This window comes from Pristiophorus japonicus, chromosome 18 (genome assembly GCF_044704955.1).
Source record: "Pristiophorus japonicus isolate sPriJap1 chromosome 18, sPriJap1.hap1, whole genome shotgun sequence".
Taxonomy (NCBI): Eukaryota; Metazoa; Chordata; class Chondrichthyes; family Pristiophoridae; genus Pristiophorus; species Pristiophorus japonicus.
Window position 1 is genome coordinate 13,573,017 of NC_091994.1, and position 72,089 is coordinate 13,645,105.

The 72,089-nt window shown below is 46.1% G+C and overlaps 1 protein-coding gene across 1 annotated transcript; it reads right to left on the reverse strand.

The window, feature by feature from the left end:
• Window positions 1-4,307: 4,307 nt before the first annotated feature.
• LOC139229384 (transmembrane protein 79-like) lies at window positions 4,308-38,519 on the reverse strand. The gene is made up of 3 exons (XM_070861084.1): window positions 37,622-38,519; window positions 8,365-8,578; window positions 4,308-4,515 (listed from the first exon to the last, which is right to left on the reverse strand). The coding sequence occupies exons 1-3, from the start codon at window positions 38,517-38,519 to the stop codon at window positions 4,308-4,310; spliced, it is 1,320 nt and encodes a 439-aa protein (XP_070717185.1).
• Window positions 38,520-72,089: the final 33,570 nt, after the last annotated feature.

A 72,089-nucleotide genomic window follows, 5' to 3' on the forward strand; every position in this document is an offset into this window, starting at 1 on the left:
GACAGGTTAGGTGAGTGGGCAAATGCATGGCAGATGCAGTATAATGTGGATAAGTGTGAGGTTATCCATTTTGGGGGCAAAAACACGAAGGCAGAATATTATCTGAATGGCGGCAGATTAGGAAAAGGGGAGGTGCAACCAGACCTGGGTGTCATGGTTCATCAGTCATTGAAAGTTGGCATGCAGGTACAGTCGGCTGTGAAGAAGGCAAATGGTATGTTGGCCTTCATAGCTAGGAGATTTGAGTATAGGAGCAGGGAGGTCTTACTGCAGAGGCCTCACCTGGAATATTATGTTCAGTTTTGGTCTCCTAATCTGAGGAAGGATGTTCTTGCTTTTGAGGGAGTGCAGCGAAGGTTCACCAGACTGATTCCAGGGATGGCTGGACTGTCATATGAGGAGAGACTGGATCAACTGGGCCTTCATTCACTGGAGTTTAGAAGGATGAGAGGGGATCTCATAGAAACGTATAAGATTCTGACGGGACTGGACAGGTTCGATGCAGGAAGAATGTTCCTGATGTTGGGAAAGTCCAGAACCAGGGGACATAGTCTTAGGATAAGGGGTAGGCCATTTAGGACTGAGATGAGGAGAAACTTCTTCACTCAGAGTTGTTAACCTGTGGAATTCCCTGCCATAGAGAGTTGTTGATGCCAGTTCATTGGATATATTCAAGAGGGAGTTAGATATGGCCCTCACTGCTAAGGGGATCAAGGGGTATGGAGAGAAAGCAGGAAAGGGGTACTGAGGGAATGATCAGCCATGATCTTATTGAATGGTGGTGCAGGCTCGAAGTAGCCAAATGGCCTACTCCTGCACCTATTTTCTATGTTTCTATTCTCCTAATTCTTATATTCTTATGTTCTTATGTCATCCCTGTGACCTAATCGACTGCTAAGGTGTGTCAACTTATGAGCAGTATCATTTTTTATTGCTGTGGATTCACACCCACCATAACCTGAATTCAGACGGACCAAACACATCTCATGTAGAAGCTGTTCAAGTGGCAGCGAAAGCAGACCTCCTCCTCTTCTGGCAGGGCTGGATTTGAACCTAGCATCAGATGTGAAAGGATAGTGTCTCACCCATTGCGTTAAGCGCTCCTAATTCAAGAAGCCACGTGTGTTCTCACTCTCTTGCCCCTACCCCAAAAAATCCAGCCCCAGAAACATCCCAGGGCCGAGAAAAGCCCAGAGAGACAAATGGAGCATCAGGTCTGGGGAGGTCTACACCTATGTTTTTGATTGTGTTCTTGAGTGGCCCCTGAGTCATTTAATGAGTACCATTGGTTTAACAAGCACTGCATCGTATAACTCACACTGGAGTATAAAACGGTGTATGTTTTGCTAAGACTTATATATACGAACTTCTGTGCAAAGCACTGTCCACAATGCAGTAACTTTATATTTATTAGATATTTACAGTCTTAAGATGTCTAAGATAAAATACATAACTAGTTCACGAACAAATTTTATGAATGGATCAAAGTCCTATGCAGATAAACATATCTAAACACTTCATATAAAAAGGACTAATATTCAATACTTAATCATACCTATTTTTTAAGTTACAATTAGATCTATAATAAAATAAAGCACAAACAATTCACTATTATATGTACAAAAATATTTCAGGAGAAAGGGATGATCAGCATGTGCTACTGGCTTTAAGTGAAATGGTTCACAATATTTATGAAAGATCAATGATTTTAGCAAATGCCCTTCCTCCTCACTGTGTTCAAATCAACATTCATTGCACGGAACCTACTCCAACCCATTATTTCCCAGCTCCTCAACACTGGCAACCCCCTAGCTCTTCTCAGTCTACCCTTCTCCTCCAATCTTCGGGTTTATAAACTCAAGTTTGGCATCCTCTAATCACTGCTTCTTAGAAAGAAAGAAAGACTTGGTGCATTTATATAGCGCCTTTCATGACCACCGGATGCCTCAAAGCGCTTTACAGCCAATGAAGTACTTTTGGAGTGTAGACACTGTTGTAATGTGAGAAATGTGGTAGCCAATTTGCGCACAGCAAGCTCCCACAAACAGCAATGTGATAATAACCAGATATCTGTTTTTGTGATGTTGAGTGAGGGATAAATATTAGCCAGGACACCAGGGATAACTCCCCTGCTCTTCTTCAAACTAGTGCCATGGGATCTTTTACGTCCACCTGAGAGGGCAAACAGGGCCTTGGTTTAACATCTCAGCGAAAAGACAGCACCTCTGACAGTTCAGCACTCCCTCGGGAGTATCAGCCTGGAGTGGGGACTTGAACCCACAACCTTCTGACTCAGAGGCAAGTGTGCTACCCACTGAGCCACAGCTGATACATAGTTTCCCTTCACTTCTCTTTTCAAGTTTGATGGTGCGCTGCACTCTGGCTCTTGGCCCTGTGCAGAGGTTTCACGATATAGACCGGGAGTGAATGGGAAGTGGCCGTAGCGGGTTGCAATAAAAAGGTTAAATCCAGAGAGGACTGGATCTGTTTGTCTTTGTCCGGAGTCATCTGTGCTCTCAGTGTAAATACTGCTCTGTGTAGAAATCTATCCGCAGGAAGTGTGGAAAAAGGCCAGCCATGCACTGCAGGGTCTATATACGGGCAATCGAGACGAACTAGCTTTCTTGGTGAATTTCAATGCGAACATACCCTTTATTGCAATCATTAAGAGTGCTTAGTAATGCTCTGGTGTGTGTGTGGTTTTATACTATATTTGTGCATTCACCCAGCATATAGACCTCAAATAAACCTCTGAAGTAACAGCATACTTAAAAAAAATATTCATGATTAATGGGCTCCTTGTTAAATCGTAATGTTGGAAAATTCAGAATTGATGGGCCTGAATCCTTCAAATATATGCTGCTTATTTTGCACTGTGAGTGTTTGTGCTCATCAAGGTCACTGCTGGGAAATGATTCAAAGCTCTTGCGCCGAGTGAGACCACGAGATAGACCAGGAACTTGAGCAGCGTGGCTGATAGTCTAACTTGACGCCCATCAGTCCAGCGAGAGTAGGAACGCGACAGAGTTCAGAAAATCCTGAGGGCTATTCTATATTAAAAGCTGCGTCATTAGTTAGAATTTAAAAGTTTGCCGCTTTGCAATCTAAGTCCTGTGGGGATTCTTTATTGCAGTGGGGAAATATTAACACTGGATCGTTAGTTAGAAGTGTTCTTGCTAACATAAATTCTGCAAAGGTTGCAGGTGATGTAGGTTTTTACAGCATGCAAACCGGGTGATGACTTAAACCTGTGTTTTCACCAGCCAGGGACGACATTGCCATTGGGATCTTTATACTGGTATATCCAATACACTGGATCTTACAGTGATTGGAGCCCTGAGTTATTAGAATCCAGTTAAACAATTAATGGCTTCCTGAGTATAACTGTGTGTTTCCCACGTCTTTAGTTGTGACTAAATACTGGAAATCCCCCAACTCCTGTGTTCAGTCATATGGCGAAGTACTTAGTACTTTTATTGCAAAGCCCCCACACCAGACCACTTTAAGCTCAGTGGAGTCAGCCAAGGAGACAGATTGAGAATAATTTAGAGGAGACGGTGAGCTTTCAATCACTGCAGTTCAGGGCTGGCAATTACACAATATCCTGCAATGCTCTTGCTTCCAGAGCCTCCTGAATAGTATGTGAAACATGACAGTGATTCAGAATGGTGGCTGCCTTTGAGCACGGGTTCACCATTCTCTGGTCGGGAGAAGCTTGTGATAATACTGGATTGATGAGAAGGATGCGGCCAATTTTGTAAGGCTTGGGGAACTGTCCATTGAAAGCAGGAGAAGCAGTACAAATTTGACAATAAAATTGAATATAATCCTTTGCATAATTTGCAATATTAGTGTGGAAGCAAGTCATCCTCGACTCCGAGGGACTGCCTAAGAGAATTGCTGGTCGTAAATGTCCTTAAACGTACACTTAATTGGCTCTAATGATAAGATGTGACGGGTGGTTGTGTAAGATAATTGTACAAACTTGAAGGATATATATATATATATAAAAGAGACAGTAACGTTATGACCAGACTGGCACAGGACAAGTACAGTCGGTCAGAGAGCAGTCACCTCCTAGTTTCAGTTAAAGGTATCTATGAGAGTCGTAACTCCATTTAAATTAAATTCCTGTTAAAACAGTCTCAAGACTGCAGCCTGTCTTATATTCGTGGCTTTTGATTTAAACTGCAATAAGCCACCCACAAAAACGAACAGTGTGTTCATTGCCCCACATTCTCCTTACACTCATATTCACACAGTACACTAGTCTAATCTTCCATGTGATTTCCCCGCCCTGATGCCATTCAACCCCCGAGATTCCACCATCTCAGTCTTGGTGCCGGAGCTCGTGTGGGCCCTCCACTTTCAGCTGGGATAAAGTGGTGATCCAGTCCTAGTTCGTACATGCAGTAGAAATTGTAGGCCACCATCGCCAAGGTGGGGAAAAATGTCAGCCCGAATCCAAAGCCACGATAGGCACTGCTCAAACCGGCTGTAATCCAGTATATCAGCCTGTAAGAAATGCACAACAAATTGTCTCAGTTACAGACTAGTGAGGTTCCCGTTACAATCAGGATATTTGACAAACTTCTTTGAGTGGGGTGTGTATGCATTTGCGTTTGTGTATATGTGTGTGTATGTATGTATATGTATGTGCATGTGTATGTGCGTGTGTCTGCATGTGTGTGTGTGTGTATGTATGTGAATGTGCGTGTGTGTGCATGTGCGTGTGTATGTGCACGTGTGTATGTGCGCGCGTGTGTGTGTGTGTGCGTATGTGCGTGTGTATGTACATGTGTGTATGTGCATGTGTATGTGCATGTGTGTATGTGCGTGTGTGTATGTGGTTCTGTTGAAAGGTCATCGACCTGAAACGTTAACTCTGTTTCTCTCCCCGCAGATGCTGCCTAATCTGTTGAGTGTTTCCAGCATTTTCTGTTTTTGTTTCAGAATTCCAGCATCTGCTTTTGTGTTGTATGTGCGTGTGTGTATGTAAGTCAGCCTGCACGTGTCTAAAAAACAGCATTAAAGAAAATTTTGGAAACTGCTACACTCTTTAACAAGACTCAATATGGTTTGAATAAAACTACAGGCAACTCTCGATTATCCGTACACGGATCTAACGGAGAACCCGCTGCAACGGCACTTTTAAAAACCATGATTCTGTCCCGTGTACAGCTACACACGACCATTAAACCAACCCCACACACAATCCTGCACTGACACACAGCATTATCACTACACACAGAGGAAGGGCTTTATTTTATAATAAAGTTCAATGCTGTCTCGACCTTCAAGGAATCCTTGTAGAGTGATCAAATTAACTCGGACCTGGACAGTCTGTCTGCTCATACTGCAACCCATCCTCACGTTATCAGATCGAAGGCATTGCTCCCAACCCTGCTCTTTTAGGGCACTATCTACATCATCATGCTGGAAGCAAGTTCAGAGGGGCAAAAGATTTATCCAACTCTTCCTCCCTTCCCTGCCGTCTTTCCGTTTTCTGATCTTGGTGAATGTGCTCTTGTGCAGTTTGGAGTATCACTGAGGGTACCACCTCGGGGGTAAGTAAAGCCGAGTCTCATTCGACCTCCAGCCGTTGAAGCCTTTAGACTGGCCATTTTAAGAAAAAGTGGACACAGTATAACATGGGTCTTGTCACTTTATATTAAAATGAATAGGTGGACAATCCTATCCTGGAGTGCACAGAAGCAGAAAAGCATCAAAGAACTATAAATTTGGGACCCAAACATTCTCGGCAAGTACGTGCACTCGCCGTAGCGGCAAAATCGTTTACCCGGAATAGCCCGATTCCCGAGGGCCCCAGATAATTGAGAGTTGCCTGTATAACACGTATCATTGGATCAGAGAAGGTTAAGAGGGGAACTAACAGAAATGATCAAAATTGAGGACGAACTGGTGAATTATTCCATTGCTTTGTGAAATGGTAATAATGGCTATAAAATTAGGAATAGATTCTGAGGGGGATTGTCAGGGTAGATGCTGAGGGGTTGTTTCCCCTGGCTGGAGAGTCTAGAACTAGGGGGCACAGTCTCAGGATAAGGGGTCAGCCATTTAAGACTGAGACGAGGAGGAATTTCTTGACTCAGGGGGTTGTGAATCTTTGGAATTCTCTACCCCAGAGGGCTGTGGATGTTGAATTGTTGAGTATAATCAAGCCATCGATAGATTTTTGGACTCTAGGGGAACAAAGGGATATGGAGATCGGGCAGGAAAGTGGAGTTGAGGTCGATGATCAGCCATGATCTTATTGAATGGAGGAGCAGGCTCGGGGGGTCGTATGGCCGACCCTTGCTCCTAATTCTTATGTTCTTATTAGAAACATAAAGGGGGAGGTGAGAAGATTTTTTCCATGCAAAGGATGGTTAGAATATAGAATACATTAACCCCCTGCTTATCAAATCCCAGTCATTTGGCAACACTTAAGAGGCATTCAGCTAAATACTTGAAGAAACATATTAAAAGGTACAGGGAGAGATGAGATTGGAGTAGATATCTCCCATGTGGCCAGCTAGCACTGGCACAGACACGATGGGCCAAATGGTATCCTTGAATATTGCGATTTCTACGATTATTTAAGTGAGTTTGAGCTGCCGTAAATAATTCCTTCATACTTTCCTCATTTGCTCTTTTTTGTGTGTTTAAGTAGCTTAGTAACGTGCTGCTTATTTGTCCTGGTGTGTTTCAGGTTCCCCATTATCATCATCATCATAGGCAGTCCCTCGGAATCGAGGAAGACTTGCTTCCACTCCTGAAGTGAGTTCTTTGGTGGCGGAACAGTCCATGAGGGTCCTGACGTTCCAGGTCCCGAATTTCATGTTAACGGAGTGGAAGATGCCTGTGCGTGAGTTCTTTTAATGTGGGGTGGTCGCTGCACACCAGCTACCACACAGGCTTAGCTGAGCAAGGTCTTGATCCAGTGGCAAGAGGGTCCAAGATGAATGGAGACCAGGCACTGCTGTATGGGCCTAGTTGCCTACGGCGAGATGTTGACCGCAGGCTCGGCCCTGGGTAGTGCCCTTGGTGCTAGGTGGTCGGAGGCTTGATTGGGGGCAGGCATTGGGAGGGTCAGTGGCCCATCGGGGTTCGGGGTGGGAGGGCAGGGGGTTCACAGCCTTGGAACTCACCACATGTTGGAGGAGGAGGAGGAGGAGGAGAAGAGGCCAGGTCGCCAGTGGGGAAGGAGAGCTCCAGACCTCCTCCATATTGAACACCACTTGGAAGAAGCACTGAGAGTAGTAAGGGCACAGAATGTACTCTGGGTGGAAGACTTCAATGTCAATCATCAACCGGGTAGGTGTCTCCATTAACAGGGTACACATGTGTCTTAGCACGTTTTAAAATTCCTATTGATGTGTTGTGGTGAGTTCCAAGTTCCTATTAACAGCATGCCCTGTGCATCTTGGTTTTACAGCTTGCAACACTGGCCAGGGTAAGGAGAAGAAAGCAGAAAGACTTGCATTTATACAGCGCCTTTCACGACCATGGGATCTCTCAAGGCGCTTTACAGCCAATGAAGTACTTTTGGAGTGTAGTCACTGTTGTAATGTGGGAAACGCGGCAGCCAATTTGTGCACAGCAAGCTCCCACAAACAGCAATGTGATAATGATTAGATAATCTGTTTTAGTGATGTTGATTGAGGGATAAATATTGGACAGGACACCGGCGATAACTCCCCTGCTCTTCTTTGAAATAGTGTCATGGGATCTTTTACGTCCACCTGAGAGAGCAGATGGGATCTTGGTTTAATGTCTCATCCAAAAGAAGGTCAGCCTTATAATAAAACATTTCTAAAGTCCTGAAATAAAAACAGAAAATGCTGGAAATCTCACTCTGCTTCTTCTCCACGGATGCTGCCAGACCTGCTGAGATTTCCAGCACTTCCTGTTTTTATACCAGATTCCAGCATCCACAGTATTTTGCTTTTGTCTAAGTCCTGATATAGTTACAGTAATACCAATTTGAAGGGCAGGCGCAATGTGCATAAAAAGGCCACATCACCTCCAAACAGATCAAGTAGTTCAGAGTACAGATGTAATCGCCATCACAAACAAATTGGAAATGGCCATTCTTCATATGTAGGCCAACGGGGGTGAGGGTTGTCATACTATTTGACTGTGGAAGGCATCACCGTAGAGCCCATCCTCACCCATGCACTTTACATGGGATGGCGATCGGGAGTGGAACAGCGGCTGATTTTATTCCCAGGGTAACTTGAGCCCATTTGCAGTGGTCTCACCACTTACCACTACCCCAGGGGCAGTGCATTGGGAGAACTCCGCAGCCTTTAGCTCTGAAGAATGTATATAAACACCAGCATATTTCATGTCGCTCATCACCTTGCCACTGCAAAGAGCCCAGCTAGTATGGGAATGATCTTCATGTGCTCCTGGTGAAGATAGGTTGCCATAACAACCATGTTGATGAAATAGATGGTAAACTGTTCAATGGAGTTGCCAACATATCTCTGATGGATGAGAACAGCACGGACATTGGTGTCCAAGGGATCGATCGCTGTGGAACAGAGCCGGGACAGGGAACCAATTACAACACCTGGAAAAGATTAAATAAAATCACGACGTGTTAAGTCTTTAAGTGTGGATCAAAATAGGAGCAGTAGAACTCTTCATAAATTTACAACTCGTGATATTACACATTCGAAAATTATAAGGAACCAGAGAATCGTTTCTTTAAATGTGTTTTCCGACTGAAGATAAAAATTGCTCCGATGGAGCAGTGCACTGATACTTGAAGATGTGTGCCAAAGTGACAGCATGTAATACAAACCAGTGTCCTAATCGTGGCCATACTGTTTGAGAGGAAGTAGGGAAGCCTGGTACTTAAAAGCTATAATTATTGGGTTATGGACGTCGCTAGCAAGGCTGGCATTTATTGCCCAGTCCTCGAGAAGGTGGTGGTGAACCACCTTCTTGAACCGCTGCAGTCCATAGGTGAAGGTACTCCCACAGCATTGCTAGGAAGGGAATGCCAGGATCTTAATCCAGCGACGATGAAGAAACGGCGATATATCTCCAAGTCAGGATGGTGCGTAACTTGAAGGGGAACATGGAGATGGTGGTGTTCCCATGCGCCTGCTGCCCTTGATCTCCTAGGTGGTAGAGGTCGCGGGCTTTTAATTCTCCACATAGAGGGATTAAAATGTTCAGAGTCATTCCTGGCTACAATGTAAATGGGCGAAAATTGCACTCAGTAACATGGCCACTAATGGGTTCACATGAAATTCCAACATCAGCCATTGTAACAACGATGTTGACAATTTCAACTCAAAAATGAGGGGAGGAATTAATTCTAATCATGGTTGTAATATACGTCATGATATTTGTGTTAAGCTGCAAACTATTGGGGGAAAAAAACGGAGTTTTAAAATCCTTGCGTGATTCAGATGATGGAGCAATCCATCAGTGCAGCACTATTTTGGAAGGCAGTCCATTTAGTTCGTCCCAGCTCAGTTACCATGATAAATAATAGTAATCTGAAATCTTCATATAATATTAACGCATCAGTTAATCCAGCACAAAGAAAGCAAAGATCCTGGGACCATATGGATTATACCGTACCCTTTTATAATGGGGTCTTGAAAGACATATAAGATGTCCATTGGGAGCTCAGAGTTATGCGCTGTTGTCACTGCTGAATAACTTTGATCCATTTTTGTTTTAACAGAGAAAGCACTCAGAAGTTAAAAAAAATATCTACTCCAGGTCTGGGGGAGGTGTATTGAGGGAGTCAAAAAAAAATTTCTTGTTTTGTCTGAGATTGTGCTAAGGGGTGAGGTCCTACGAGAAGAATTTAAGGAGCTAGGAGCTAAATTAAAAAGGAGGACCTCAAAAGTAGTAATCTCAGGATTGCTACCAGTGCCACTTGCTAGTCAGAGTAGGAATCGCAGGATAGCTCAGATGAATACGTGGCTTGAGCAGTGGTGCAGCAGGGAGGGATTCAAATTCCTGGGGCATTGGAACCGGTTCTGGGGGAGGTGGGACCAGTACAAACCGGACTGTCTGCACCTGGGCAGGACCGGAACCAATGTCCTAGGGGGAGTGTTTGCTAGTGCTGTTGGGGAGGAGTTAAACTAATATGGCAGGGGGATGGGAACCAATGCAGGGAGACAGAGGGAAACAAAATGGAGACAGAAGCAAAAGACAGAAAGGAGATGAGTAAAAGTGGAGGGCAGAGAAACCCAAGACAAAAAACAAAAAGGGCCACTGTACAGCAAAATTCTAAAGGGTCAAAGTGTAATAAAAAAGCAAGCCTGAGGGCTCGGTGCCTCAATGCGAGGAGTATTCGGAACCCAGGAGAGGGCTCTGAGCTAGTTGGAGTGGGTGAGAGCTCAGATGAACAGGACCCCAAGAAAGAATGCAAAAGGCAGGAGGCAACAGAGCAGAGTAGCACTGGGGTAAGTGTAAACCACAAGGTGATAGGAAGGGACAATATGTATGAATATAAAGGGGCTGCAGGAGGGGGTCAAAACTAAAAATCATGGTTTAAAAACTAGTATTAAAACACTCTACCTAAACGCACGCAGCATTCGAAATAAAGTAAATGAGTTGACGGCACAAATCATTACAAACGGGTATGATTTGGTGGCCATTACAGAAACGTGGTTGCAGGGTGGCCAAGACTGGGAATTAAACGTACAGGGGTATCTGACAATTCAGAAAGATAGACAAGAAGGGAAAGAAGGTGTGGTAGCTCTGTTAATAAAGGATGATATCAGGGCAGTTGTGAGAGATGATGTTGGCTCTAATGAACAAAATGTTGAATCATTGTGGGTGGAGATTAGAGATAGTAAGGGGAAAAAGTCACTGGTGGGCGTAGTTTATAGGCCCCCAAATAATAACTTCACAGTGGGGCAGACAATAATCAAGGGAATAATGGAGGCATGTGAAAAAGGAACGGCAGTAATCATGGGGGATTTTAGCCTACATATCGATTGGTCAAATCAAATCGCACGGGGTAGCCTTGAGGAGGAATTCATAGAATGCATACGGGATTGTTTCTTAGAACAGTATGTTACAGAACCTACAAGGGAGCAAGCTATCTTAGATCTGATCCTGTGTAATGAGACAGGAATAATGAACGATCTCCTCGTAAAAGATCCTCTCGGAATGAGTGATCACAGTGTGGTTGAATTTATAATACAGATTGAGGATGAGGAAGTAGTGTCTCAAACGAGCATACTATGCTTAAACTAAGGGGACTACAGTGGGATGAGGGCAGAGTTGGCTAAAGTAGACTGGAAACACAGACTAAATGGTGGCACAATTGAGGAACAGTGGAGGACTTTTAAGGAGCTCTTTCATAGTGCTCAACAAAAATATATTCCAGTGAAAAAGAAGGGCGGTAAGAGAAGAGATAACCAGCCGTGGATAACCAAGGAAATAAAGGAGAGTATCAAATTAAAAACCAATAAGGTGGCCAAGGTTAGTGGGAAACTAGAAGATTAGGAAAATTTTAAACGACAGCAAAGAATGACTAAGAAAGCAATAAAGAAAGGAAAGATAGAATACAAAAGTAAACTTGCGCAAAACATAAAAACAGATAGTAAAAGCTTTTACCGATATATAAAACGGAAAAGAGTGACTAAAGTAAATGTTGGTCCCTCAGAAGATGAGAAGGGGGATTTAATAATGGGAAATGTGGAAATGGCTGAGACCTTAAACAATTATTTTGTTTCGGTCTTCACAGTGGAAGACACAAAAACCATGCCAAAAATTGCTGGTCACGGGAATGTGGGAAGGGAGGACCTTGAGATAATCACTATCACTAGGGGGGTAGTGCTGGACAGGCTAATGGGACTCAAGGTAGACAAGTCCCCTGATCCTGATGAAATGCATCCCAGGGTATTAAAAGAGATGGCAGAAGTTATAGCAGATGCATTCGTTATAATCTACCAAAATTCTCTGGACTTTGGGGAGGTACCAGCGGATTGGAAAGCAGCTAATGTAACACTTCTCTTTAAAAAAGGGGGCAGACAAAAGGCAGGTAACTATAGGCCGGTTAGTTTAACATCTGTAGTGGGGAAAATGCTTGAAGCTATCATTAAGGAAGAAATAGCGGGACATCTAGATAGGAATAGTGCAATCAAGCAGACGCAACATGGATTCATGAAGGGGAAATCATGTTTAACTAATTTACTGGAATTCTTTGAGGATATAACGAGCATTGTGGATAGAGGTGTACCGATGGATGTGGTGTATTTAGATTTCCAAAAGGCATTCGATAAGGTGCCACACAAAAGGTTACTGCAGAAGATAAAGGTACGCGGAGTCAGAAGAAATGTATTAGCATGGATCGAGAATTGGCTGGCTAACAGAAAGCAGAGTCGGGATAAATGGGTCCTTTTCGGGTTGGAAATCGGTGGTTAGTGGTGTGCCACAGGGATCGGTGCTGGGACCACAACTGTTTACAATATACATAGATGATCTGGAAGAAGCGACAGAGAGTAATGTAACAAAATTTGCAGATGCCACAAAGTTTAGTGGGAAAGCGGGTTGTGTAGAGGACACAGAGAGGCTGCAAAGAGATTTAGATAGGTTAAGCGAATGGGCTAAGGTTTGGCAGATGGAATACAATGTCGGAAAATGTGAGGTCATCCACCTTGGGAAAAAAAAACAGTAAAAGGGAATATTATTTGAATGGGGAGAAATTACAACATGCTGCGGTGCAGAGGGTCCTTGTGCATGAATCCCAAAAAGTTAGTTTGCAAGTACAGGAGGTAATCAGGAAGGCGAATGGAATGTTGGCCTTCATTGCAAGAAGGATGGAGTACAAAAGCAGGGAGGTCCTGCTGCAACTGTACAGGGTATTGGTGAGACTGCACCTGGAGTACTGCGTGCAGTTTTGGTCACCTTACTTAAGGAACGATATACTAGCTTTGGAGGGGGTACAGAGACGATTCACTAGGCTGATTCCGGAGATGAGGGGGTTACCTTATGATGATAGATTGAGTAGACTGGGTCTTTACTCGTTGGAGTTCAGAAGGATGAGGGGTGATCTTATAGAAACATTTAAAATAATGAAAGGGATAGACAAGATAGAGGCAGAGAGGTTGTTTCCGCTGGTCGGGGAGACTAGAACTAGGGGGCACAGCCTCAAAATACGGGGGAGCCAATTTAAAACCGAGTTGAGAAGGAATTTCTTCTCCCAGAGGGTTGTGAATCTGTGGAATTTTCTGCCCAAGAAAGCAGTTGAGGCTAGCTCATTGAATGCATTCAAATCACAGATAGATAGATTTTTAACCAATAAGGGAATTAAGGGTTATGGGGAGCGGGCAGGTAAGTGGAGCTGAGTCCACGGCCAGATCAGCCGTGATCTTGTTGAATGGCGGAGCAGGCTCGAGGGGCTAGATGGCCTATGCCTGTTCCTAATTCTTATGTTCTTATAAAGCAGTGGGTCTGAAAAGGCTACCTTTGTAAGATGGTCCTTTTTAAAAAGTTGTTCTCAGGATCTGGGTGACACTAGAAAAGCTGTATTTATTGGGTTGAGAAGGTGGTTGTGGACATCCTCCTTGAACTGCTGCCATCCCTGCGTGCAGAAGGTATTCTGAACATAAGAACATAAGAAATAGGAGCAGGCATAGGCCATTCGGCCCCTCGAGCCTGCTCCACCATTCAATAAGATCACGGCTGATCTGATCTTGGGCTCAGCTCCACTTCCTTGCCCGCTCCCCATAACCTTTGACTCCCTTATCATTCAAAAATCTGTCTATCTCCGCCTTAAATATATTCAATGACCCAGCCTCCACAGCTCTCTGGGGAAGAGAATTCCAAAGATTCACGACCCTTTGAGAGAAGAAATTCTTCTTCAATTCCGTTTTAAATGGGCGACCCCTTATTCTAGTTCTAGCTCTAGATTCCCGCACGAGGGGAAACATCCTCTCTGCATCTACCCCATCAGAATCTTATATGTTTCAATAAGATCCCCTCTCATTCTTCTAAACTCCAATGAGGATGATGTTAGCTAGGGATTTTGACTCAGCAATGATGAAGGAACGACAATATATGTCCAAGTCAGGATGGTGACTTGGAGGGGAACTTAGAAACTGACACCACAGCTGACACCAGTCATATTTAATACAGTTTGAAACCACTTCACATAGAGCAGCACTGACCTCTCTGCACACAATCTCCTTCTGGATCACAGTAAAACCTGCACTGAATAAGACCATTATGGCCATGGAGCCTGTGCCATGCTAGCTCATCAATTGGTGCCACCTACAGAAATCTCATTCCACTGATTTTTCCCCATATCCTATTATATTTTCAAATATATATCCAATTCCTTTTTAAATGATATTACACTCTGCTTCAAAAGCCACTTGTGGTGAAGCATGCCAACATTAACGTTCCCTGTGCAAAGGAAATTTTTCTAATTTCCCCCTTCCAGTGATAATCCTGGGTTTGTGGCCCCTTGTTACCAACTCACCAACCAATGAAGACAACTTTTCACTATTTACCCTCTGAAAACCTTTCACAATGTTGAGAAACTGTATCAGCTGCACCCCATAAAATTCCCTGTTCAAACCAAAAATAGCTTTTTTTCTGATAACTATAGTACTTGATAGTTGAAATATGTATCATTCTTGAATGCTATCACTGCACTGTTTCTCCTTAAGCCTCTTCCTGTGGCCTCCCCTTGGCAAGAGCCAAAAACAGCGTGAGTTCACTGTGTGGAGAATCGCAGGCTCAGACCCACGTCCCATCGCACTGGGTTGCCAAGCAACACCTCTGAGAAAAACGCTATTTGCAATTGTGGCTCTCGATCTAAACACAGCAAGTACTGCGGGCAGGCTAGAGAGTGAGTGTCAGAAGGCTATACGGATGGAATTTAAACCGAGGCCCTGTCTGCTCTGTCGCGAGTGGAATTAAAAGATCCCATGGCGCTATTTAGAAGAAGAGCAGGGGAGTTACCTGGCCAATATTTATCCCTCGATCAACATAACAAAAACAGACTATCTGGTCATTATCACATCGCTATTTATGGGAGCTTGCTGTGCGCAAATTGCCTGCCACATTTCCCACATTACAACAGTGACTATACTCCAAAAGTACTTAATTGGCTGCAAAGTGCTTTGAGACGTCTGGTGGTCGTGTTAGGCGCTATATAAATCCAAAGTCTTTCCTTTACGATACAACGTTGGACTATTATTAATGCTGGATTTGCATTTTAACAACAGCGCTGCACTTCAAAAGTAATTATTTGACTGTAAGGTACTTTGGGGCATCCTGAGCGCACAATAAGGCACCCGATCAATGCAAAGAAAGAACATATTGGACGTCCCAAGTGCTTTACAGCCAATGAAATACTTTTTGAAGTGCAGTCACTGTTGTAATGTAGGAAACGCAGGTTTATTCTTTTCGATTAGCAATCCCCAAATAACATCGGAACAACACAGCTATCAGATCTTACACATGGTTCTGAATATAGGGCAGAAATGACCAGCAGCAATGTAATAAGAACTTAAGAAATAAGAGCAGGAGTAGGCCACACGGACCCTCGAGCCTGCTCCACCATTCAGCAAGATCATGGCTGATCTTCGCCCTCAACTCCACTTTCCCGCCTGATCCCCATATCCCTTGATTCCCCTAGAGTCCAAAAATCTTATCTATCTCAGCCTTGAATATACTCAACGATTCCGCATCCACAACCCTTTGGGGCCGAGAATTCCAAAGTTTCACAACCCTCTGAGTGAAGAAAGTCCTCCTCATCTCAGTCTTAAATGGCTGACCCCTTATCCTGAGACTATAGCCCCCTAGGTTTAGACTCTCCAGCCAGGGGAGACAACCTCTCAGCATCTACCCTGTCAATGTCCCTCAGAATCTTATATGTTTCAAGGAGATCACCTCTCATTCTTCTAAACTCAGAGAGTATAGGCCCGAACTACTCAATCTCTTCTCATAGGACAACCGTATTAATCGGTCAATCCAGTGGTCAATCCAGTGACCCTTCATTGCACCACCTCTAAGGCAAGAATATCCTTCCTCAGATAAGGAGACCAAACTGTGCACAGTTATTATATGAATGCCTAACGTGTTTACATCAAATTCCTTTGTGGTATTTTAACAGAAGCATCAGCTTATTTAATATAAAACAAATGAATTAGCATCTCTGTTAAAATAGCAGACAGAGGAACTTGATACGAGTGCATTAAACACATCATTGCGGACAATCATTTCTATCCTATGGTGTCTTGAAGGGTTAGTGGTGGAATGACCATGTGATGAAACATGGTCTCCAGTGGACAACACAATGATCTCCCGGTCGCCTGTCACTTTAATTCTCCACTCCACTCCCACTCCCACCCTCGGCCTCTTACACTGTTCCAATGAAGCTCAACATAAGTTTGAGGAACAGCACCTCATTTTTCGATTAGGAACTTTACAGCCTTCTGGACTCAACATTGAGTTTAACAATTTCAGACCATAACCTCTGCCCCTATTTTGCCAGGCGGTAGCTGTTAATGATTCTGCCATTCTCATTTGCAGCATTTAATCACTCCTGCCTGCCACCCTAACACAGACCTTCCCTTTTGTTCTTTCCTTCCATTCCCCCTTTCCCTGCCTCTGCACTTGGTTAAAATCTGTTACATCTCTAACTTTTTCCAGTTCTGACAAAAGGTCACAGACCTGAAACATTAACTCTGTTTCTCTCTCCGCAGATGATGCTTGGCCAACTGAGTATTTCCAGCATTTTCTGTTTTTATTCCAGTAGCAGTTATTGGGATAGTCACTGCACGGGTAATTACTGCTGAAAGGTTTCTTGCTAATGGTGGCCATGGTCATCTAGATGTGATTCCTTTCTGTAATGTATTTGCTTCATGGGTTCTTTGCTTAAGAATTCATAGTAACACATTGCTATTAAGAACTAGTTGGTTTATTAGCAAAGGTTTAACAATCACACGACACATTACCAGCTCACCCACCAGACTCATAACCACATGCCTCATCGTGGATCCCCTGAACCCAACTGGCTGGGGTTTTATTGAGTCTTGTGAACATCACGTGACTGGCTAAGCTACTCCCAACTCAACAACTCGAAAAACATAAGAACATAAGAAGTAGGAGCAGGAGTAGGCCATTTAGCCCCTCGAGCCTGCTCCGCCATTTAATAGGATCATGGCTGATCTGATCATGGACTCAGGTCCATCATCATCATCATATGCAGTCCCTCGGAATCGAAGAAGACTTGCTTCCACTCTTAGAATGAGTCCTTATATGGCTGAACAGTTCAATACGAGAGCCACAGTCCCTGCCACAGGTGGGACAGACAGTCATTGAGGGTAAGGGAGGGTGGGACAGGTTTGCCGTGCGTTCTTTCCACTGTCTGTGCTTGTTTTCTGCGTGCACTCGGCGATGAGAATCGAGGCGCTCAGCGCCCTCCCGGATGCACTTCCTCCACTTAGGGCGATCTTTGGCCAGGGACTCCCAGGTGTTGGTGGGGATGTTGCACTTTATCAGGGAGGCTTTTAGGGTGTCCTTGTAACGTTTCCTCTGTCCACCTTTGGCTCATTTGCCACGAAGGAGTTCAGAGTAGAGCACTTGCTTTGGGAGTCTCGTGTCTGGCATGCGGACAATGTGGCCTGCCCAGCGGAGCTGATCAAGTGTGGTCAGTGATTCAATGCTGGGGATGTTGGCTTGGTCGAGGACGCTAATGTTGGTGCATCTGTCCTCCCAGGGGATTTGTAGGATCTTGCGGAGGCATTGTGGGTGGTATTTCTCCAGTGACTTGAGGTGTCTACTATACATGGTCCATGTCTCTGAGTCATACAGGAGGGCAGGTATCACTACAGCCCTGTAGACCATGAGCTTGGTGGTAGCTGTTCAACCTTCGCCATCACACTCAGGTCCACTTCCCTGCCTGCTCCCCATAACCCCTTATTCCCATATCGGGTAAGAAACTGTCTGTGAGATGTATACATAATTACACTTTCCTTCGACTCACCATTGGCGGCTGTTCCTTCAGTTGCCTGGGCCCCAAGCTCTGGAACTCTCTCCCTAAACCTCTCCACCTCTCTTTCCTCCTTTAGGCTGCTGCTTAAAACCTACCTCTTTGACCAAACACTTGGTCACTTGCCCTAATATCTGGCACATTTTTGTCTGATAATGCTGCTGTGAAGCGCCTTGGGATGCTTTACGACATGAAAAGAGCTATATAAATACAAGTTGTTGTTGTGACTACATGAATGTGCAGCGCTGTATTTTTTCCCAAACAAAACAAAGAACTGCTAACTATGGCTCCCTTATCTCAACAATAGACTGTAGACCCAGAATTCCATGGGACCGTGAGATTGCTGTAAAGATGAAGAAGCCGGACTCAGTAGTTGAAATACTGTGAGCTGACTATCCGAATCCGAATTGAAACACAGCCATTTGAGCCTGTTGGCCTCCATCAGTCTGAGTAGTCACTGGCCTCAAACAAACACCATAGAGATAGTTACAAGTCTAATGTTCTTGAAATTTATTTCTAGTTAAAGATTGGGTCAAATGTTTTTCCAAGCAATGGACCTTGGCATCCTTCAAGGACAAAACAAAAAGCTGAAGGGCCTTTTCCCCAATGAAAAGGTCGGCGCGCTGGGCCAGTGATGCTTACAGCAGCCCAGTTGCCATGCAACCATCATAATGCCTTTGACCCTGGCCTAGAAACCTCCAGACAATTAACAAAATGAACCAGAGCACATCTCCTATGGGAAATAGGAAATCAACTACTGCATTTATGTAAGTACAAGGTACCACTTAGGATTAGAAGATCCGGAAGCCCGTCCACAAATTTAACCAGCTTCACTTTCTGGTCTTTCTCTTTACTAGCAGACCAAACAGCAGCTTCTTATTAAAATGCACTCTGCTCATCCTTTAAAGGCACAGTCCCACCCCTCGTTAGTGTAGCCCCAGGCACCCTATTCAGAGCACGGCCCTCCACTACTGAAGTGTACCACCTTGGTACCCACTTCAAAGTGCACTCCCTCCTGTTAAAGTGAACCCCCAAAAGCCTCTGTAAGAACATAAGAATTTGGAACAGGAGTAGGCCATCTAGCCCCTCGAGCCTGCTCGCCATTCAACAAGATCATGGCTGATCTAGCCGTGGACTCAGCTCCACTTACCTGCCCGCTCCCCGTAACCCTTAATTCCCTTATTGGTTAAAAATCTATCTGTGATTTGAATGCATTCAATGAGCTAGCCTCAACTGCTTCCTTGGGCAGAGAATTCCACAGATTCACAACCCTCTGGGAGAAGAAATTCCTTCTCAACTCGGTTTTAAATTGGCTCCCCCTTATTTTGAGGCTGTGCCTCCTAGTTCTAGTCTCCCCGACCAGTGGAAACAACCTCTCTGCCTCTATCTTGTCTATCCCTTTCATTATTTTAAATGTTTCTATAAGATCACCCCTCATCCTTCTGAACTCCAACGAGTAAAGACCCAGTCTACTCAATCTATCATCATAAGGTAACCCCCTCATCTCCGGAATCAGCCTAGTGAATCGTCTCTGTATCCCCTCCAAAGCTAGTATATCCTTCCTTAAGTAAGGTGACCAAAACTGCACGCAGTACTCCAGGTGCAGCCTCACCACTACCCTGTACAGTTGCAGCAGGACCTCCCTGCTTTTGTACTCCATCCCTCTCGCAATGAAGGCCAACATTCCATTCGCCTTCCTGATTACCTGCAAACTAACTTTTTGGGATTCATGCACAAGGACCCCCAGGTCCCTTTGCACCGCAGCATGTTGTAATTTCTCCCCATTCAAATAATATTCCCTTTTACTGTTTTTTTTTTCCAAGGTGGATGACCTCACATTTTTCGACATTGTATTCCATCTACCAAACCTTAGCCCATTCGCTGAACCTATCTAAATCTCTTTGCAGCCTCTCTGTGTCCTCTACACAACCCGCTTTCCCACTAATCTTTGTGTCATCTGCAAATTTTGTTACACTACACTCTGTCCCCTCTTCCAGGTCATCTATGTATATTGTAAACAGTTGTGGTCCGAGCACCGATCCCTGTGGCACACCACTAACCACCGATTTCCAACCCGAAAAGGACCCATTTATCCCGACTCTCTGCTTTCTGTTAGCCAGCCAATTCTCGATCCATGCTAATACATTTCCTCTGACTCCGCGTACCTTTATCTTCTGCAGTAACCTTTTGTGACACCTTATCGAATGCCTTTTAGAAATCTAAATACACCACATCCATCGGTACACCTCTATCCATCATGCTCGTTATATCTTCAAAGAATTCCAGTAAATTAGTTAAACATGATTTCCCCTTCATGAATCTATGTTGTGTCTGCTTGATTGCATTATTCCTATCTAGATGTCCCATTATTTCTTCATTAATGATAGCTTCAAGCATTTACCCCACTACAGATGTTAAACTAACCAGCCTATAGTTACCTGCATTTTGTCTGCCCCCTTTTTAAACAGAGGCGTTACATTAGCTGCTTTCCAATCCACTGGTAGCTCCCCAGAGTCCAGAGAATTTTGGTAGATGATAACGAATGCATCTGCTATAACTTCCGCCATCTCTTTTAATACCCTGGGATGCATTTCATCCGGACCAGGGGACTTGTCTACCTTGAGTCCCATTAGCCTGTCCAGCACTACTCCCCTAGTGATAGTGATTATCTCAAGGTTCTCCCTTCCCACATTCCCGTGACCAGTAATTTTTGGCATAGTTTTTGTGTCTTCCACTGTGAAGACCGAAGCAAAATAAGTGTTTAAGGTCTCAGCTATTTCCACATTTCCCATTATTAAATCCCCCTTCTCATCTTCTAAGGGACCAACATTTACTTTAGTCACTCTTTTCCGTTTTATATATCGGTAAAAGCTTTTACTATCTGTTTTTATGTTTTGCGCAAGTTTACTTTCGTAATCTATCTTTCCTTTCTTTAATGCTTTCTTAGTCATTCTTTGCTGTCGTTTAAAATTTTCCTAATCTTCTAGTTTCCCACTAACCTTGGCCACCTTATATGCATTGGTTTTTAATTTGATACTCTCCTTTATTTCCTTGGTTATCTATGGCTGGTTTTCCCTTCTCTTACCGCCCTTCTTTTTCACTGGAATATATTTTTGTTGAGCACTATGAAAGAGCTCCTTAAAAGTCCACCACCGTTCCTCAATTGTACCACCATTTAGTCTGTGTTCCCAGTCTACTTTAGCCAACTCTGCCCTCATCCCACTGTAGTCCCCTTTGTTTAAGCATAGTATGCTCGTTTGAGACACTACTTCCTCACCCTCAATCTGTATTACAAATTCATCCATACTGTGATCACTCATTCTGAGAGGATATTTTACTAGGAGATCGTTTATTATTCCTGTCTCATTACACAGGACCAGATCTAAGATAGCTTGCTCCCTTGTAGGTTCTGTAACATACTGTTCTAAGAAACAATCCCGTATGCATTCTATGAATTCCTCCTCAAGGCTACCCCGTGCGATTTGATTTGACCAATCGATATGTAGGCTAAGATCCCCCATGATTACTGCCGTTCCTTTTTCACATGCCTCCATTATTCCCTTGATTATTGTCCGCCCCACCGTGAAGTTATTATTTGGGGGCCTATAAACTACGCCCACCAGTGACTTTTTCCCCTTACTATCTCTAATCTCCACCCACAGTGATTCAATATTTTGTTCATTGGAGCCAATATCGTCTCTCACAACTGCCCTGATATCATCCTTTATTAACAGAGCTACCCCACCACCTTTCCCTTCTTGTCTATCTTTCCGAATTGTCAGATACCCCTGTATGTTTAATTCCCAGTCTTGGCCCCCCTGCAACCACGTTTCTGTAATGGCCACCAAATCATACCCATTTGTAATGATTTGTGCCGTCAACTCATTTACTTTATTTCAAATGCTGCGTGCGTTTAGGTAGAGTGCAACCCAATTTTTGTCAGAATGTTCTGACAAGGTTCACAGACCTGAAACATTAACTCTGTTTCTCTCCACAGATGCTGCCTGACCTGCTGAGATTTCCAGCAGCCCGTCTTTAATTATACTTTTTAGGAGGGGCAGGACGACATTAAAAGCACTACATAGTGCAAGTTGTTATTGTTGTGGTTAGATGGATAGACAGCACTTTATTTTTCCCTCGGTGTACTCCATGGCTCAGTGGGCAGCACACTCGCTTCTGAGTCAGAAGTTTGTGGGTTCAAGTCCCACTCCACAGCAAAATAAAATCTAGGCTGATGCTCCAGTTCAGTGCTGAGGGAGTGCTGCACTGGTGGAGGTGTCATCTTTTGGATGAGATGTTAAACTGAGGCCTTGTCTGCCCTCTCAGGTGGATGTAAAAGATCCCATGGCACTATTTTAAAAAGGGCAGGGGACTTATACCCGGTGTCCTGGCCAATATTTATCCCTCAATCAACATAACATTATCACATTGTTGTTTGTGGGAGCTTACTGTGCGCAAATTGGCTGCTGCGTTTCCGACATAACAACAGTGACTACACTCCAAAAGTACTTCATTGGCTGTAAAGTGCTTTGAGACGTCCGGTGGTCATTAAAGGCGATATATAAATCCAAGTCTTTCTTATAGCAAATAGAACTGCTAACTATTGCTCCCTTAGCTCAGTGGTGGAGTTATAGACCCAGATTTTCATGGGTCTGTGAGATTGCCATAAGGATAAAGAAGTCAGACTCAATAGTTTAAATACTGTGAACTGACTCCCCGAATCTGAATTAAAACACAGCCATTTGAGCCCAGTGAGAAATAGCCTGGACTCTGCTCAGCTTGGAACTGGGGTGAGTGGAGGGAGCCCACTGTCATTCAGTCATTGCCGTTTCGCCGCCACTCTGCTCCACCATTTATCCGCAATTTAGATCTTAATTCGAAATAAAAATAGAAAGTGCTTTGATGACAGTGCAGGTCAATCAGCATCCAAAAGGGAAAGTGGGGTTAATAAGAACATAGGATACAGGAGCAGGAGTAGGTCAGATGGCCCCTCAAGCCTGCGCTGCCATTCAATGGGATCATGGCTGATCATCTACCTCAACTCCACTTTCCTGCCAAAGCCCTATATCCCTTAATATCAAAAAATCTATTGATCCCGGCCTTAAATATACTCAACAACTGAGCATCCACAGCCCTTTGGGGTAGAGAATTCCAAAGATTCACAACCCACTAAGTGAAGACATTTCTTCTCATCTCAGTACTAAATGGCCGACCCCTTATCCTGAGGGTATGACCCCTAGTTCTAGACTTTCTAGCCAGGGAAACAGCCTCTCACCCTCGACCCGGTGAAGCCCTCTAAGAATGTTATATGTTTCAATGAGATCATCTCTCATTCTTCTAAACTCAGAGAATATAGGCTCATTCAGACTTGAGGTGCTATGTGATGAGACGCTTCATCAGATCCCGAGACATTAACCTGCCATTTCTCTTTCAGATGCTGGCTGACTGGTGATGTCAGAGAAACACAGAAACATAGAAAGTAGGTGCAGGAGTAGGCCATTCGGCCCTTCGAGCCTGCACCACCATTCAATATGATCATGGCTGATCATTCACCTCAGTACCCCTTTCCTGCTTTCTCTCCATACCCTCTGATCCCTTTAGCCGCAAGGGCCATATCTAACTCCCTCTTGAATATATCCAACGAACTGGCATCAACAACTCTCTGCGGTAGAGAATTCCACCGGTTAACCACTCTTTGAGTGAAGACTTTTTTCCTCATCTCGCTCCTAAATGGCTTACCCCTTATCCTTAGACTGTGACCCCCAGTTCTGGACTTCCCCAACATTGGGAACATTCTTCCTGCATCTAACCTGTCCAGTCCTGTCAGAATTTAATATGTTTCTATGAGATCCCCTCTCATTCTTCTAAACTCCAGTGAATAGAGGCCCAGTTGATCCAGTCTCTCCTCATATGTCAGTCCTGCCATCCCGGGAATCAGTCTGGCGAACCTGCGTTGCACTCCCTCAATAGCAAGAACATCCTTCCTCGAAGATTTTTCATTTTTTGTTCAGATTCTGATAGGGTAGGAGAGTGTCACCACTGACTGGACAGCTGCTGAATGACTCGGGCTGCCATCCATTAGCTGGTATTTGCTTTAGTTTCAGTCCGTGAGTCATGCATTGCATCTCACTGATTGAGGCAATAGCTTCCCATTACCTCACTAACCAGTTCAAACGCTGCCCTAATTAAAGTGCAAAGTTAAGGTCAGCACGCTTCCCCAACCTTCACATCAAAACTGGCTATTTAGACTATGCAATCTGCCTCAGCCCTCGGTGCTAATTAATTGTGATGAGCGTCACACATTCCATTCACTCCCAAATGCTTCTAAAAAAATGTGGGTGGTTTAAAATCTGAAATAAAAACAGAAAATGTTGGAAACACTCAGCAGGTCAGGCAGCATCTGTGGAGAATGAAATAAAGGGTTAACAATTCAAGTTGACGTCCTTTCGGCAAACTGCTTCTTTAAACCTTTTGAGTCTGGCATTAAAGAAGGTAATAAGTTCTCCGCTGGAAATGTATCTTTATTTTGATGTAAGCCCTCCCACTAAAGCAACTACAAGAGCAACAGTTTAATTTCCTGCAAAAGAGGAGGCCAAGAATCACTGTTGCTGATATTGGAGGACGAATTCACACGTTCGTCCGATTTTCCTTGTCCACCGTATTAATAAAAGGTGTTAAATTGAAGGTATCATCCTGCTTATAATAAGCAGGTCCGGGGGGGGTCACAGCCATGATGCTCACCACGTGCTGGAGGAGAAGGAGAGTTCCAGTCATTGCTGGAGGAGGAGGAGGTCACTTGTGGGGAAGGAGAGGTCCAGCCGTCATCGAGGAGGAGAGGTTAACGATTCAAGTTGATGACCTTTCGGCAAACCGCTTCTTTAAACCTTTTGAATCTGGCATTAAAGAAGGTAACAAGTTCTCCGCTGGAAATGTATCTTTGTTTTGACGTTAGCCCTCCCACTAAACCAACTACAAGAGCAACAGTTTAATTTCCTGCAAAAGAGGCCGAGAATCACTGTTGCCGATATTGGAGGATGAATTCAGACATTCGATCGCCGCTGGAGGAGTGAAGGCCCGCCGCTGGAGGGCTGTGACCCCCCCCGACCTCCCACTCTGAACCCCAGTGGGCCACTGACCCTCCCAATGCCTGCCCAACCAAGCCTTGGACCACCTACCATCAAGGGCTCGACTCAGCGCCGAGCCTGCGGCCAACACCTTGCCGTAGGCAACTAGGCCCATACAGCAGTGCCTGGTCTCCAGTCGTCTCAGACCCCCTTGACACTCAACCAAGACATTGCTTAGCTAAGCACGTGTGGTAGCTGGTGTGCAACGACCACCCCGTGTTAAAAGAACTCACGCACAGGCATCTTCCACTCCTCTAACAATAAGCAGGTGAAAAGCACTGCATTAAAATGATGGGCAGAGAAATGTCACCAGCGTCCTCTTTAAATCGCACAGCTGCGCAACGCTCTGGAGGTCCCGTGCAGCCAGTTAGCCGAATAAACTGCGCCTGTGCAGACTTTTGAATGGGCCACTGAGGGAACAGTTCCAGAGCAACCAGCAGCCCCTCCTCGGTATCATAGCCAAGTGACCATTTGACACAGGCCAGCCCAGGCAGCCAGTGGCACCTGTCTGTTCAATCATGGGTAACATCAGATGCTCATTTGATTTCCACACTTTCCGGCACAATGAGGTCACTACGTAGTAATTGGGAGCAGAACCTTGGCTAGTAGTTCTGCTCGCTAAAGGCATTTGTAGAGCCCCTACCCTTTGCCCCCCCCAACCCCCCAACAACCCCCCCATCACCTCCCCACCCCCATCCCCGTCTCCCCCATATCATCCCCCCCCAAACCCCCAACAACCCCCCCATCTCCCCCCCATATCATCCCCCCCAAATCCCCCCATCCCCGCCCCCCCATATCATCCCCCCAATCCCCCCCCATCCCATCCCCCCTATCCCATCCCCCCTTCAGCAATGGTCATCTAACCCAGCACAGACCAGGGATGTCACCTGGGACCATATATGGAGTTAGGCCACAGATTAGCCATGATCTCACTGAATGGCGAAACAGGCTCGAGGGGCTATATGGCCAACTCCTGTTGCTATGTGCTTCTGACCACTTGGCGTAGTCAATTGTACCTTTGTATTTTCTTCTTTTATGTGGGTATCTCACCCTGGTGACCTACTGGCAGGGGAGAAAAAAAATAACAACTAGCCAGCTGCCCATCTGTCTGCAATGCTTGGACAAGTGAATATATACTGCTGCTTTTCTGTCGGACAAGTCAAGTCTGAATTATTGGCAGGGTCTGAAGCACAAAGAATACATTGTAGGGAGCAGCTTGCCTGTGACTCGAGAAGGAAGCGATTCATCCAGCTGTGAATTGATTCTGTTTCTCCGCGTTTCGAACCTCTCTTCAATTGGGCCAGGAGAGTTAGCAGCAGGACAGATAACTTTTACTGCTACTTGTCTCCTGAGAACATCGCTGAAGCTGTAAATAAGTGACTGCCGTCTCGAGTTTCTTTTTAAAGGAAAGAAAAATGTGATTGAGAGGAAACGTTCACAGGGGCACGAAAGGGGACAAAGTACCTTTGTTAGAGTTGCTACTTGCCTACAATAGATCTGAGAAATTGTAACGTGCGACACTGAATGAACTGACTGAAGAAAGCAGCTTCGTAACGCACGTCGCTATTTCATTTACATTATTCCTTGGTTACACTGTGTAACGGTGCCTATCCCAGACTCGGTACCTTAATCTGCAAGCAAGGCGTCACTGACAGGGCCCGCATTGCCTTGCTCGCTCCATCTGGTCAGCCAGGGATTCCCAGACCGATTGTAGGCGAGCACCAAATGCAACAAAGGTACTTTGTCCCCTGCCATGCCCCTGTGAACACGAAGGGATTCCGCTCCCTGAATGTCTGACTGGTGTACGACAACTGGCACATATTGTGCAAGTCTCCAGCGAGCTAGTCCTGGGGACGTCCAATCCCCCTGCCCCTTGCTCTTGGGCACGTGCGGGGTGCATCACCCAGTGAAGACCTTCTAGCTTACCCACTGAACTAAAAGAAAAACAAAAAGGCTTGCATTTATATAGCGCCTTTCATGGCCACTGGACATCTCAAAGCGCTTTACAGCCAATGAAGTACTTTTGGAAGTGTAGTCACTGTTGTAATGTAGGAAACACGGCAGCCAATTTGTGCACAGCAAGCTCCCACAAACGGCAATGTGATAATGACCAGATCATCTGTTTCTGTTATGTTGATTGAGGGATAAATATTGGCCAGGACACCGGGGAGAACTCCCCTGCTCTTCTTCGAAACAGTGTCGTGGGATCTTTTACATCTACCTGAGCGGCCAGAAGGGACCTCAGTTTAACGTCTCAGCTGACAGTGCAGCACTCCCTCAGCAATGCACTGGGTGTGTCAGCCTAGAAGGCAAGCTGGTGCCTGCAAGAGTGAGGTGGAGTGAAGCTTTGTCTATTTCTCATTTTCTTTTGCCTCTCCCAGGAGATTACCTAGCTGCGGGGAGTGGGATGTGGTGGGGTGGGGAGGTGGTTGTGGGGTGTGGGAGATGGAGGAGAGGGAGGAAGTATTTAGTCATGATGCCCTGGTAGTCACGGTGTGGGGGAAGCTTGTTGGACCAGCTGCTCTATTTCAGTCTGTCAATTTTGTATGCGTTTCTAATGTGCCTGTTATCCTGGCAGTAGCCTTTACCCTGTGCCAGTCCTCAATTACCCCTCTCGTCCACCCAGACCATTAGGCTGGTTGCTTGGGGATAAAGACTATCCCCTGCCCACCGGCCAGGAACCCGAAGACAGACCCCATGGAGCGCGACAGTCAGAGCCATGCCTCCAGCAGAGCTCTGTTTGAACAAGCCCTCGGCCTTCTGAAGTGAGCTTGCACACTGTGACTGCGGCTTGAGGGGGGGGGGGGGCGGGGGGAAGGCCGGTGAACTTCCTCACCAAGGGCACGTGAGATGGCCGGCATGGGCAACTTCGAAGAGCTGTAGCCATAGAGGGCCGAGCTGGAGATTGCTGTCTCTAGGTGTGGGCCGTGGTGATGTGCGCCAGCTGGCTGTCTGGCACCAACAGAGAGGCTGGTGGAAGACCAGGTGTCCTGTCATCCTGAGGGAGGGCTGCATGTGCCTCGCCAATGGAGCCACTGCCATTCTCGTGGGGCTGAACCACAGCACTCACCCTGCTCTGCACCAGAACAGAGTGCAGGAGAGATGCGATGCTCTCAAAGCCCCTGAAGGCATCTGAAAAGTGAGAATGCAGGTACAGCAAGTAATCAGGAAGGCAAATGGAATGTTGGCCTTTATTGCAAGGGGGATAGAGTATAAAAGCAGAGAAGTCCTGCTACAATTGTGCAGGGTATTGGTGAGACCACACCTAGAGTACTGCGTACAGTCTTGGTCTCCGTATTAAAGGAGGGATATACTTGCATTGGAAGCTGTTCAGAGAAGGTTCGCTAGGTTGATTCCGGAGATGAGGGGGTTGACTTATGAAGATAGGTTGAGTAGGTTGGGTCTATACACATTGGAGTTCAGAAGAATGAGAGATGATCTTATTGAAACGTATAAGATAATGAGGGGGCTCAGCAAGGTGTATGCAGAGAGGATATTTCCACTCATAGGGGAAACTAAAACTAGGGGACATAGTCTCAGAATAAGGGGCCGCCCATTTAAAACTGAGATGAGGAGGAATTTCAGAGGGTTGTAAATCTATGGAATTCTCTGCCCCAGAGAGCTGTGGAGGCTGGTTTTTTGAATATATTTAAGGCCGAGATAGATTTTTGAGCGATAAGGGAATATAGGGTTATGGGGAGCGGGCAGGGCAGTGGAACTGAGTCCATGATCAGATCAGCCATGATCTTAGTGAATGGCGGAGCAGGCTCGAGGGGCCAAATGGCCTACTCCTGCTCCTATTTCTTATGTTCTTAAAGTCTGGGGGCCCTTCCGGCACCAGCTCTTCCTGCCGCTTTCAGTACTGAAAATCGATTTAAGTTGCATGCTGCCAAAGTACAGGCTGCCTTTAAATGGTATCAGGAACGCTCAATTTCCTGCCCCCGCCCCCCTCCATTAGGCAAGTGGCCAATGACAGCTCCTGCCCCTCTCCCATGTGATCGAGCGCTCTCTCCTCCCATTCCCCGATGAGCTACGGGCCTTGTCCAATGTCTCAATGTCAAAGTAAGCAAGGGATACAACTGCTGACTTTAATATTATTTTTAATTTGTATCTGGGGCAGTCAAGTGGGAGCTGGCATAATCGTGTCAGTAATTTATTACATGACAAAACAACACCAAGGAGGACAGCAGTAACAGGTGGGGAGGCAAAATATTCAACCGTCTGGGACATCCTGAGCACTGCTGAGAAAAGCAGCAACACCCCGCAAATAATCCCAAACTGGCAGATTCAACTGGTTCCCTGCCACCTTGAATTCCACCCCCTTTAACACATTGAGAGGTATGTTGGTGAGTGTCTCTTGTGAGATGAGCAGCTTAGATTCCAGACTAAAGTCTTTTTCAAATCAACATCACTAAAACAGATTACCTGGTCATTATCGCATTGCTGTTTGTGGGAGCTTGCTGTGCGCAAATTGGCTGTCGCATTTCCCACATTACAACAGTGACTACACCAAAAGTACTTCATTGGCTGTAAAGTACTTCGAGACGGCCGGTGGTCATGAATATACATATATAAATAAATAAGTAAATAAATAAATTCCTCTTTTCCCCTTTCCTTCCCTTCCTTCCCTCCCTCCCTTCCTTCTACAAAGAATAGTGACAATTTCTTAAAGTACAGCACTGAGGTGGGGTGGGGAGGAATCGAAAGTTTCCTGCACCAGGTTTCAGATTGACTATTTTTCAAGTGCGTACCAAGGAAAAATATTATTTAGTGGGCCGAGGGAGCAGAAAGTCACAGACTGGAGCCCTTTCAGAACGTTTTAATAGGTGATCACATCACTGTAAAACTCAACGCATAAGCTGCGTCCTCAATCTACTGCAACCAATGTACAGGATTTTTAAATAACCCCAAAAGTTCTTTAGTGGGGTCAGGCTTAAAGGGTAAGTGGAAAGAGAATTAAAAGAAAGAACGTGAAATGGGGACTGCCCAACTCCTCTCACCATATCAAACAGTGAAAAGACAGCAAAACAGAGCACGAGATGGACACAGAGCCAGAACAGATCGCTCAGCACAGTGTTAAACACCTCCAGTGAATTGCGATTGATGAAGTGTCACCAGCGTCCAGTAGCCGTTAGCCATAGCAGGGAGAGGGAAAGAGATCAGTAAAATAAAATGAATTAAACCAATCACTCTAAACACACCATTAGCATCAAGCTCACAACAGTGTGAAATAGTGATTGATTTCATGGATTTTTAAAGTGTTTTTCTGTTCCATTTCACAAAGTGTAAGCCCATGCACTCACTGCAAATCAGCTCATTGAGATATATACTTGTCTAAAGCAATAAGAGGTATGGCTGTTATCGGGATAGAGGTATGTGAATTGTCATCAGGCCCAGGAGATAAACACAGGACCATAAAAAAAGTCAAGGGTGAAAAAAGGACATTTGTTTCATTGAAACTCTTCCTTTTAGCATTCTAACTGTGCTGTTTTAGCATTCCAGTTGTGTTTTGAAAAGCCCTGTTGCAGCTTCAAGGTCTACCATAGATATTCTCTTGAGTACACGGATGCTGGTCACTTCCATTAAGTGATCCAAGCGTCTTATCTTGCCGACTGTGCCCATAAAGCCCAATATCAAATTGTAGGACAATATCACCCAGGAGTTTAACAATACCCTGTGTTTGGAACTGGATACCATGTCTGTCACACGCCTATGCGGGACGAGGCCAGATGTGAATCGTTAAGCCGCTTTATTTTACAGCCAGCAAGTGTGCAGAGTAACAATGCTTTCAGATCTTACCTTGATTCGATTAACTATAGCATCCTCCCTGAGAACAAGAAAAATTAAAATTCAAAGGGCTGAAATTGATGAATGTATAGCCCACTGCCACTGACATTCCTCTGCTTGAACCGCCCAGTGCCACTTTCGAGGTGGCCTGGAGCGGGCTGGAGGGGAGAGCCGCCGGGGAGCGCCCGTCGACATCAGCGGACGGCCGAATCGCGCAACTGAGCTCCCGCCCACTGAGATGTGATATTCATGCGGGCGGGAATCGACAGGACTCGGCGGCAGAACGGGGGTGGGCCGCTGGCTGGAGGCTGGTCTGTCCCCGACGGTAAGTAGGAAGGTGCTGAAGGAAAAGTTAGTGAACTTTTTGTAATTTATTTCTTTACAGGGATTTACCCGGATGGGGCCCCCTGAAGGTCTTCAGTTGTTTTTTTTTTTGTTGATGCTTTTTCTTTCCAGCTCTTCGACCCTCCGTGGGCCCGACTCCATCCTCGGCGGCACTTGGGTGGCAAGCGCCTCTGCCGCCGAGATTGGGAGCTCCCGCCGGCTGTCACCCAGATTGGCGGCGTACGTCGCTCATTTGCCACCCGCCGACCTTTGAGAGACCTTCTTAATGAATATCCCGCCCAAAGAACCGCCAGGGACCTCGGCGGCCAATGGCGGTCCTTTGGGCAGCACTTGGGCGGGCGGGGACCTTCATCAAATTGAGGCCCTAAATGTGCCACACTATTAATGGCTTGCCCGAGTTTCCATGGCTTGAGATGTGTGCGATTCCCCTTGTTAGCGCAGGATTCCTCCCCAGCTGACTCATTCCCGTGTGTCCCCTTACTCTCTATTTTCGCAGTAAATGTCTACACCACTTTTCCAGGACTTCTGCGGATCTTCCACCTAAGTTACAGTCGACGATTAGGAGAATCGCTGTGGAAATTTAGCCTCACTGCTTTCACACAGATTTAGAAAGCACATCACTCGATCATAGCCCATTTCCAAATCCTTTCCAAGAAGACAAAGAAAGATTGAAACTCCTGAAATATGACAATCCCCAAAATTCTTATCTCTACTATCCCAGAATATTCGAAACAATTTTTGTCACTGAGTGAAGAAGTTCTTCCTGATTAAGTCAATTATGCTTTCATTTTTGTTTTAGTACCCATTTATCAATACCATTTAATGTGATTGAGTGTCAGCTGTGGCTCAGTGGGTAGCACTCTCGTCGCAGAGTCATAAGGTTGGGGTTCAAGTCCCATTCCAGGAACTTGAGCACATAAAAGAAAATCTAGGCTGACACTCCAGTGCAGTGCTGACGGAGTGCTGCACTGTCGGAGGTGCTGTCTTTCGGATGAGTCATTAACCTGAGGCCCTGTCTGCCCTCTCTGGCGAACATAAAAGATTCCATGGCACCATTTCGAAGAAGAACAGGGGAGTTATCCCCAGTGTTCTGGCCAATATTTATCCCTCAATCAACATCGCTAAAACTGATTATCTGGTCATTATTACATTGTTGTTTGTAGGATTTTGCTGTGCGCAAATTGGCTGTCGCATTTCCTACTCACTCTCATAGGCAGTCCCTCGGAATTGAGGAAGACTTGCTCCCACTCTTGAAGTGAGTTCTTTGGCAGCTGAACAGTCCAATACGAGAGCCACAGTCCCTGACACAGGTGGGACAGATAGTCGTTGAGGGAAGGGGTGGGTGGGACTGGTTTGCCGTGCGCTCTTTACGCTGTCTGCGCTTGATTTCTGCATGCTCTCGGCATTGAGACTAGAGGTGCTCAGCGCCCTCTCGGATGCACTTCCTCCACTTAGAGCGATCTTGGGCCAGGGACTCCCAGGTGTCAGTGGGGATGTTGCACTTTATCAGAGAGGCTTTGAGGGTGTCCTTGTAGCGTTTCCGCTGCCCACCTTTGGCTCGTTTGCCATGAAGGAGCTCCGAGTAGATCACTTGCTTTGGGAGTCTCGTGTCTGGCATGCGGACTAAGTGGCCTGTCCAGCGGAGCTGATCGAGTGTGGTCAGTGCTTCATTGCTGGAGTTGTTAGCCTGAATGAGGACACTGATGTTGGCCTGAATGAGGACACTGATGTTGGTGCGCCTGTCCTCCCAGGGGATTTGTAAGATTTTGCGGAGACATCGCTCGTGATATTTCTCCAGAAACTTGAGGTGTCTACTGTACATGGTCCATGTCTCTGAGCCATACAGGAGGGCGGGTATTACTACAGCCCTGTAGACCATGAGCTTGGTGGCAGTTTTGAGGGCCTGGTCTTCAAACACTCTTTTCCTCAGGCGACCGAAAGCTGCACTAGCGCACTGGAGGCGGTGTTGGATCTCGTCATCGATGCCTGCTCTTGTTGATAGGAGGCTCCCGAGATATGGGAAGTGGTCCATGGTGTCCAGGGCCGTGCCGTGGATCTTGATGACTGGGGGGCAGTGCTGTGCGTTGAGGACAAGCTGGTGGAGGACCTTTTTCTTACGGATGTTTAGCATAACGCCCATTCTTTCGTACGCCTCAGTTCCTACATTACAACAGTGACTACACTTCAAAAGTATTTTATTGTTTGTAAGGCGCTTTTGGACATCCTGAGGTTGTGAAAGGTGCTATATAAATGCAAGTCTTATTACATTGCAGTGTTTGGAAAGAAAACACAAAAGTGCTTATTTAACTATTTTGTTCTCAGTAAATGGGTTGTTTAATAAAGTATTAGTAACTTGTAAATTGACCATGTGACCTGTTAGGAGCTGAGCTCTATATTCAATCACTGTGACCACAGAAAGAAAGACTGGATTTATATAGCGCCTTTCACGGCCACCGGACGTCTCAGACACTTCAAATCTCTTCAATGGATCAGATGTAAAAGAAGCCAAATTATAAAAAGCTCAACAGGAAAAGGGTAAAATACCTCAGTTAATAGAAATGAACGCAATTTCTCTAAAGATGGAAAATAATCTTTGATGATCAATTTCTATTCTGAGAACTCAGTGTCAATGGAGTTGAACGATTGATAAAATATCCAGATTATTAGGCATTAGAAAGGAATTAAAAGGGAATTGTTATGCAAATCAAAAACATTATGAGGAGTCAAAAAGATTAAAAATGTAGAGACTGAACAGCTGGGAGAGATTTCAAATTGGTTTGGTCACTGAAGCATGTAGAGAACTGTGGATAAACGTACATTATGGTGTTAATTGCGTTATTAAAAGAAAGACCATGGGAGTGTATTTCAAGGAGTTGCAATGGAACAAGGCTATTAGTAACTTGTAAATTGGCCTTGTGACCTGTTAGGAACTAAGCTCTATATTTAATCACTGTGACCACAGAAAGAAAGACTGGATTTATATAGCGCCTTTCATGACCACTGGGTATCTCAAAGTGCTTTACAGCCAATGAAGTACTTTTTGGAATGTAGTCACTGTTGTAATGGATCCAATGACTGCCATTTTCTCCCCTCTTTTTCTGAAGGTCTTGCTAGTTTATCATTCCAGAGGCATCAACGTTGCCCGATTGGCCTTCATTAGACTGCTTGACAGTCACGAGAGTCCTGTCTGTACCTTTGCTGTGTGGCGGGGTCAGACTGGTGGAGGACCTTTGTCTTACAGATGTTTAGTGTAAGACCCATGCTTTTGTACGCCTCAGTGAAGATGTTAACTGTGACTTGGAGTTCAGTCTCTGAATGTGCACAGACGCATGCGTCGTCCGCATTCTGTAGTTCGACGACAGAGGTTGGGACAGTCTTGGATCTGGTCTGGAGACGATGAAGGTTGAACAGGTTCCCCCTGGTTTTGTAGTTTAGTTCCACTCCAGCAGGGAGCTTGTTGGATGTGAGATGGAGCTTTGCAGCAAGGAAGATTGAGAAGAAGGTTGGCACAATGAAGCCAAACTTTGTGTGCTGGGCTATTGGTCTGGGCTGTGATTCCTACTTTGAGATATGAACCAAGGGTTTTGAAGAACAACCAAATAGTGCCATGAGATCTTTTACATCCACCTAGCTGGGCAGACCGGGTGGGCCTCGATTTAATGTCTCATCCTCAACAGTGCAGCACTCCCTCAGTACGGCACTGGGGTGTCAGCCTAGATTTTTGAGCTCAAGTCTCTGAAGTGGGGCTTGAATCCACAAGCGTTTCTATTGCATAGCTATCTTTTATGTGGTGTGATTGTCCAGAACTGAACACAGTAAGAGTGATCTGACCATGTCCTTATAAAGTCTTACCATATGTTCCAGAGGATTGTAATCTACTGTTCTGGCTGTATATCATAGCTATTAGCTTTTCAGGCCCCACTTCAGGACTTGAGCACATAATACTTCCTTACATATGTGCCAGCTAGGCTGGTCAACATCAATGGAAAAAAACAGGAAGATGGGAAAAAGTAATAAAACTCTTGATTGTTTAAAAAGGGAATTTGTTAGTTGCTTGAAAAAAGTTATATTAAAAGGTAACATTCTCCAACTGTCTAGCATGGGTCACTGGATAGCAGCCAGAAGCAGGTATCTGGGTGGATTTTACTGTATGTCTCCCAGGGGTTCTGAAGAAAGAAAGAACTTGCATTTATATAGAGCCTTTCATGACCTCAAATGCTTCACAGCCAATTGAACACTTTTTTTTAAAAGTGTGAAATGTAGCAGACAATATTGACACAGCAAGATCTCAAAATACCAACCGGATAAAAGATCAGATCATCTGTTTTTTGTGGTGTTGGTTGAGGGATAAATATTTCTGGATTTCTGAGGAAGAGAGTGTTTGAAGTCCAGGACCTCAAATCCAGTACCAAGCTCATGGTTTACAGGGCAGTAGTGATACCCACGCTCCTATATGGCTCAGAGACGTGGACTATATACAGCAGACACCCGAAATGCTGGAGAAGTAACACTACCAGCGCTGCCTCCGCAAGATCCTACAAATCCATTGGCAGGACAGATGCACCAACATCAGTGTCCTCGCTCACGCCAACATCCCCAGCATCGAAGCATTGACCACGCTTGATCAGCTCCATTGGGCAGGCCACATCGTCCACATGCCCGACACGAGACTTCCAAAGCAAGTGCTCTATGTGGAGCTTCGATATGGCAAGCGAGCCCCTTGTGGGCAGAGGAAACATTTCAAGGACACCCTCAAAGCCTCCTTGACAAAGTGCAAAATCCCCACCGACACCTGGGAGTCCAAGGCCCACGACCGCCCAAAGTGGATGAAGAGATTCCAGGAGGGCGCTGAGCACCTTGAGTTCCATCGCCAAGAACAAGCAGAAACCAAGAGCAGACAGCGGAAGGAGCGTGTTTCAACCCAGGCTCCCCGACCATCCTTTCCTTCAACCACCATCTGCTCCACCTGTGACAGAGACTGAAGGTCCTGCATTAGACTCCTCAGTCACCTGAGAACTCACTTTTGCAGTGGAAGCAAGTCATCCTCGACTCCGAGGGACTGCCTATGATGATGATGAAATGTTTCCAGGACACCGGGGGGACTCCCCTGCTCTTCCTCGAAATAGAGCCAGGAGATCTTTTACAACTGAGAGAGCAGACAGGGCCTCGGTTTAACGTCTCATCTGAAAGACATCAGCCTGGATTATGTGCAGTAGTGCTTAATCTGATGACCTTATGGCTCAGAGGTGAGAGAAGTACCTCGGAGCCATGACTAAAGCTAGTTCTATGGACTTATAAAAAGAGGCTCAGAATGCACCCATACACCCCATTCTTAACCCCATTGCTCCCTCGTAAGACCAAAACACAGCGGTGGATCCCGGTGTTACAATTGGCCAGGAGTGAGAGAAGGGAAAATCAAACATGTTTGGTCCAGTGCCCATTTTGATAATTAAAATCAATTTGTTTTCACAATCGAGGGGTTACAATTTACAAGAAAAATTGCAACTTGACAATCTCGTTTTGTTTGTAAGGATGGATATGGCTGCCATGCAACAGCAGCATTCCTACGGATCCAGCAAGCTCTGTGTGTATTGACTCAGAGTACTGACTGATCGGAAGCCGTTGTAGTTCCATCATTAACGAACCACTGCAATTAGGCCTTTCTCCCCACAATCTGTAAAATGAGCGACTGTGGAGCTGAAATTGTGCTGTGCGATACTAGTAACAAACGTGTAGTGATGTTTGGATAGAATTCCTGCACCCACGCCCCCCCCCCACCCCCCAAATTTTGGCATTAAGGTCGGCAGAGACCTGGCGTGCCCTTGCCTTGCCGGGTTCTTTGGCCGATTAAAAGAAAGACTTACATTTATATAGCACCTTTCACGACCACCGGACATCTCAAAGCGCTTTACAGCCAATGAAGTACTTTTTGAAGTGTAGTCACTGTTGTAATGCGGGAAGAGCAGCAGCCAATTTGCGCACAGCAAGCTCCCACAAACAGCAATGTGAAAATGGCCAGATAATCTGTTTTTTGTTATGTTGATTGTGGGATAAATATTGGCCAGGACACCGGGGATAACTCCCCTGCTTTTCTTTGAAATATTGCCATGGGATCTTTTACATCCACCTGAGAGGGCAGACGGGGCCCCGGTTTAACGCCTCATCTGAAAGTTTAAAGTTTAAATCTCAGCCACACCCTCTCCACCTCCCCGTAAATATCGGGACCTCACTGCCTGGCCTCACACATAAAAAAATGTACGTCCAGAACCCTGGGAACTGTGCTCCAGAATTAGGAGAGAAGGGGAGAAAATAGGATTAAAAATAGACCGAATAAAACAACTGCTTCATCGCAAACAAATAAATAAATCCTTACCAAGTAAAACTGGCGTAATTGCGATGATGTTGCAGCGCAATGTAAAGGTTATTCGACTAGTTAGGTCTGGACAGGGCGGAGGTTCAAAGGGCACAAACACATAGAGGCCGTAAAGGATCCATGGTATAAAAATCAGAGCAACAAAGACAGATGATATTGCTTTAAGGTGCGAAGCGGTGCAGCACTGGCAGCAGGAACAGCATTTCCTGCCTCCTTTTCCCTCCGTCGTCACCTTGTGTGAGGATTCAGCTGGTGCATTGCGCTCAGAATCGCTGGAAATCAGTTCAATGGTCTCCGTGTCGGGGGATTGGCCTAGTAAAGGCTGGTCTTCTGAAGCCTGACTGGTGAATTTGTGCGCCTTCTCCAGTGTACCCAAATTCTCCACCGCCAGCATGGTGATGAAATTCTGGGGGTGGCAGGTTCCTGTTTCGCTGGGCGACGGCGGCTCTGGGAAGGATGCTTTCTCATCAGTTAAGAAAGAAGTTTCTGTGGTGATGACAAGAGACACATTGTCCGGTTGCTTGCTCTTGGCTTCAGTGTGTGGAAGAGTGTGATTTCTTACAAGCTCTGCATTAATCATATTCAAACTCCCATCATTCTGCGCACTCATGATCTTCTGGTGGGCTTCATTGTACTGCAGCCTCTTGTCTTTTGGAACCGGTTCAGTTACGTGTCCAATATTTTCATCAGACAGAGAGTGAAGTTCCTCCACAGATGACTCTGGGCTATCGGAGATGGGTGCCAACGTAATCTGGGTGTCCAGGTCCAAAAATGGAGAGAAAGACAGTCGGCTCGGGTCAATGTCCTGGAGCTGGTTAATGATGTCGGTGATTGACTCCTTCACACTGTCAAATTCCTTCAGCTCATGACTATTGGCTGGTTGTCTCTGAGTAGTCATTGTTGGGAGCTAACCCCTGAAAAGATATGGAACTTATGAGTGACACCATCAAAGAAAAGTAAGCCAAACAACCTTCTATTTGGTAGTTAACATGTATTTGGTTACATTTTAGAAGTCTGTTTACTGTTCACCTTTACACCTATGGTAGAACTAAAACTAAATTGATTAACTATAGGGTGAAAAGAACTTAAGTTCAAGTTACAAAAGTAACTGAGCATTATTTACATAGTTACATAGTATTTACAGCACAGAAACAGGCCATTTGGCCCAACAGGCCCATGCCGATGTTGATGCTCCACACAAGCCTACTTCATCTAACCCCATCAACATATCCTTCTATTCCTTTCTCCTTCAATGTGTGTATCTAGCTTCCCCTTAAATGCATTTATGCTGGTAACTACTCCTTGTGGTAGTGAGTTCCACATTCTAACCACTCTCTGGGTAAAGAAGTTTCTCCGGTATTCCCGATTGGATTTATTAGTGACGATCGTATTTGTGGCCCTTAGTTCTGGTCTCCCCTGCAAGTGGCAACATCTTCAATGCATCTACCCTATCAAACCCTTTCATAATCTTAATGATCTCTATCACCCCTCAGTCTTCTCTTTTCTGATAGATATAACCTCTCGATTCTGGTATCATTCTAGTAAATCTTTTTTGCACTTTCTCCAGTGCCGCAATATCCTTTTATAATATGGAGACCAGAACTGTAAACAAGGTACCATACAAGTTTAACACAGCTTCTCTGCTTTTCAGTTCTATCCCTCTAGCAATGAACCCAGTGCTTTGTTTATGGTCTTAGGTAACCTCTGCAATGATTTTGGCTAGCTCACCTCTTTCCACTCCCTTACACATACCTCTTGACAAGCAGTATATGTAGGAAGTCTATGTGTAATCAGACCTGAAGAAAATCATGACTACAAAAACATTATCCATCTTAGGAACTTTAAACAAAGGGTTCTCATTCAAACGGAATTAGATTTACTCGACTGAGAAGAACCAGATTTGGGCAGATCGGAGGTGATCATCCCAACTGGCTCAGCAGAACTGATACTTGGGCATCAAGATATTGGTCGAGATTTTTCACTCTGGCACCGAGCACCTCCTCTGATGGTGGGAGTAAATGACACTCCCACCACTCATGCAATTTCCTCCTGTCCTGGTGTCTTTAGGCCGAGAGAAAAAGAGAATCAATGGAAAGAGAAATGAACAGATGGCCTGATTATACACTCCTGTCCAGTTGCTAAACCCTTTCATATTCTTCTTTTTCACGCAGCTATCAAATTTCCTTTTGGCACTACTTATGGAGTCTTCTTTAACCACTATTTGTGGCAGGAAATTCCACAATCTAGCCAGCCTTTGTATAAAGCGGTTTTTCTCTAACCTCCGCTTCAAATCTTCTTGTGAGTATCTTCACCATGTGCCCTCTCATCACCGTTTCAGCAACCAATGCAAGCAAAATGCTACTGTTAACTGTTATAATTTTTCATAACCCTGAAGATCTCAATCAGTTCACTCCACAAGCTTCGCAACTCCAGTGAAAAATGCACTAACTTCTCAAGTCCTTTTTCACAACTGTAACTCCTCATGCCATTGCATTTATACCCTTCCTCTGAGGAGAGGGAAGGTCACGACGGATGAGCGGCGAGAGATCGTAGCGGAGGTGTGATGAATGATTGAGGTGGAGGAGCGGCGAGAGATCGAGGCAGAAATGTGGCGGATGATCGGGGTGGAGGAGTAGTGAGGGATCGTGGCTGAGATCCGGCAAGTGATCGTGGCAGCGGTGCGGCAAATGTTTGGTGCGGAGGTGCAGTGAGAGATCGTGGCAGAGGTGTGGTGAAAGTTTTGTGGCGGAAGAACGGCGAATGTTTGGTGCAGAGGTGCAGCGAGAGATCGTGGTGGAGGTGCGGCGAATGTTTATGGCGGAGGAGTGGCGAGAGATCGTGGCAGAGGAACGGTGAGTGATTGTGGCTGAGGTGCGGCAAATGGAGTATGGGGCGCAGAAGAGCGGAGGGCCCAGGGGCAGCACCGGCCAGCCCACACTGCAATATGTGTGCAGCAGAGCAGGTCTCCAGTCATCCTGGTTAATCCTTGCCATTGTACAAAGACCTAGCTCTGTCAAGCCCATGTGGTGGCTGATATGCAAAGGCCACCACATGTTAAAAAAAATCCACACACAGGCATCTTCCACCCCTGGAGGACTGGAATATCGGGTCCTTCATTGAAACATCTGCGAACTCATCCCTTTTGGTGTGGAAGCAAGCCATCCTCGTTGGAGGGACCACCTATGATGATGACCCTTCCTATATTGTACATAATACTGGCCTAACTAAGGTGTTGTACAAATTCTATTCAATGCCTCTACAAAACCGTGGATTCTGTTTGCCTTTTTATGGCCATATCCATTTGTACTGCCAACTTTAATGGCTTGTGTAATTGCAAACCAAGGTGCCCCCTACTCTTCTGCTCCATTTAAAATATACTATTACAAGTGCACTTCCTTCTCCATTCTTATTTCTAAAATCTATTATTTCACATTGTTTACATTGAACAGCATCTACCACTTATCTGTCCATCCTACTAGCTTATCTAGGTTCTCCTGCAATCTTTGACAGGCCGGCTGGACTTTTGGCTTTGATGATTTCGGAGCAGTAATGGTGGCTGGGTGGTAAAGTTAGCGCCCGGGAACAGTTTGCGCCTCAGTCAGTGACATTGGGCGGCTGGGCCCTGAGTCAGGGGCGCAGCGCTAAGGGATGCGTTGTACGCCGCTCTTGGGCGATAGCGTGGGAAACTCCCGAGCTAAAGAGCCGAGCTGGGATCGCACCGAGAGATGTCTGGGGAGAAAAAAAACCCGAAAAAAACCCCACAAAAACATTGCTGAAGCCACCACAACATAAATCGCAAAAAAAATTAAAAGAAGAAACAATCATACTTACCTTAGGAGTCCATTACTTACCTCTCCGCTGTCGTTATCGTTGGACCGCCTGATTTCCCAGGCGTTCACTGCGGGGCTTACGGATCGGGCAAGAGTCAAAACTCGCGCCGGTGTCGCAACCAGGGGCGTTGCACACCGGCGCAGCTTGTCCGGTTGGTGCTGCTCCGCGCCGCCGCAAAACCGGACCCGAGGATTGCTGCGGGGCGCTGGAGGCTGTCTGCCATTGCCGCCGCTCTGGGGTGAAAACCGAGCCGAAAATCCGCCTCCTTATTCCAGCTTGCCATACCTTCCCACTTGACGTAATCTGCAGATTACATCATTTCCTAGGTCCCTATTATTTGTATATGTAATAAATGAGCGCAGCCTAACTTGCACTTGAAAAACATGTCTTTCATACCCAGCAAACTTTCCTTTGCCTCTGCTCTTTGCTTTCTGTCCTACAGCTATCTCTCTATCCATGTGGCCACATTCCTCTTATTTCCCAGTGACATTCCCTTTGCCGTGAGTCTCTTGTATGTATCTTATCAAATCGTCCTTGGAAATTCATACGTACCACATTCATTGCATTTCCTTTATCTATCCTCTGTGTTATTCCTTCAAATTATGCTATAGGATTGGTCAAACTCTCTTCTCTTGAAAAAAGAAGGCTGAGGGGTGACCTAATAGAGGTCTTTAAAATGATGAAAGGTTTTGATAGAGTGGACACAGAGAGAATGTTTTCACTTGTGGGGAAGAGCATAACTAGAGGCCATCAATATAAGATAGTCACCAAGAAATCCAATAGGGAATTCAGAAGAAACTTCTTTACCCAGGGAGTGGTGAGACTGTGGATGCACTACCACAGGGAGTGGTTGAAGCGAATAGTATCGATGCATTTAAGGGGCGGCTAGAAAATGCATATGAGGGAGAAGGGAATAGAGGGTTATGCTGATAGAGTTAGTTGAGGAAAGATGGGAGGAGGCTCAAGCAGAGCATAAATGCTGGCATGGACTGGTTGGGCCGAATGGCCTGTTTCTGTGTCACGTATCCTATGGAATCCTATGTAAACACAGTCTGCCATACTTACTATAAGCGGACACCCTGTACTTCAGATGCGTGCCATTTATACAGTCGCTGCACCCACCATGAACCTTAGGCAAATTAAACCGGATTCTATTTTGGAAAGTATATGCTCTCAAACTTTAGCTTCTCCGCTGTAATGGTCATAATGACCTGCCCAGTTTTCAGAGCACGTCCATAAAAGTTGACATTGAGACGTATACCAGTCATGATGTACCAGGTTGCTGCCTTTTGGCCAGTGGAAGCAGTATCATTAAGTAACAGTACTGTTGGAAAAAATGGCAATAATCTTCCGCACATACACATAGAAACCAGAAGGAATTTGACAGCAAACTACCTTTGGGGAAACCCTCTGATATTCAAGCCCTTTCTCCTAATCTGACATCCTACATTTTAATTACTTTAAAATATTCTATTTCCATTGGGGATATCGCTTACATTCTAGTGTGTAGCTAGGAGCTGGAATAAACATAGAAACATAGAAAATAGGTGCAGGAGTAGGCCATTCGGCCCTTCGAGCTTGCACCGCCATTCAATGAGTTCATGGCTGAACATGCAACTTCAGTACCCCATTCCTGCTTTCTCGCCATACCCCTTGATCCCCTAGTGGTAAGGACTACATCGAACTCCTTTTTGAATATATTTAGTGAATTGGCCTCAACAACTTTCTGTGGTAGAGAATTCCACAGGTTCACCACTCTCTGGGTGAAGAAGTTTCTCCTCATCTCGGTCCTAAATGGCTTACCCCTTATCCTTAGACTGTGACCCCTGGTTCTGGACTTCTCCAACATTGGGAACATTCTTCCTGCATCTAACCTGTCCAATCCCGTCAGAATTTTAAACGTTTCTATGAGATCCCCTCTCATTCTTCTGAACTCCAGTGAATACAAGCCCAATTGATCCAGTCTTTCTTGATATGTCAGTCCTGCCATTCCGGGAATCAGTCTGGTGAACCTTCGCTGCACTCACTCAATAGCAAGAATGTCCTTCCTCAAGTTCGGAGACCAAAACTGTACACAATACTCCAGGTGTGGCCTCACCAAGGCCCTGTACAACTGTAGTAACATCTCCCTGCCCCTCTACTCAAATCCCCTCGCTATGAAGGCCAACATGCCATTTGCTTTCTTAACCGCCTGCTGTACCTGCATGCCAACCTTCAATGACTGATGTACCATGACACCCAGGTCTCGTTGCACCTCCCCTTTTCCTAATCTGTCACCATTCAGATAAAAGTCTGTCTCTCTGTTTTTACCACCAAAGTGGATAACCTCATATTTATCCACATTATACTTCATCTGCCATGCATTTGCCCACTCACCTAACCTATCCGTCACTCTGCAGCCTCATAGCATCCTCCTCGCAGCTCACACTGCCACCCAACTTAGTGTCATCTGCAAATTTGGAGATACTACATTTAATCCCCTCGTCTAAATCATTAATGTACACTGTAAACAGCTGGAGCCCCAGCACAGAACCTTGCGGTACCCCACTAGTCACTGCCTGCCATTCTGAAAAGTACCCATTTACTCCTACTCTTTGCTTCCTGTCTGCCAACCAGTTCTCAATCCACGTTAGCACACTACCCCCAATCCCATGTACTTTAACTTTGCACATTAATCTCTTGTGTGGGTCCTTGTCGAAAGCCTTCTGAAAGTCCAAATACACCACATCAACTGGTTCTCCCTTGTCCACTCTACTGGAAACATCCTCAAAAAATTCCAGAAGATTTGTCAAACATGATTTCCCTTTCACAAATCCATGCTGACTTGGACCTATCATGTCACCTCTTTCCAAATGCGCTGCTATGACATCCTTAATAATTGATTCCATCATTTTACCCACTACCAATGTCAGGCTGACCAGTCTATAATTCCCTGTTTTCTCTCTCCCTCCTTTTTTAAAAAGTGGGGTTACATTGGCTACCCTCCACTCCATAGGAACTGATCCAGAGTCTATGGAATGTTGGAAAATGACTGTCAATGCATCCGCTATTTCCAAGGCCATCTCCTTAAGTACTCTGGGATGCAGTCCATCAGGCCCTGGGGATTTATCAGCCTTCAATCCCATCAATTTCCCCAACACAATTTCCCGACTAATAAGGATTTCCCTCAGTTCCTCCTTCTTACTAGACCCTCTGACCCCTTTTATATCCGGAATGTTGTTTGTGTCCTCCTTAGTGAATACCGAACCAAAGTATTTGTTCAATTGGTCTGCCATTTCTTTGTTCCCCGTTATGACTGCAGGGGACCTACGTTTGTCTTTACTAACCTTTTTCTCTTTACATATCTATAGAACACAGATACCACTTCCTGGTGTGTCCCACTCTGTGTTTTTGTACCCGGCAGAAGAAACATGCTTCTTAAAGACTTGGAATAAAAGTGCCAACTTCAGGCAGATGTTCGGAGTGGGATTCATGATCAAGCAGAATTGCTAGGCCTGCCTGCTTGGCATGTGTGCATTTTCTTTTCTTCACGGAGGCTCTGAATCTCTCTGAATCATAGGGGACCCTGCATATTTCACAGTACAAGGGGCTGTGGTCATATTGCACCACCAGTGTGAGTTTGCCATTGTGCGAAAATCAGCCAGTAAGACCTGCATTACTCTGTGAGCTGCTGTCGTTCTTTGCTCACCAGGAAAGAGATTGTGCATAAATTCACAACGCCTCTCCCCGACAGCTTTTTTTTTAAATGCCAGGAGATTGTGGGTGTGAATGACTGCTTTCTCACGAGTAAGTTTGTTAACTGTCTAAAAGACTGCCTGAGTGCCTTAAACTCAACATGGCGTGACATCGGAGTCACCGTTCATGTGAGCAAGCCTCGGTGGTATGAGAGGGAGGGAGTCCTTGGATGGTGAAGAGGGAGAGGGGATGTGGGCAGGGGAAGAGTAAGTGTATTCCAGAAGCAGATATCCAAAAACAAACTCGCTTTCTTGTTGATGTGCACTCAAAGCTGTTCTGCAGTGACACAAGAGTGGCAGTACAATTGCAATTATAGACACTGAATTGCATCAGGTCTTTACCAGCTTTTCAAACATTGAAAGACTTGACGAGAGAAATGTATAGGCCAAAGAGTGAGATGCATTAAAATTCTGAAACCAAACCGAGCGAGTCTCACTCCAAATGAATGTAATTTGTCAGCCGACGAGGTTTAAAGCTGTGTTTTTATATGAAACAAGTCTACAAAGGACCAAATGCACACATACACAATCCTGATACAGTCAATTCCAGGTAAATGTTTTAAATGTCATAGAATTCTTATTTTCCAAATTATTTCCTATGTAGTCCCATAATCTGGAATTCCTAATCCAAACATACCACTTAAGTACAAAATCACCATCCAAGTTGGATTCAATTGTACTTCAGGCATCACATCCTCTATTAAATGGGGGTACTTGTGCATGAAACACAAAAGGTTAGTATGCAGGTACAGCAAGTGATCAGGAAGGCCAATGGAATCTTGGCCTTTATTGCAAAGGGGATGGAGTATAAAAGCAGGGAAGTCTTGCTACAGCTATACAGGGTATTGGTGATGCCACACCTGGAATACTGCGTGCAGTTTTGGTTTCCATATTTACGAAAGGATATACTTGCTTTGGAGGCAGTTCAGAGAAGGTTCACTAGGTTGATTCCGGAGATGAGGGGGTTGACTTATGAGGAAAGGTTGAGTAGGTTGGGCCTCTACTCATTGGAATTCAGAAGAATGAGAGGTGATCTTATCGAAACGTATAAGATTATGAGGGAGCTTGACAAGGTGGATGCAGAGAAGATGTTTCCACTGATGGGGGAGACTAGAATAAGGGGCCACCCATTTAAAACTGAGATGAGGAGAAATTTCTTCTCTCAGAGGATTGTATATCTGTGGAATTCGCTGCCTCAGAGAGTTGTGGAAGCTGGGACATTGAATAAATTTAAGACAGATATAGACAGTTTCTTAACCGATATGGGGATAAGGGGTTATGGGGAGCGGGCGGGGAAGTGGAGCTGAGTCCATGATCAGATCAGCCATGATCTTATTGAATGGCGGAGCAGGCTCGAGGGGCTGTATGACCTACTCCTGTTCCTATTTCTTATGTTCTTATGTTATATAAAGGAGAAGGAAACCCTGTCTATATGAAAAGGTATGTATCTAAATATATATATATATTTTTTTTTTGCCATAATGGAGACCTGCCACCGAATGTCTTATCCCTTAACAACCATTCTGGTGACACGATTTTATGTAGTCTCTTTTTTGAGGTCATCCAAAACTCTGCTGCCGCTGTCCTAACTCGCACCAAGCCCTGTTCACCCATCACCTTTGTGCTTACTGGCATACATTGGCTCGCAGTTAAACAACACCTCAATTTTATCCCTCCATGGCCTCACCCCTCCCTATCTCTTTAACCTCCCCCAATCCCAAAACCTTCCAATATATCTGCGCTCCGCTAATTCTGGCCTCTTGAGCATCCCTGATTTAAATCGTTCCACCATCGCTGGCCGTGCTTTCAGCTGCCTGGGCCTAAGTTCTGGAACTCCCTGCCTAAACCTCTCCACCTCTCTTTACTCCTTTAAGACGCAGCGTAAAACCTACCTCTGCTCTAATGTCTCCTTATGTGGCTCGGTGTCAGGTTTTGTTTGATAACGCTCCTGTGGAGCGCCTTGGGATGTTTTACTACTTTAAAAGCGCTATATAAATACAAGTTGTTGTTGGTGGCGGTGGAGAGGGACACATTTAAAAGTACACACATGCACTTTCAAGCAGTACTGAATAGCAGTCACAACCAGGGACACTGCTAGACTTCATTTCCCGTTTATTTCCCTTGGGTATTGAGGTAAACTCTACTGCTATGCTGACCTGGATAAACTAACTCAACATAAAGCTGGGAGCTGATCTGATTCCTTGTTGATCTGTGCAGCTCACTGGGTACAATTGACACAGTTAGCTGTGGGGAAAGTACTGTATCAGTGAAATCAGCATTCGACTCATAATTGACTCGTTTGACTTTGTAATTTGTTTTTGTTCCTACTCAATAAATCTTAGTGTTTCTTTTTTTTGCTGGGGGGGTGGGGGGGGTGGAGGTGCAGTGGGGGGCAGGGAGAAGGTGAATGGTCGGCCTGTGAAGGAAGTTGTGACCCCAAAAAAGACCCCGATCAAAATGTTTGCAACTCTGTAATGGTTGTTTGGTTTTCCGAGACTGATTTGGAGAGGTTGTGACACAGTTACACTGCTGGGTGTCAAACAAACAAAGACACGTTTGTGAGCCTCCGAGACAGAGGAGGTTGTCCGTCCTGCGGTTTTGCTCTTCCCACAAACAGCTGCTATTCCAGGCCTGAATAACCTTACAAACCCTTTGCCGAGCCATCGATGGGAAATTGCTTCGCCCCTGCTGAATGGAGACCTGCAAATTCTCCCAATATTTAGTATCAACACTGAAAAGCTCACCAAATGCAGTCCGCCACACCTAGCAGACGTGAAACTCTAAACTCTACAACACAGCACCTTTTTACCAGACGATGAATTAGTTCAAGTGACTTTTACTGAGTAGTGGTCGCTGCAGCAAAAGCCCGCCCAGCAATCGCTGTGATCGCAACCTGTCACATCTCTAACTTCTTCACAGTTCTGACAAAGGGTCATCGACCTGAAACGTTAACTCTGTTTCTCTCTCCACAGATGCTGCCTGACCCGCTGAATATTTCCAGCATTTTCTGTTTACATTTCAGATTCCAGCATCCGCAGTGTTTTGTTTTTGTATTCATGTTTAATTCACTGCCACTTCTCTTCTAGGAATGCCAACCTTGAAGAAGTACTGCTCTTCCCTCAGACAGGATTTCTGTTTGTCTCTTTTACCTTGTTCATCTTTATTGCTTTCTGTTTCCCTGTTGTTCCTTCCTCCCTCGCCCCCCTTTCCTGTCCCCTACACCTGCTTAAAAACCTGTTACATCTCTAACATTTTTCAGTTCTGACGAGGGTCATCGACTTAAAAAGTTAACCCTGTCAAGCCCTGTCAGAATTTTGTCTGCTTCAATGAGATCACCTCTAAACTCTAGAGATTATAGGCCTGGTCTGCTCAATCTCTTCTCATAGGACAATCCCCCCACCTACCAGGAATCAGTCTGGTGAACCTTTGTTGCACTCCCTCTATGACAAGTATATCCTTCCTTCGGTAAGGAGACCAAAACTGTACACAATACTCCAGGTGCGGTCTCACCAGAGCCCTATATAATTGCAGTAAGACATCTTTACTCTTATACTCAAATCTTCTTGTAATAAAGGCCAACATACCATTTGCTTTCTTAATTGCTTGCTGTACCTGCATGTTAACTTTCAGTGATTTGTGTACAAGGACACCAGGTCCCTCTGAACACCAACATTTTCTAATCTCTCACCATTTAAAAAAATACTCTGCTTTTCTATTTTTCCCACCAAAGTGGATAACTTCACATTTCTCCACATTATATTCCATTTGCCATGTTCTTGCCCACTCACTTTGCCTGTCTATATTCCCTTGAAGCCTCTTTGTATCCTCCTCACAACTTGCATTCCCACCTAGCTTTGCATCATCAGAAAATGTGGATATATTACATTTGGTCCCCTCATCAAAATCATTGATATAGATTGTGAATGGCTGAGGCCCAAGCACTGATCCTTGTGGCACCCCACTAGTTACAGCCTTCCAACCCAAAAATGACCTGTTTATTCCTACTCTCTGTTTTCTGTCTGTTAACCAAGCCTCTATCCATGTTAGTATATTACCACAAATCCCATGAGCCCTAATTTTGTTTAATAACCTCATGTGTGGCACCTTATCGAATGCCTTCTGAAAATCAAAATATACCACATCCACTGGTTCCTCTTTATCTAATCTACTAGTTATAACCTCAAAGATTTGTCAAACAATGATTTCCCTTTCATAAATCTGTGTTGACTCTGCCCAGTCCTATTATTATTTTCTAAGTGTCACCACGTCCTTAAAAATAGATTCTAGCCTTTTCCCTACTACTGATGTCAGGCTAACTGGTCTACAGTTCCCCATTTTTAATCTAGGGTTGCAAGATGAACAACAACAACTTGCATTTATATAGCACCTTCAACATAGCAAAACGTCCCAAGGCGCTTCACAGGAGCGTATTCGGACGACAATTGAGAGATTTCCCCAGTGCGCCTGCGAATGGATAATCTCGGAGAATCCCATACCCCTTTAGGAGGGGCAGTTGACCCCTGGTTAGGAGCACATCATTTTTAAATTGGGATTTAATGCACAGCAAGCACAGCTGGAGGAGCCTCGCAGGTGATCGAAGAAATTAAGTTGCAAAATACGGTATGAAATCTATTTGCTTCTTAAAATCTATCAAAGGCAAAGGATGATCGTTAGAGAGAGGACACAGGATGCTAAAAGATAAGCAAGAAAGATGCACGGGATGGCTTTGATTCAATGAGAAGCGCTGCCTTTTGTAACCTTGAAATTCCAACCAGTATTTGGAAGGGGTGAATAGCAAGCTTATTTGAGCCTGTGGTGAATGCTTGTGCCCAAAGGCATCAGTTGTCCCTGTAAAAGGGCTCCACTTGTACAGCGCAGAGCCGGAGGGCATTGAAAACTCACTGTAGGACAGGCTGGAGGAGAAGAACTATGCACTGTACTGGCACAACAAAGTTATCCTGGCTCGACACCAGCTCCCAAAGCTGGAGGAGCTGCAATAGAAAAGTAAGTTTCTCTGCGTGATGATACCAAACCGTGCCATTTTTTTTCCTCATAAAACCCAATCTTCCTCAGTTGTTTATTCAGCTCACCACAGCCATGGTTAAGGTCGAAAAATAACATCAATGGAAAAATAAAATGCGCCAGTGGAAATTAACTGCCACCCCTCTGCCCACATATGTGGTACAGACTGGATTCAACCACTTGGTAGACAGCTTTGAGCCATGAAAGGCTATTTGTTCCAATATTATGAGTCTGATCTGTGGAGGCTGGCCTAGTGCCAGTACAGTTGTGCGGTGCCAGTATTCTCTGCTCCTCCACCCTTACTGCTTGTCCTGCTGCCAGATATTGAGAATCCCCACACGCTGCACAATATAAATGGGGCATTTTCACAGCATGAACTGGTGCCGCTGGGAGTAATATTAACTTTGGTGACAGTGTAAAATGAGCAATGTTGAAGCAGCCTCCCATTATACACTCAGCCCTAATTTCCTTTCCATTAACAACTTGCATTTATATCGTGCCTTTAGCGTAGCAAGATGTCCCAAGGCTTCTGTATAGTGGGCGGATAAGTCAACACCACCCATTTTGCACCTGTGCTCAAAGTTAAAATGACTCCCTTTGTGTGTTAACACCATGGACTATTGGCCGTTTAACGCAGGCTCAAGCAATTACACCCGCAGCAATATTGGAGGGACTGGTACGAGATAGACAGTGCAGCCAATCTCACCCTCACCCTCGTCTGCAATCCTCAGCAAATTTGCTCTTTCCTGTGCCTCCCGGGCAGCGAGAAGTGACTGGAGCTGCAATTCAGCACTGTGCCTTTGCCTTCTCTTTCTTCCCTGCTCGAGAAAACTAGACAACACGATTAAGAGGTGAGGCGATTCCATATCACAAGCAGAGCTCCCCCCCCCCACCCCCCCATCCACCCTTGCAAGTGGCATTTGGCCAACCAATGAGGAAGGAATCAAGCAGGGGACGAGACTTGAAAGAAAGAACCTGCATTTATATAGTGCCTTTCACATCCTTAAGGCACTCCAAAGCACTTCACAGCCATTAAAAGAAGTCCCCTCTCAGGTGGACATAAAAGACCACATAGCCACTATTTCCAAGAAGAGCAGGGGAGTTCTCCCCGGTCTCCTGGCCAATATTTAACACTCAATCAATATAACAAAAACAGATTATCTGGCCATCATCACATTACTGTTTGTGGGAGCTTGCTGTGCGCAATGTGGCTGCCGCATTTTCCACATTGCAACAAAAGTACTTCATTGGCTGTAAAGCGCTTTGAGACGTTTGGTGGTCGTGAAAGGCGCTATATAAATGCAAGTCTTTCTTTCTTGTGTAGGAATGTTTCCTGCAATCAATGAGCTGGTTTATGCTGAGCTCTGCAACCTGGGTCCATGATTAACTTGCAAACAACACACACACAATGACCTCCACATCAACACGGACCTGATCCCAGCATATTCCTCAACCACACAGAATTCCAGCAACCAAACCACTTCCTATTCACTCCAACTGTGCAGGCATCCCCATCCTAGCATAATATTGAATCACAATGTCTTGACAGACATTAAATGCTGCCCAACTATTCCGCTCAACCAGCTGAATACTCTAGTGTCACATCCAGGCGAAATTTCACCAAGAGGGAACTACCAACGTATTTTAAAGTCAGTTCTGTGTCAGTGGTAACTTTTCGCGAAATGTTTAGATTACACAGTTAATAGCAGAATTGAATAGGCTGTGGCACAAAAATATCCAATTTGGAGAGCTGTCAAAGGTGGGGAAAGGTTAGGAGTGAGAGTAGTGATCAAAGACAGTGCGACCAATCATTATCATCAGAGGCGGTCCCTCGAAACGAGGATGACTTGCTTCCACGCCAAAAAAGGATGAGTTCACAGGTGTTTCAATGAAGGACCCGAACTACATGTTGAAGGGTGGAAGATGCCTGTGCGTGGATTTTTTTAACGTGTGATGCCCATTGCACAACAGCCACCACATGGGCTTGACAGAGCTAGGTCTTGGTCCAGTGGCAAGGATTACCCAAGACGACTGGAGACCAGCTCTGCTGCACGGACCTAGTGCGCACACATACCGCAGTGTGGGCTGGGCCGTGTTGCCCCTGGGCCCCTGGCCCCGAACTCACGTCTCCCCTGGGCTCCAATCACATCCTTCCACAGTCTCTCGCCGCTCCTTCCACACAAACCCATTAAAACATACGGAGCTGTGTTTATTTTGTTCTAGCGAGATGTATCAAAATAGGTCACATTTTTGGACCAGCAAGGAGGAGGCCTCTCTTCCAATGATTGACAACTTGACAGGGCTGGCAAATTAGACCGTTGCCTGTGTGGTCAACAGAAATCAAGAGGCAAGAATGACATTAGTTGATAAAATGAGATCTACCTTTGTTAGAATTGGAGAATACGTAAAATATATACATGGCAAGAAATGGGCCAAAATACCGATCCCACAGCCTCATTCGAAAGAAGTATAGGTCCACAAGAGTGCTGCAGTAGTGCTAATTCTCTGACCTGTTTATTGAGTAGATTGGGCCTATACTCCTCTGGAGTTTTGAAGAATGAGGTGTGATCTCTTTGAAACATAGAAGATTCTGAGGGGGATTGACAGGGTAGATGCTGAGAGGTAGTTTCCCTGGCTGGAGAGTCTAAAACTTAGCGGCACAGTCTCAGGATGAGGGGTCGGCCATTTAAGACTGAGATGAGGAGGAATTTCTTCTCTCAGAGGGTTGTGAATCTTTGGAATTCTCTGCCCCAGAGGGCTGTGGTTGCTGAATTATTGAGTATCTTCAAGGCTGAGATATAGATTTTTGGACTCTAGGGAAATCAAGGGATATGGGGGTTGGGCGGGAAAGTGGAGTTGAGGTTGAAGATCAGCCATAGGTCTTATTGAATGGCGGAACAGGCTCGAGGGGCCGTATGTCTTACTGCTGCTCCTAATTCTTATGTTCTCATGTACCTCCTTCAATTGAAGGCGGGAAACATGGGATTGATGAATTTACCTAAATAAACAATACCAACTTTCACCATCTGCTGAAACTATTTGTTCTTATCAAAGTAATTCGAGATGTGTTTCCATGGTTACCTGCACTGCCCAGTGTGGTACTGAGCCATTACCAGGTCCAAGCTCTGCTCTGCACTGAGACAACTGATCTCAACTGGGGCAACGATGAGGTCTCTACAATTGGAGATTGAAAAATTCAGTCGGGTTTCCCGCTCCTGGTCAGTGCCCCTAGACTACTGCTGGGAAGTGCCTGGATCGGATGAGGATTGAGGGTCCAGTGTGCCCATAAGAGCTGAATAGTCTTGCACAAGGGGAATAGCCTGTTGAGTGAGATACCAGAAGGCTGCCAGCACAAGTGGAACAGAAAAAGACTGAAAGAAAATGAGGGGAGTATGGCTTTACATGAGTTGTTTGAGAATTCCTCAAGAGAAGGTGGTGGTGAGCCGCCTTCTTGAACCGCTGCTGTTCGTGTGGTGAAGGTGCTCCCACAGAGCTGTTAGGGAGGGAGTTCCAGGATTTTGACTCAGCGATGATGAAGGAGCGGCCGATATATTTCCAAGTCAGGATGATGTGTGACTTGGAGGGTAACTTTCAGGTGGTGGTGCTCCCATGCGCCTGCTGCCCTTGTCCTTCTAGGTGGTAGAGGTGGCGGGTTTGAGAGGTGCTGCCGAAAAGTGTATAATTGAGACTGCGGCACAGTGCAATTAAATCCGCACTGTGACTACGGGAGGAGCTCCTCGGCCACGGGAAGAAGATGGTTGAGGAGGACTCTAGTGATGACTTTCCCAGTGGCTGATAGCAGGGAGATTCCTCTGTAGTTCCCGCAGTCAGACTTGTCCCCTTTTTTTTTTAAAGGTGGTCACGATTACTGCATCTCTGAGATCCCCCGGCATGCTCTCCTCCCTCCAGATGAGAGAGATGAGGTCGTGTATTTGTGCCAGCAGTGCCTCTCCGCCATACTTCAATGCCTCGCAGGGATTCCATCCACACCTGTAGCCTTGTTGTTTTTAAGCTGTCTTATGGCTTTTTCCACCTCGTGCAGTGCTGGGGTCTCACGTGGTGGTGGCGGGTAGCATGCTGCAGGATGGAGTTGAGAACACTCGAGTCAAAGGCAGAGTCTCGATTGAGGAGATCTTTGAAGTGCTCCTTCCAGCGGGCTCTGACTGCCTCGGTGTCCTTGATGAGTGTTTCCCCGTTCTTGGCCAGCAGTGGGGTGGGGCCTTGGGTGTTTGGCCCATAGGTAGCCTTGACTGCGATGAAGAATCCTCGCACATCATGGCTGTCGGCCAGCTGCTGTATCTCCTGTGCTTTCTCCACCACCACCTATTCTTTAAGTCCCGGGTTTTTTGTTGGACCTCAGCCTTGAGCCGTCTGTAATGCTGCTTTGCTGCTCCCGCGTTGGGTTGTTGTTTAAGGCTCAGAAATTAGCTCTTGATCATTCTCATCAAACCAGTCCTGGTGTTTTCTGGTTGAGTGACCGAGTGTCTGTTTGCAGGCACAGGTTATGGAGGCCTGGAGGGCAGACCAAGCGCTGTGGGCATTCTGCGTCTCGGAGTCGTCAAGGCACTCCCGGAGTCACAGTGCGGATTTCGTCCCCTATGGGGCACAATGAACATGATTTTTGCAGTGCGACAGCTACAGGAAAAATGCAGGGAACAGTGCCAGCCCTTATACATGGCCTTCTTCGACCTTACAAAGGCCTTTGACACTGTCAACCGCGAGGGTCTATGGAGCGTCTTCCTCCGTTTCGGATGCCCCTAAACGTTCGTCACCATCCTCCGCCTGCTCCACGATGACATGCAGACTGTGATCTTTACCAACGGATCCATCACAGACCCAATCCACGTCCGGACCGGGGTTAAACAGGGCTGCGTCATCGCCCCAACCCTCTTCTCAATCTTTCTTGCCGCCATGCTCCACCTCACAGTCAACAAGCTCCCGGTTGGAGTGGAACCATTGGGAATCTGTTCAACCTGCGCCGTCTCCAGGCCAGGTCCAACCTCTGTCGTCGAGCTACAGTACGTGGATGATGCCTGCGTCTGCGCACACACAGAGGTGAACTCCAGGACACAGTCCAGAGTCAACATATTTACTGAGGCGTACGAAAGCATGGGCCTTACGCTAAACATCCGTAAGACAAAGATCCTCCACCATCCTGTCCTCACCGCACAGCACTGCCCCCCAGTCATCAAGATCCACGGCGTGGCCCTGGACACCGTGGCCCACTTCCCTTATCTCAGGAGCCTCCTATCAACAAGAGCAGGCATTGACGACAAGATCCAACACCGCCTCCAGTGCTCCAGTGTAGCTTTCGGCTGCCTGAGGAAAAGAGTGTTTGAAGACCAGGCCCTCAAAACTGCCACCAAGCTCATGGTCTACAGGGCTGTAGTAATACCCGCCCTCCTGTATGGCTCAGAGACATGGACCATGTACAGTAGACACCTCAAGTTGCTGGAGAAATATCACCAATGATGTCTCCGCAAGATTCTACAAATCCCTTGGGAGGACAGACGCACCAACGTCAGCGTCCTCATTCAGGCCAACATCCCCAGCATTGAAGCACTGACCACACTTGATCAGCTCCGCTGGGCAGGCCACACAGTCCGCATGCCAGACACGAGACTCCCAAATCAAGTGCTCTACTTGGAGCTCCCTCACGGCAAACGAGCCAAAGGTGGGCAGCGGAAACGCTACAAGGATACCCTCAAAGTCTCCCTGATAAAGTGCGACATCCCCACTGACACCTGGGAGTCCCTGGCCCAAGACCGCCCTAAGTGGAGGAAGTGCATCCGAGAGGGCGCTCGTCACCCCGAGTCTCGACGCCGAGAGCGTGCAGAAATAAAAAGCAGACAGCGGAAAGCGCGTGCGGCAAACCAGTCCCACCCTCCCTTACCCTCAACGACTATCTGTCCCACCTGTGACAGAGTCTGTGGCTCTCGTATTGGACTGTTCAGCCACCAAAGAACTCACTTCAGGAGCGGAAGCAAGTCTTTCTCGATTCCGAGGGACTGCCTATGATGACAGTGCAATGCTGCAGTGTAAAAGTACCGTACGTTCATCTGTGAGATGAATATTCTGACGCCAAGCAGTGTTGTTTGAACAGGTATCCATAAATAGGACTGCGATCCAGCTGATGCACTCGGGTGGGAGGGAGACCCTGGGTGTGTGTGCATGTGGAAAGCAGCAATGTGACTCTAACAGTGATCAATCAGAAATAATCTGTTAAAAAGAGAGCACTACTGTTAAGCAACCTTCACAGTTTGTAAATCTTTGTGCTCCTGTTACGGTGAATGTCTGAGACTGTACAAATCGGCTTATCGCTGAGCACCGACCCCAGGTTATTTAATGGATGCAGTTGGCTTGTCAGCCTATTTGCTTTCACCGTTTCAGAATACCGACCTCCTATTACACTACCCAGCTGTTTCTTAACTTCTGCAGTAAGTGACTCGCCTCCTGACTCCCCAAAGCCATTCCACCATCTACAAGGCACAAGTCAGGAGTGCGATGGAGTGCTGTCCACTTGCCTGGATGAGTGCAGCTCCAACATTACTCAAGAAGCTCAACACCATCCAGGACAAAGCTCTCCGCTTGATTGGCACCCCATCCACCACCTTCAACATTCACTCCCTCCAGCACCGGCGCACCGTGGCTGCAGTGTGCACCGTCTACAAGATGCACTGCAGCAACTCGCCAAGGCTTCTTCGACAGCACCTCCCAAACCCATGACCTCTACCACCTAGAAGGACAAGGGCAGCAGGTGCATGGGAACACCACCGGCTGCAAGTTCCCCTCCAAGTCACACACCATCCTGACTTGGAAATATAGCGGCCGTTCCTCCATCGTCGCTGGTCAAAACCGTGGAACTCCCTCCCTAACAGCACTGTGGGAGCAGCTTCACCACACGGACTGCAGCGGTTCAAGAAGGCAGCTCACCACCACCTTCTCAAGAGCAATTAGGGATGGGCAATAAATGCCAGCCTTGCCAGCGACGCCCGGATCCTGTGAATGATTTTAAAAGAAATGAATCTGCCACTGGTCTCAGTTACTCCTGGTGACCCATTCTAGCTCTCGAGTGAAAGAAAAGAATTAAAATCAAGTGATTATATTCTGGCTGACCTCCTGTTTGGAGGTTGGGAGGCCAGGGATGTGATGTTTCGTTGCTTGTTCTCCGTGCCCCGCTCCAACCCCTCCCCTCCTCTAAATAGCGCTCATTGCTTTCAGGGGAGCTATCACATGACGTTTTTAAATCTTCTTTGTAACACAAAATCCTTTTCCTAAATGAGTCTCGGGGGCGGGGGTGGGGGGGGGGGGGAGGATAAGTCCATTATTTAGTTCCATCTAGCAACATTCCTTTAAAAGGAGTGTTGTCATCACTGAAAGCTGTCTCTTGAGCCACTCAAGTTAAAATGAACTCATTAATCTAACTTTAACCTGCTGCAAACCACAAGGAATCTGAATTAGCCAGAGACCAAAAGAAACATTGAACATTCAGCAGCATTGACGTTAAATAATGAATACACTCACTGTCACCCCTTTATAAACTTGAGCTCATCCAAAACTCTGCTGTTCATATCCTCACTCACACCAAGTCCCATTCACCTATTTCCCCAGTGCTCACAGTAGCTCCTAGTCCCCTCACAACTTGATTTTTACAATTCTCAGCCTCGTGTTCAAATCCCTCCCTATCTCTGTAACCGCCTCCAGCCCTACAACCCTGCAAGATCTCTGCTCTCTTCTGACTCTGGCCTCTTGTGCTTTCAACTCCCTTCACCCCACCATTGGCGGCGGTCGTGCCTTATACTCTGGAATAACCTCCCGGAACTTCTCCGCCTGCTTACCTCTCGCTCCTCCTTTAAGGCGCTCCTTAAAACCGATCTCTTTGACCAAGCTTTTAGTCACCTGCCCTAATGGCTTCTCCTTTGCCTCAGTGTCAACTTGTGTCTGATTATGGGGCCAAAATTGCCCCTTTGCGCAGGGCCAGTTGGGGCTGCCGGCTGGCGCTAACGAAACGCCTAATCCGTTAGCGTGCGGCACGGCGACCACAACGACTCGCGCGGAATTGGCCCCAGGACTCCTCCAACCGGCGAAAAGCGGTTTGTGCCGCGCCCCGCGATTAGTGCAACGGCGCGGAGCGTGCACAGCAATGATGTCATGCAGCCCGCAGCCCCTCTTGGCTTCCCAGGCCCCTGCCCCTGCCGACACCCTCCCTGGTGGCCCAGTGGGTGCCACTAAAGAGGCTGCAGAGTTTGCAGCAGCCCTCCCCTTTAAAAGAAGAGGAGGGATGTTGTGACGCGTTAGCCTGACGCTCCATTAGCGCACCAAACATTTTTTTTCCTCAAAAAGGCCAATTCCACGCCAGGGGCCGATGCTTCCTACGCAAAAAAAACATCCAATTCTAATTATGCGTGCCAAACCCAGCACAGGGCAATTTCGGCCTCGTGTGTCTAATTGTTCTATCATGAGGTTTAACCACCCACTCCACTGCCACTTGTTGATTTCCGACGTTAAGGATCACTAAGGGAGCATTTACATTACAGCTGGATTGTTGCTGCAACACTGTCGTAGTTTCACATTGTGCCAACACTGTCGTTATAAAGGCCAATTTTCCAAGCACAGGCCTCGTCCACCAATGGCACCGATCGGTAAATCACGGCCCTTCGCCTGCGAGTTCTCAATACGCGTGGAGTTGGTGAGGCCTAGAATTTGGAGTTGGGTCCGACCTGGAGGAGGGAATCTCACTCCACGGCACTGTGGAGCCAGGTTGAGCCTTAACCTCCGATTTACACAGCCCGACTTCAGCTTTGTTGCGAAGCTAGACCCACCTTAAACGAATGCTAAACCCCTGTTATAAATGTACCTCCCTTGAAAAGATAAATCAAGTAGTGCTTTAATATCCCTACATCCCTCTTCTAACAGTGACTGCACTCCAAAAGTACTTCATTGGCTGTAAAGCGCTTTGAGCAGTCCGGTGGTTGTGAAAGACGCTATATAAATCCAAGTCTTTCTTTCTTTTATTGACCCAGCTCCTCTTTAAAGGTGTCAATTGACCACAAATCAATTCTTTTCTCTGAGTAAGCGTCCCACATCTCCACTATCCAATGGGAAGTGAGTATTTTCTAATCTCTAACCTTGTTTGAAGCTTGTTAATTTTATACGTCCGTTGCTTAACGCTGGGTTGACAAGAATTCTTATTGCGTAAACCATAAAAATACAACAGCCAAAAAAATGTATAGTTGATATGTAACAAATGAGAAATGAAATCAGCAACAAGTCCTCAATGTTACCTTTGGCTCCTGTTTATAGTTTTCCAGTTCATGCCATGTTACTAATGATCATATTTGTACTGATAAAGCTCTTGATCACATTAAAATATTTCAAAACTTCACTCTGTGAATTATTTTGAGTTGCAGTGACTGTTGTTATACAGATAAACATGGCAGGCAAATTCAACACTTGCAGCATCACACTAATAGCACTGAGCTACATTAGCAGTTAATCTGTTTATTTTTGTGATGCTGGTTGAGGGAGAAATGTTGGCCTAGGACAACTCGAGAACTCTGTGCCCTACTCTAAGATCCATCGAGCCACCATTACCGGCAGATGGAGCCTCGACTTAACATCTCCTGAAGGATGGTGCCTCCGATGATGCAGCACTCCCTCAACACCGTACAGGAAGGTCAGCCTCAATCACACGCTGGTATGGGACTCAAATTCACAACCTTCTGACCCAGTGTACTACCCAGTGAAAGAAAGAAAGACTTGCATTTATAGAGCGCCTTTCATGGCCTCAGGCTTTCCAAGGTGCTTTACAGCCAATAAAATACAGACACACTTGAGGTTATCAGTACAAGATCTTCTCACTTCGACACTGTAAAATATCCAACACGTCTCCATGCATAGCACTTTTATGTTAAGTGCACCAACATTAAAATTCTTGTTACGTATTACACTGTTCAGCACAGAGTTTTGTGTATTGAAGCTTAATATTTGCTGAAATATGTGTGCAATAGTTTTGCACTCTACTATGAAGCTATCACCTTGTGTACAGCTCAGGAGAAGTACAGAGGTCTGTTTAACAAGTGCATTGAACAACTCTGACTAAACAGCTTTAACTAGTATGAAGAGAATTGAGACCTACTTACTGACTGGAAAGTGACTGTCACAGGCTTTCAGTAGGACTCTGCCAGCTCCTTGAAAGTGAGGTTAACAGTAACACACAGTACTTGCTGGGAACAAGAAAATGTGATTAAAGTCTCGGGCATGACGGAGTCTACAGTTACGACCCAACCCCCTCACAGGCTCAGGTCCAATCACATCGCCACTGAGCCCACCAATCAGCAACGTGTTTTTTTTTTGCATTTTCTCTCACACAAAGACATTAAGCAGTCAAGTGACAGGAACCAATCCCTTTGCACAGAACTTAGACTCCTTTAGAAACCTAAAAATAAGGACACTACATGATTGTTCACTCTGACTACAAATTTCCGAGGATGTACAATTAGACTGTGGTCCCCTTAAGTACACCGCATGTCTCTGCATTCTGCTACATCCATATCTCAGTCAAACACTTAACCCTTTAGCGGATTCCAGCAAAAAAATACTTAAGCCAGATTGCAGTTTGCTTTACCTTTGTTCGGACGATACGGCGAATGAAACAGTTGTATATCATCATTGTAAAGTATCTTGTCAGAACTCCTACACGGCAAGCGAGCCCCAGGTGGGCAGTGGAACCGTTTCAAGGACACCTTCAAAGTCTCCCTGGTAAAATGCAACATCCCCACCGACGCCTGGGAGTTCCTGGCCAAAGACCGCTCTAAGTGGAGGAAGAGCATCTGGGAGGGCGCTGAGCACCTCGAGTCTCGTCGCCAAGAGCGTGCAGAAAACTGTACTAATGTAACGTGATTTACGGATTGTATTAAACTGTACCTTGAAATGAAATGCACGCTAGTGCATTGTATGGAACTGCTGTCAGCATCCAAACGAGTTGTATGGAATTGCTGACCGCAAGATACTGAGCTATTTTCCAGTGTATTGTGAAAATTTTACATGAATAAAGTATATTTTTGAAAAAAAAATGCAGAAAACAAGCGCAGGCAGCGGAAGGAGCGAGTGGCAAACTAGACTCATCACCCACCCTTTCCTTCAATGACTGCCTGTCCCACCTGTGGCAGAGACTGTAATTCCCGTATTGGACTGTTCAGTCACCTGATGATCGGTCAGGCTCATTACCACGGTTTATACTGCGATCTGTGGATAGTAGGAGCACGCGTGCGCACTAGGTCCGTGCAGCAGAGCTGGTCTCCAGTCGTCTTGGTTAACCCTTGCCACTGGATCAAGACCTAGCTCTGTCAAGCCCGTGTGGTGGCTGGTGTGCAACGGCCACCCCACGTTAAAAAAATCCACGCACAGACATCTTCCACCCTTCAACATGTAGCTTGGGACCTAGTTCAGGTCCCTCATTGAAACACCTGTGAACTCATCCCTTTTTGGTTTGGAAGCAGGTCAGCCTCGATACGAGGGACCGCCTAATAATACTATTTATGTGCAGAGCGGTCAGCCGTGGCTCAGTGGTACCACTCTTGCCTCTGAGTCAGAAGGTCGTGTCGACAAGTCCCATTTCAGCGACTTGAGCACGTAATCTAGGCTGACACTCAGACACTAACACCGTCTGAGATGCCGACTTGCGGAAGGAAACGTTAAGCCGAAGCCCTGCCTGACCTCTCAGGTGAGGCAAGAATGACTGCCCTTGACATTGAGGCAGCATTTGACCAAGTTCGGCACCAAGGAGCCCTGGTAAAACAGAAGTCAATGGGGATCGGGGGAAAACTCTCCACTGGCTGAAGTCACATCTAGCACAAAGGAAGATTGGTGTGCTTGTTGGAGGTCAATCATCCCAGCCCCAGGACATCGCTGCAGGAGTTCTTCAGGGCAGTGTCCCAGGCCCAACAATCTTCAGCTGCTTCATCAATGGCCTTCCCTCCATCATAAGGTCAGAAGTGGGGACGTTTGCTGATGACTGCACAGTGTTCAGTTCCATTCAAAATTCCTCAGATAATGAAGCAGACCATGCCCACATGCAGCAAGACCTGGACAACATCCAGGCATGTGCTGATAAGTGGCAAGTAATAGTCGCACTACATAAGTGCCAGGCAATGCCCATCACCAACAAAAGAGAATCTAACCACCTTCCCTTGACATTCAATGGCATTACCATCGCCAGGTCCCCCAACATCAACATCCTGGGGGTCACCATTGACCAGAAACTTAACTGGACCAGCCACATAAATATTGTGGCAACAAGAGCAGGTCAGAGGCTGGGTATTCTGAGGCGAGTGACTCACCTCCTAACTCCTCAAAGCCTTTTCACCATCTACAAGGCACAAGTCTGGAGTGTGCTGGAATACTCTCCACTTGCCTGGATGAGTGCAGCTCCAATAACACTCAAGAAGCTCAACACCATCCAGGGTAAAGCAGCCCGCTTGACTGGCTCCCCATCCACCACCTTAAATATTAGCGCCTTTCACCACCGGCGCACCATGGCTGCAGTGTGTACCATCTACAAGATGTGCTGCAGCAACTCGCCAAGGCTGCTTTGGCAGCACCTCCCAAACTCGTGACATCACCACCTAGAAGGACAAGGGCAGCAGGCGCATGGGAACACCACCATCTCCACGTTCCCCTCCACACCACACACATATATCAATGCAAGTCTTTCTTTTTATTGTTTTCAATGTAGAATAAATTTGGACAGGATGTAAAATGGCCACCTGCCCCGAACCTGCCCCATTCCTGCCGGGCACGAGGTTAAAATTGGGGCTTTAGTCTCCTTCAGTTGTGTGCAGAGGTCTTGTGGCTATTTCATTCTGGCACAGAACGTTCGTGGCCTTATTATTGGCCAGTCGGACTACATAGCTGCCATGTTGGAACCTGGAGTGGGATTGTGAGTGGGGCCAGGACCGAGAGTGTCATGTATGTAACCTCTATGTAACACCACTGCAATACTGTATATACTTAAGCAATGCACACCTTGACCACAGGGGCTGAACTTGTGGGAGACACTCCTTACCTGGTCATCCAGGTATATAAAGGGAGGTCGCGTGCAGGGTCATCACTTCTTGGTCCTGTGAATAAAGATTCAGGTCATAGAGTGACATTGTCCATAGGATGTGCCTCGTGTGGGTTTTGTGCCATTGAGTAAGGACATTACAGAGAGCTGAATGTGGAGCTCGAATTGGATCGGGAGTGGGACCTGGAGCCGGAGTGGAGTCTGATGGGAAGAGCGACCTGGAGCCGGAGTGGGACTGGGATTGGGAGCTGCAGGAGGAACGTCAAAGCAGTTGGTGGGGCGGAAAGCATGGACTCAATCTAATCCAGTCTAAAGGCAGCAACAGAGAGACAGGGGCAACGTGGTGCTCGTGGGCTGTACTCATGGTCTAGGCTCATGTGAGGAGACTGGCTTCTTGGGGGGGGGTATCAGAGGGGAGTCGGTAAGGAGCGAGAAACCTGGAAGCAAGAAGAATGCACAAAAAGTCATCCAAGATTCTCCTGCCTATTTCCTAACTCGCACCAAGTCCCGTTCATCCACCACCCCTGTGCTCGCTGACCTACATTGGCTCCCGGTTCAGCAATGCCTCGATTTCAAAATTCTCATCCTTGTTTTCAAATCCCTCCATGATCTCACCCCTCCCTATCTCTGTAGCCTTCTCCAGCCCTACAACCCCCTGCGATATCTATGCTTCTCCAATTCTGGCCTCGAGCATCCCTGATTATAATCGCTCAACTATTGGCGGCCGTGCCTTCAGCTGCCTGGGCCCTAAGCTCTGGAACTCTCTCCCTAAACCTCTCCGCCTCTCTATCTCTGTTAGATGCTCCTTAAAGCCAACTCTTTGACCTGTCCTAATATCTTCTTATGTGGCTCGGTGTCAAATTTTGTTTGATAACGCTCCTGTGAAGCGCCTTGGGACGTTTTACTACGTTAAAGGCGCTATATAAATACAAGTTGTTGTTGCCAATAGTTGTATGACAGACTTCAGTTATTCACTGCAAATGCTGCAATACCAACTGAATGTAGAGTTCTACTTTACAATATTTACCACTAGTAATGTAGAAAGAATTGGACTTCGCTGTTATGTGAAACAATGTGTACTTATAGGTTGAAAAAGGGTTTGAGGGAGCATTTGAAGGAAGTAGGACAGTATTACCAAATATCATTAATATAGGAAATGCTTTAATTCATAATGTCTGACATTGGCAACTCCTTCACAGCTAGTAATGAATGTGATTGAATCACCTGTTTATATTAACCATGAAAGATGCACTATTATGGTGATGAGTAAAAGCTAGATGTCTAATAAATGATGATAGTGTCTCTCACCTCTAGCCGCCAACCTTCCTCTTTTGCAACCTATCTCCACAGCCTCCTCCAGTCCTACAATCCTTCGTGATCTCTTGTACATCCCCCACTTCCTTTGCCCCACCATTGGTTCTTTCCGCCTCTCTGCATCGCTCTCCTCCTTTAAGATGCTCCTTAAAACCTATCTCTTTGTCCAAGCATTTGGTCACTCGTCTAAATGTCTCCTTCTTTGACTCAATGTCACTTTTGAAGGAGGAAAGCATCTTGAAGGAGGAAAGTGGGGTAGAGAGACAGAGAGGTTTAGGGAGGGCGTTTCAGAGCTTAGGGCCTAGGCAACAGAAGGCACGGCCACCGATGGCTGAGTGATAATAATCAGAGATGCTCAAGAGGGCCAGAATTAGAGGAGCGCAGACATCTCGGGGGTGGGAGGGGCGCTGTGGGGCTGGAGGAGATCACAGAGATAGGGAGGGGCGAGGCCATGAAGGGATTTGTAAACAAGGATGAGAATTTTGAAATCGAGGCGTTGCTTAGCCGGGAACCAATGTAGGTCAGCGAGCACAGGGGTGATGGGTGAGCGGGACTCGGTGCGAGTTAGGACACGGGCTGCTGAGTTTTGGTTGACCTCAAGCTTACATAGGGTAGAATGTGGGAGGCCAGCCAAGTTAGAATAGTCAAGCCCAGAGGTAACAAAAGCATGGATGAGCTGATGCAAGGGTGGAGACAGGCGATGTTAGGAGGTGGAAATAGGCGGTTTTAGTTATACCGCGGATATGTAGTCGAAAGCTCATTTCAAGGTCAAATATGACACCCAGGTTGCGAACAGTCTGGTTCCACCTCAGACAGCTAGGGAGAGGGATGGAGTCGGTGGCTAGGGAACGCAGTTTGTGATGGGGAAACAAAGACAATAGCTTCGGTCTTCCCAATATTTAATTGGAAAAAATTTCTGCTCATCCAGAACTGGATGTCGGACAAGCAGTCTGACAATTTACATACGGTGGAGGCGTCGAGAGAAGTGGTGGAGAGGTAGAGCTGGGTGTGTCAGCGTACGTGTGGAAACTGATGCCATGTTTTCCAATGATGTTGCCAAGGGGCATATAGATGAGAAATAGGAGGGGGCCAAGGATAGATCCTTGGGGTACCCCAGAGGGAACGGTATGAATCAGTATGAAATCAGTGACTGACTTCACTGCACATTTCAAAAAATCAGCAACAAATTACAAAACAAAGTATAAACTATGAGCATTTTCACTATCTACTAAAATAAAACAAATAATCTTGCAAGGACACACTGTCTCTCTCTGCCCTCTCCCGTTCCTTGCCCCTCGTCCCCTCTCCCCTCGTTGCCCCTGTTATTTCCCTCTCTTCTTCAATAATTGCCAAAAAATGCCAGGGAAAGGTGCGGAGATATTTTTTTCTTTACGCAGCGAGTTTTTACGATCTGGAACGCACTGCCTGAAAGGGCGGTGGAAGCAGATTCAATAGTAACTTTCAAAAGAGGAGTTGAATAAATCTAGAATTAGAAAAGAAGAAATCTTTAAAATTGGTGCCTGACTCTCATCCCCCTCAAAATAGACATAAAATGGTAGCGTCATAATCATCATCATGAGCACCTCGAGTCTCGTCGCCGAGAGCATGCAGAAAACCAGCGCAGGCAGCGGAAGGAGCGTGCGGCAAACCAGACTCCCCACCCACCCTTTCCTTCAACCACTGTCTGTCCCACCTGTGACAGAGACTGTAATTCCTGCAATGGACTGTACAGTCACCTGAGAACTCACTTTTAGAGTGGAAGCAAGTCTTCCTCGATTTCGAGGGACTGTCTATGATGGTAGCATACACAGTACATGACTGGTTCTGCCCTGCACTCATACAGACCAAGAAAGTCCCAGTGTGCGGAGGTGCGGAGTTAATTGATCTTGGATGAACCAGCAGTACAGGTGCCTCTGTACAAATGCCTCTGGATTAATAAAGGGATTCGTTGAGCACGGGGAGGTGTGAATGGTAACCTAATCCTAAACCGAAACAACAGGGAGAGCCGAATGGACTAAATGTCCTTTTCTCTCTCTCCCCACCCAGTTCGTTCCTCTTTGGTCCCGTAGTGAAGGCATTGACTCATTGCCTGGGTACAGTCCCACAGACACCAACAGCCCTCGGGTACGCTTACCCAAGTGGCCGCTTTATCATTCGTGAGCCTCGACAGTGAGCGGGCCAGGGTTAAAATGTCTGCAGCACTCCTTTGCTCTGCTGGCAGAGGCTGGAGAGGGACTGTCTCAAAAGACAGTAAAACCATCTGTGTGCAGTCTTCAACAGGCCCCTGTGCAACTGCGCATCGGAAGATGGACAAAGACACCCATTGTGTGGGACGATGTCAGATCTTGAAAGTACCACTCACTTGGGACATCTTTAAAAGCAATTAACATCAGGCACGGGATTCCCTGTAATTTACCTCATCTGGGACCATTTGGTATCTCCCCCGACTGGATGCTGAAGAAGTCAAAGGCAGCACTGTTACAATATCTGCATTACCGTCTCATGGAGAACATCTCCCTTTTATCTAGTCATTCCTTTTAAGCAAGCACCATTAAAAGTATATTTGCTGTTCGGAATTGGCAATAACATTCTATAAATCCAAGGACTAAAGTCATTTGCCTGTCTATTACAACAAATTAGTGTTAATTAATAAAGGGGGTATAATTTGCACAGATTAGTACTTGATAGGTTTGGGCAAAACCCAATTTTAAAATTTTTTATTCCTGGGATGTGAGCATCGCTGACAAGGCCGGCATTTATTGCCCATCCCTAATTGCCCTTGAGAAGGTGGTGGTGAGCTGCCTTCTTGAACCGCTGCAGTCCGTGTGGTGAAGATACTCCCACAGCGCTGTTAGGGAGGGCATTCCAGGATTTTGAGCCAGCGACGATGAAGGAACGGCCGATATATTTCCAAGTCAGGATGGTGTGTGACTTGGAGGGGAACGTGGAGGTGGTGGTGTTCCCATGCGCCTGCAGCCCTTGTCCTTCTGGGTGGTGGAATCATGGGTTTGGGAGGTGCTGCCCAAGAAGCCTTGGCGAGTTTACCCTGAGCAACTACAACTGGCCCCGTTCCACAACAATAAAGAGGCCTCATTAAACCAGATCTGACGATTGCAACTTGAATGACTTCAGATGTACTTTAGGATCTGACAGTCAATCTCAAAGGGAGCCCAGCCCACAGAAGGCGACATACCCGAGGGTACATAAGAACATCAGAACATAAGAAATAGGAGCAGGAGTAGGCCATAAGGCCCCTTGAGCCTGCTCCGCCATTCAATAAGATCATGGCTGATCTGATCATGGACTCAGCTCCACTTTCCTGTCCACTCCCCATAACCCCTTATCTCCTTATCATTTAAGAAACTTTCTATTTCTGTCTTAAATTTATTTAATGTCCCAGCTTCCACAGCTCTCTGAGGCAGCGAATTCCACAGATTTACAACCCTCTGAGAGAAGAAATTTCTCCTCATCTCAATTTTAAATGGGCGGCCCCTTATTTTAAGATCATGCCCCCTCGTTCTAGTCTCCCCCATCAGTGGAAACATCCTCTCTGCATCCACCCTGTCAAGCCCCCTCATAATCTTATACGTTTCTATAAGATCACCTCTCATTCTTCTGAAGTACGAAGTACTGCCAGTGACCTTAGTGCTGTGTCCACTGCATAACATCGCCAGGTTATTGAGAATCTGCACAAGCAGACAAGCTTTATTTGGTATTTTATTACTGGAGCCTAACCTGGATGTTTATTGAAACTCAAATTCTGATGGTCAAGTTACACAGAAGTTAATTAATTACATGCAAGATAACAAACAACAACAACTTGTATTTATATAGCGCCTTTAACGTAGTGAAACATCCCAAGGCACTTCACAGGAGTAGTAGGAGACAAAAAAAAAATTAACGGTCCTGTGACATTATTCAAAGAGGAGCAGGGAGTCCTCCCGGAGTCCTGACTAATGTTCCTCGCTCACACAACATCACCACAAAAAACCCAGACCAACGGGCCATTCACCATCGCTGCTGCACTTTCCCATCCGTCTCTGCACTTCACAACGATTCATTGTGGGCACCACTTGCCGACTTTCCAACGTGATGTGCTGCTTTATAAATTCTAAAATGGTTATTGTTGTTAAATGTGGCACGAGACAGATTACAAAGTGTCCACTAGATGGCAGCAAAGCGACAACAGAACAATCCGACTTCCTGCAGCAGCCCCCTTTGTCTGTTCGCACGGCGGCAAATTTTTATTTAATAACCAGGTTATTTTCCTATAATATCACAAGAGCACAGCAGAACGCGTCATGAGGTCCAACGGCAAGGGAAAAAAAGAACTTGCATTTATATAGCGCCTTTCATGACCACCGGACGTCCCAAAGAGCTTGACAGCCAATGAGGTACTTTTGGAGTGTAGTCACTGTTGTAATGTGGGAAACGTGGCAGCCAATTTGCGCACAGCAAGTTCCCACAAAGAGCAATGTGATAATGTGCTCCCACGGCAATATTTCGAAGAAGAGCAGGGGAGTTATCCCTGGTATCCTGGCCAATTGACATTCCTAAAGCAGATGATCTGGTCATTATCACATTGCTCTTTGTGGGAGCTTACTGTGCGCAAATTGGCTGCCGCGTTTCCCACATTACAACAGTGACTACACTCCCAAAGTACCTCATTGGCTGTCAAGCTCTTTGGGACGTCCGGTGGTCGTGAAAGGCGCTATATAAATGCAAGTTCTTTCTTCCCTTGCCGTTGGACCTCATGACGCGTTCTGCTGTGCTCTTGTGATATTATAGGAAAATAACCTGGTTATTAAATAAAAATTTGCCGCCGTGCGAACAGACAAAGGGGGCTGCTGCAGGAAGTCGGATTGTTCTGTTGTCGCTTTGCTGCCATCTAGTGGACACTTTGTAATCTGTCTCGTGCCACATTTAACAACAATAACCATTTTAGAATTTATAAAGCAGCACATCACGTTGGAAAGTCGGCAAGTGGTGCCCACAATGAATCGTTGTGAAGTGCAGAGACGGATGGGAAAGTGCAGCAGCGATGGTGAATGGCCCGTTGGTCTGGGTTTTTTGTGGTGATGTTGTGTGAGCGAGGAACATTAGTCAGGACTCCGGGAGGACTCCCTGCTCCTCTTTGAATAATGTCACAGGACCGTTAATTTTTTTTTTGTCTCATAATACTCCTGTGAAGCGACTTGGGACGTTTCACTACGTTAAAGGCGCTATATAAATACAGGTTGTTTTTCTTGTTGTTAATAGCCACGCAAACCACTGGAACAGGCAGAGGGGCCTCAATTTTGCTTCTAAATCTGACATTTCCGACCTGCTCCCTCTGATCTCTGCCCCGTTTAGACAACTGACGGAGATTAAAAGAAGGAATGAGGCAGGTTCGGGTCAGGCGGCCATTTTACATCCTATCCATATTTATTCTCCATTGAAAACAATAAAAAGAAAGAAAGACTTGCATTCATATAGCGCCTTTCACGACCAGCGGACGTCCCAAATGCTTTACAGCCAATGAAGAACTCTTGGAGTGTAGTCACTGTTGTAATGTAGGAAGCACGGCAGCCAATTTGCGCACAGCAAGCTCCCACAAACAGCAATGCGATAACGACCAGATAGTCTGTTTTTGTTATGTTGATTGAGGGATAAATATGGACCAGGACACGGGGGAGAACTCCCCTGCTCTTCTTCGAAATAGGGCATAATCCTCTCTGCTTGCTCTAATGGATTGATCAAACTCTGAAATTCATTTCTCTCAGATTTAATTTGGCTACTGCACGAAAATCAGCTGAAGAAAACTTACGTTAGAAAACAGAATTCACGCGTGTGCAGGAACGTACTCCCACAGTCCAGGGGTTGGTGGGATTCAAAGGAGAAACCTTTTACTTCCAGTTCCTATGGAGAAGCTGAGGCGAAACTCCTCTAACATTCTGCTCAGGCCGACACTGCTGGTGCTGGCTCCTGAAACACGGATTCCGTGCAGCCAACTGCAACCCTAAAGGCCCAGGTCCTGACCAGGATATCCAGGGGCGGATTAACCACGGGGCGATTAACCACTGGGTGGATTAACCGTGGGGTGGATTAACCGTGGGGCGGATTAACCACACGGCGATTAACCACTGGGTGGATTAACCACGGGACGGATTAACCACGGGATGGATTAACCATGGAGCGGATTAACCACGGAGCGGATTAACCATGGAGTGGATTAACCACGGGACGGATTAACCACTGGGCGATTAACCATGGGGTGGATTAACCACGGGACGGATTAACCACGGGATGGATTAACCACGGGATGGATTAACCATGGAGCGGATTAACCACGGAGCGGATTAACCATGGAGTGGATTAACCACGGGACGGATTAACCACTGGGCGATTAACCGTGGAGTGGATTAACCACGGGACGGATTAACCACTGGGCGATTAACCGTGGGGTGGATTAACCACGGGACAGATTAACCACTGGGCGATTAACCGTGGGGTGGATTAACCACGGAGCGGATTAACCACTGGGTGGATTAACGGTGGGGTGGATTAACCACGGGACGGATTAACCACTGGGCGATTAACCGTGGGGTGGATTAACCACGGAGCGGATTAACCATGGAGTGGATTAACCATGGGGCGGATTCACCACGGGGTGGGTTAACCATGGAGCGGATTAACCAGGGGATAGAAGGGGCTGCAACCCCAGGCCCACCAAACAATATATGCCCACCAAATAAATGTTGGGAAAAAATATAAGGCCTCTCAAATAGGTTGAATAGAATGGACAATAAGAGAGGAAAAACAAGACCGAGAAAAATAGATTCACTTGCTTATACCTATATACAGAAATACCTTTATACACGAATGTACAGAAGTACCTATATACACTAATGTACCTATATATAGAAGGACCTATATACACTAATGTACCTATATACAGAACAGAATACATATTAGCTTGTTTTATTTCACATGTTATGGAGAGAAATTTGCATATATGTTTAGGAATCTAGTATTGCAATGTTACCAGAACCAGAATATATGCCTACTTGATACAGAATATATGCTTTGATTGTTGAATATACCGGCCTATGTTTTCATATTCAGAATCAGAATCGTGTACGTAATGTAATGAACCTGAACAAACAGAACTATCGGCCCAATTGGACCAGTTTCCCCGGGCCCACCAGACCCTGAATCCGGCCCTGGTCATCTCCCAGTCAGCTCACCTTTGGGGGCACCAACTGCCCGAGACCCACCTGGTGGCAGCCAGCACCACCAGCAGAGGGCGCGATGCAACGCAAAAATGCTTCAGTGAGGGAAAATACTCCGCGGGCAAGCAGGTCCTTGGGGGAAGGAAGTGAGTGAGGAGGCAGCAGTTATATTGTTGGCAGTCAGCGGGAGAGCCAGTCAGGGGGAGAGTCAGTCAGGGGGAGAGAGAGAGTCAGGGGGAGAGAGAGAGTCTGTCATGTATTCAACCAGCATTGTAACCCATGTATAATCT

What these genes read in the sequence shown, in the direction of transcription:
- LOC139229384 (XM_070861084.1), bottom strand. Translation starts at nt 38,519, where the DNA reads ATGACTACTCAGAGACAACCAGCCAATAGTCATGAGCTGAAGGAATTT. An exon ending in AATTACGCCAGTTTTACTTG is followed by an intron (nt 8,579 to 37,621) that starts GTAAGGATTTAT and finishes AATCTTTTCCAG; the next exon opens with GTGTTGTAATTGGTTCCCTG. An exon ending in GGGCTCTTTGCAGTGGCAAG is followed by an intron (nt 4,516 to 8,364) that starts GTGATGAGCGAC and finishes CATTTCTTACAG; the next exon opens with GCTGATATACTGGATTACAG.